This window comes from Chaetodon trifascialis, chromosome 7 (genome assembly GCF_039877785.1).
Source record: "Chaetodon trifascialis isolate fChaTrf1 chromosome 7, fChaTrf1.hap1, whole genome shotgun sequence".
Classification (NCBI taxonomy): domain Eukaryota; kingdom Metazoa; phylum Chordata; class Actinopteri; order Chaetodontiformes; family Chaetodontidae; genus Chaetodon; species Chaetodon trifascialis.
The window spans coordinates 11,099,253-11,167,907 of NC_092062.1; the positions used below are offsets into that span (position 1 = coordinate 11,099,253).

A 68,655-nucleotide genomic window follows, 5' to 3' on the forward strand; every position below is an offset into this window, starting at 1 on the left:
TGTGTGTGTGTGTGTGTGTGTGTGTGTGTGTGTGTGTTTAGGGGATCTGTTACGTTTCAGACAGAGGGCTTTGTTACTGCTTCTGAGTGTTGGGGTGCAGCCGTGCATGCAATCAGTCTGTGTTTCTTTTTAATTTTCAAAAAGTCTGTTTTTGGGCCTCCTATAGTTCAGCGCCAACTCAAAAGCACAATCACACATTCACAAGCACGTACACAAACACACACACACACACACACACGCACACACACACACACACACACACACACACACACACAAAGATAGAGAGAAACACATACAAAAAACTTTTGTGTTCCCTTCCAAGCGAAATGATTTAAGCCAGTTCCTCATTCAACCAGCAGACGCCATGTGTTTCTCATGTTGCCCTGACGGTCCCTTTTCATGAGATCTTCATGTTATATTTCAGAGAAAAATGGACAGAAAGTCTAATTTCTCTGCATCATGTTCTAAAGTACAAATCACATTGAGGGAAAATGCTAAGGAAGAGAAGAATGGAAGGTGGGGGGGCAGGACTGGTGGTGGTGGTGGTGGTGTATAAATCTTCATGGGGTTTGCAGGGAAGGAAACTCTTATGCTGAGGAACAAGAAGCACATGTAGCGAGCAAGCTACCAGGAAATTGGTATAGTCTTGTATGATTTTATAGGGATCTTGGGCATGCCCTTCACATTAATTAGGATGTGGAGTGCGGAGGTATTTTTTACAGGAAACTAAGTATGGAACCCCTGCTGTCTGCCTCAGGGCTGAGGCAGCTCCTGAGTCAAAAAACCTAGAGGACTCTGTAACCAAAGTAAAGCACGATAATGCAGGTCATATGCACACAAACAGGCTGACACACACAATCAGGCACGAACACACGCATACACAGACACATACTGTACACACGCATGAGGGAAACATTATTTTTTGAGGACAAACGAATGAGAAAATGATGTTCTGGAGGTTTAAGTGGCCAGTGCAGGTTCTTTTTTTTAAATGTGGAATTTCAAGTTAATCTTTTTCTTTTGTTTGTTTTGTTTTTTGTACTTTGAGGTGATGTTGTTAAGGAAAGTTTGCTAATGAATCTCTGCTACTCCTCTGTGGCAAAATAATATCTTAATTTGGGTTACTCAGGCTGTGCTTCACTATAAGGACTCATCTCCTATTGGGAGACAAAAACATGATCTCAAAGAGCTGAACTCTGTAAAGCTGAAACACTTACATTCTTACCTCTGATTCGCTTTTCCACTCTAGTCCCCTTCTCCTCTTTTAGCCCAGCGTGTGTGTAAGTGCGTGTGTTGACTGCCTGTTTGCAAACTCCTCTCCTCTCTGCCCACCCAGGTAGTTCTTCAGAAGTACACAGTAGTAACTTCATCCTCTGTCTACTTAAACATGGCACTGCTGAAATGCTTGCATTCATTTGCCAACCTGAACAGAGACCAAAAGGAACTGTTGTCAAACTTTGTTTCAAATCTCATCTGAGCATGTGCTCGTCTGTCTGTATATACATCACAATCTTTTAATCCAGTCATTTTTTCTGCGATTATGTCCTTACATTTTTTTCTGCAAAAGCCATTCAGTGTATTTACATTCTGTAATTACCTCTAATTACCTATCTGTAAAGTAGTTTTCCCACCTACACACGAGGGATCTGCAGGAATAAAGTTACTATGTGTAATTTTATCTCAGATTGCAATCAGTCTTCAGTTGATCAGTCTCAAAGCTGTATTAAGATATTGCTATTTATAACCCAATATTTCCAACTACTGCTGCTTCACATTTAAAGCATCCAGCTGGAGAGTGCACAACTCCAAGTCTTCAGCAAGGCCACCAACTCTACTGTGCCTACACACACGCATGAAAATCACATCGCCTCTGCAATTATTGCTGACCAACTTCTTTATTAAAACTGCTCCTCTGTTTTATTTCTGTTGTATTAAAGCGCACGAGTTGTGACCAACAGCAACAACAGGCATCACCAAACCAACCAGGACTGATAGGGTTTTTTTTTTTTTCTTGGGGGGGGGGGTTGTTTTTTGGTTTTAATGCATTGACCTGCTTTGTCTTTTCATGCTTCATTAAACATGCCTGACTTCTGGATGAAAAATTTAAAGTGGGCACAGCTTAAAATATTCTTTTAGAGAAACAAAATAAACATTTCTTAATAAGATATAGATTTTTGCAGCATATATGCAGAACTTCGTAATTTGCACTTTGTAGCGGTGTTTCCCAACCTGATGATTTTGCTTAACAAGAGTTATTTCAGCTGCGCAAAGTTATGCTTTGCTTTTCCCTTCAAGGCTTTAAAAACTTCTGAAATACAGCAAGGAAAGTCACTCTTTGGTTGAACAGCATGAAATCCTGAAATGACATGGGGCTGCAAATAAATATTGCTTCCGTGGAAGGGGTTACAAGACAAAAAGGGGAACCAGTGCTTTAGGATTTGACAAAAAAGGTGCTGAGAAAACCTCACTATTCCCCCCATAAATACCTGCCATTGCTCTTATTCCTGAATATTTGCACTCCCACGCAGACAAACCAGAGGCTAGATCTGCAGTTGCAGAGGAGGAGGAACCATCGGAGTGTGTAGCACAGTGTCAGGACAAGCTGTGTCTAAACGTCTCAATGTATGTTTACACAATCTAATGCACAAGTTCAAAGGTGAAGGGGAAAAGGCCTTTTAATGTTTCCGGGTTTATTTATTCAGCCTAGTGTCTGGCTAAGAACTAACTCCCACCCACCCTCTCTTCAGGCCCTCCTACAAGGGTTCCCACCTCAAATGACATCGCAAAGCCTGCGATGTGATTGGTGAAAAGCACAATGTGGTCTGTGTGAGAGGGGGAAAAAAGAGGAGCTGTAACTTCTATCCACATGTTTTCTGAGGCAAGTTAAGCACACATAGTAGTATATAAGGGCAATAAATCAGCAACAGCCGACCACAATAGTCCCGCTCATTTCGGCGCAGAGGTGGGGGGGCTCTGTTATCGATTTCAAACAGCTCATGTAATTTTCTTTACAAGCACAGATCTCGAGGTTTAATGATAAGTTGTTTCATTTTGAGAAGAGAAGTGAAATCTGAATTATGTGTGGAAATTTCTGCATCTGTATGGCATATGTATAAATAAGCTAAATCTGCATTGCTCTCATTCTGAGCAGATGTTCAAAATAGTATTAAATGTACACACACACACACACACACACACACACACACACATCCACACACACTATAAAAATTGCTTTAGGTAGGCAAACGCAGTATGCCAAACTTTAACTGTTGTTCCTGTGAGCAGTCAATCATAAACAGTTGAGCCATTTTATTTGGCCAACTCGCTGTTAGTGGAAAGTGTTGGCATGCTGACCAGAGGCTCATAAAATTGACATGTCTGTAAATTCATGCATTTATTGACACAAATTAGTAGATGCAATGCCTTCCTCCGCTATTTCATTCTGCACTTTTCTCTACATTCTCAACCAGTTGGACAGTTTTTGGATGAGGTTCCCAGTCTAAGGGAAGTGCTTTTTTCTTTCTCTTTTCTTTTTCTTTTTTTTCTGAAGAGGCAAGTTTCAAAATCTTTTAGTAGAATGTCGCGGCCAGACTAAACAGAAAACAGAAAAGTTTACTGTGCACAGATGCACTCAAGTTCAGTTTGAGTCCAGGAACTCAAGCCAAAGAGTCATGGCTGGCTGTATATTATGGCTGTCAGGGGGCTCTCGTCTTCAGACAAGGACAAACCATTACATTATGCAGTGGAGAGAATATTTTTTGAGGGGACAGTTTGGAACTGAGCGCTGGTGCTGCTGTCTGTGCGGAGTCTGCGTGTGTTGCCTGCGTTTGTGTGGGTTTCGTGCAGGTGATCCAGATTGTTCCCACGGTCCAGACGCGTACAGGTGAATTCAAAACTTCAATTTTGAATGAATGAATGCAATCTTTTGGTGACCCTGTGCAGGGAAAAGCAGATGTGGAAGATAGATGGATAAGGAAAATAGAAACATGCACTCATGTACAAGTCACACATGCCAAAAGCAACATGCTATATCTGCTGTGTAGAGTTTGCGGTGCTGGAGAACCTGAGCCCTCTTTAAAAGCTCAAAAAACAAACTTAACGTTGGTTTATCATCACCGTGATGCCTCATGACTTTTCCTTATTATATGAAATTGCAAATAGACATGATTTTGAACTGATGACATGTCGACTACAGACCATCACGTCATTCTGTTTGGGTTCTCCGAGACCTCAGAGCTAACATGGATCATATTCTCTACATGTGTGATTGGTTTTTGCAGTATTTCTTATGCAGCACTATCGCTCCAAAACCCCAAATAAATCTATTTAGATTTATGTTATAAGACTTTTACAAGCGTTCATTTGTAAGAGGCACTGTGAAGGATGAATTTGGTTTTTGACCAATAAAAGGAATATATATTTGTTAATATAAGTTACAAAACAGAATATGTCCATATTTGGTGGAAAAACAATGATTTATGGTCATTTTTGTTTTTTGTCACCATCAATTTTCATTTGTGAAAACTCACAAAATGAAAGGTACAAGATCAGCGCTTACCTCCATATTGGGTTTTGATAAAGTCAGAGGAAAAGAATATATTTGACAGAAAAAAAAATATGTAAGTGCAATAATTTAAAAAGATTCAAATTATCACTTTAATACACTTTTTTCTGTTTTCTTTTCTCTTTGTGAACCAAACCATGAAGAGCTAAAACAAATGGCAACGAAACATCCATCCATTTTCTATACCGCCTATCCCTTCGGGGGTTCCGGGGGGGCTGGAGCCCAGCTATCAACGGTCGAGAGGCGGGGTACACCCTGGACCGGTCGCCAGTCAATCGCAGGGCAACATATACAGACAACCATTCACGCTCACACTCACACCTAAGGACAATTTAGAGTTAACCTAATGAGCATGTTTTTGGTCTGTGGGAGGAAGCCGGAGTGCCCGGAGAGAACCCACACAAGCACGGGAAGAACATGTAAACTTCACATATAAAGGCCCCACCCGGGGATCGAACCAGCAACCTTTCTCTCTGTGAGGCACGCGCACTACCTGCTGCTCCACCGTGGAGCCCGGCAACAAAACAATTAAAAACAATTATCGATCTCTCTCACACACTTGTGTTAAACACAAGTGTTGCTGCCTGTCTGTTTGGTTTATTCAGCTGTACAGGACTGAGACCTTGTTCAGAATCTGGTTTCTGACCATCGGTGATCCCACCCAGCGACAGGAAGCACTGTACGTTATGGGTTAAACGTGCCATGAATTATGGGTTAAGGTTTTTACCCCAGAAGAAAGTCCTTTAATGTTCTAAATTGCTGGGCACTGAAGGAAGGAATGGCTCTCATATGGCTTTTCTTGATGAGTTATGGTTCTTTAGTAATTTTGCCATGTGAGACGCACTGAAATGATGCATTTATGCAGCTCCTGCCCTGGTTTAAACCAAAGCAAGCAGGCTAAAGGCTTGAGAACAAACTAACTCTGCTTTCCCAACCTCATTTTCTCAATTTCACCCTTGCTTGTCCCCTCCTCCCCACGCTAACGAGATGTGCCAGTCACAGGACACCCTGCTGGCTGGAGAGAGCATTGCCTCTGTGGGACAGGTGAGGAGCAAGCTTTAGCCGATCAGCCTGGCTGGAAATCAGGAATGCCCTCCTCCTCCTCCTCATCCTCCTCCTCCTTCTTCCCTTCCTAATGGCTCATACCAAACTCACCAGGAGATCTGTGGACGCACCATCCCCAGACCATGAGAAGACTGCCACCAACCTCCCCAGAGGTGGAGGATTATGCGTGCAAATGCTTTGCATCTGTGTGCTTTCTGTCTGTGCATGCCAGAGTGCTATTTCTACATAAGCTAAATGTAATGGGAGACAGTCTCATGTCCCCAAAGGTTAAAGTTTCATGCTGAGAGGGCCGATGTTTTCATTTTACAAACAGAAAAAGAGAAGATACTCATGGATGGAGTTTTCATTCATAAACTATTGATCATAGCCTAGCCTCATAGGGAGGCACTGGTGTGATTTAAATGCAGTCATAGACAAGTGTATGGCACTCTGTCATGAAACTGTATCCATCAATGGGCATGCTTGTTAAGAGGTTTTATTAAAAAATGCTGAAAAGATGTTTCACTACTGTTCTGGTATTTTTATTATTTTATTTTTATGAGAACATAATTTTTTCCTCCCTTTCCGTTTGGTTTCTTTGCCTCAGTTTACATTTTCTTTACTGCCTCTTCTCCAGAGTTCAGCTGGAAGTGCTCTGTTTTCTCCACAAGAATTTTATGACTCTCTAACAGAGTGTTGAGACACAAAACACTTAAGCAGCGCTGGAAAAGACGGCGGGACGGGACTGACAAACAGGGACACAAAGCCTTGGAGGAATGAGGAGGAGAGAGATGGAGACAGACAGGAAGAGAGTGTGTGTATGTGTGTGTGTGTGTGTGTGTGTGTGTGTGTGTGTGTGTGTGTGTGTGTGTGTGTGTGTGTGTGTGTGTGTGTGCGTGCGTGTGTGTGCAAGGCCAGCATATTTCAGCCTGATGACCAAGCATTTCTACTTGTTATTTAAAGTCATTTCCAAATCTCACAGGAAGTGCGTAGTTGGCTTCCAGAGGACATATGGTGTTAAACGTACCTGCTCTGCCCAGTTGTGCTCCGATTTGACGTTGATGAGCTACATCTCACATGCTTAATGGTTAACAGCAGCCATGCAGCATCTGTTCAATGTCTTTCTGAGGGTGGATATGCATTTTTAAGGCCAATAAGTGCACAAGTGACAGGGTTGCATGGAATAGTCCGCCCCAGATTAATCAGATTCAGTGCAATAACCCTGCAATCCTAGAAGTCTGAAGCGAGACCCCGGATCTTAATTCAAGACTTGCATTTTGAACCCCTCTGAAGTAGACAAAGAGGTAATTTGCAGAAGCATCTGGATCCGGTGGCAAAGCAGGCCAAGCAGCGGAGTACGTTCCCATCCACAGCCACTCTCCACCCAGCCCCCTTTCCCCTCCAACCACCACCCTCGTCTGTTTATCATAGGATCTCCAACACACAATCAAACATGAAAGGATGAGTGCTCGCAAGAGCCTTTTTAGATTTTGTGGAAATGTGACATCTCTGGAAACATTTAGGCTGTCATAGCTGCTGCTGCTCTTCAAAGAGCGCCGAGAGGAATAGATTAATGTCGCTTCTGAAACGAACCTTCTTCCTGTCTGTCCTCCTTTCCTACTAAACACGCTGGCTCCCTATATCTGCTGTAACCATACATGCACACAGACTACTGACTGTATAGTAATAAGGCAGCAAATCATTTTAAGATGTGTGTGTGTGTGTGTGTGTGTGTGTGTGTGTGTGTGTGTGTGTGTGTGTGTGTGTGTGTGTGTGTGTGTGTGTGTGTGTGTGTGTGTGTGTGTGTGTGTGTGTGTGTGTGTGTGTGTGTCAGCCTTGTAGTGGTCATGATTTCTAACTGATAAGGCATGTGTGTTTATTTTCTATATCACAAAATATTTACTTCTGTATCCCACAATCTAGATTTAAAGTTATCTATGTATGTCTTTGAGTTATGCCAACTAAATAGGAAAGGTATGTGAACACATATTGTACAGCAGCATGTCATCATACCAAGTGGATGTACTTTGCTTATTATACTCCATGTTTTCTGCATCAGCAGGCCAATGGGAACTGTATGGAAATGGATGTGAATGCATCAATGTATCGCTTTCAAACTAGGACATGCAAACTGAACATGAAAACAACCGGCCACAAAAATGTTCCTTTAATCATTAACTTTAACTCAGTCCCCTCCATGCCAGTGTACTGAAGATAGACTGGAGAAACCGTGTAAATGCTGTGACAGGGTTTTCTTTTGACAGTGTAGCCTTCCAAAAGGATGTTTCAGCAGTTTAGTGTTATATTCCAATATTTGAGGGACTTGGGAAACGGATTTAAAAGACTGAGTCAGAATCAATGCAGTGAAAATCCTGGCCTTTATGCTGTGCTCAGAATTTTAGACATGGAATAATTGCATACACAGTCAGTGGAAAGCCACTCATGGACATGAATAGAGGCAAATTCACCCAGGGTGGCTTATATTGAGGCAAACACATGTCATACAGGCATCCCCAACTCACACACACACAAATTCAGCGTGTACTTTTCTCACAAGCTTACTGTGCAGCTGTACATTGGCTGTTTGGAGACAAATAAATGCAGACGGCATTACAGGCCCTGCTGTTTGTTTCACTTTCTGTCTGAACTGATTTTCACGCCGAGTGACCCTTTCAGTGATGTGACAGCGAGATGGATTTGTGATTAAAGATGACGCAGCCAGCTCAACACCCAGCATCTTCAGAGCTACCCAACACTCTGAGATATGTGGTGAGTGCTTAAGTATCTTTGAGCAAGGCATTCAATGAGATCCAGATATGCTGTTCTGTAGCAATCCCTGACCTTTGGCCTCTGGAGAAGTTCAAATTGAAAGACTTTGCAAGATATCACATGATCACAGTGACACTTTCTTGTTTTACAGATTTGCTGTTTAAGTTGACTACTCATCACTTTCCACTCAAATGTAGCCTACATGCATGGACATAGTTGACATCGTGGACTGTATCTCGTATTACTACACCTTCACAGGGTCTGAGGCAGCACAAGGTTAGTCTTAAGGTTGGTGACTCCAAATAGAAGCAAGAGGAAACTAAATGAACTTCACTATGTGGATATGCTATAATTCAACACTAACATGATGAGATATTTTATACCAAAGGGAAGGAGGCTGACATTATTTTCCTGTTAATGGAAAGATCACCTGTATTACCGTAATATGGCAATAAGAATGTGATGATGTGTATGGCCTTTTTTTTTAGTGATTACAAACATTTTCCTCACAAATTGTACCCAAGATGCACAGTTGTAAATGTTTTAATAAAGGAGCTGATGGTCAGCCAGAGGTCAGATAGAGAGTGGCTCTAGCAGACAGATGATTCAAACTGGGAGGTGAAGTGCTTTTGCTAATATAGACAGACTATAAGAAAGATGAGAAAGAGAGACAAAAATAGGAGGCAGAGAGGGTCAGACAGAGAGAAAGGAATGCTGTTTACGCATTGCACTCATCCATAAGAGGGCTCCATCTCAACAGTCAGTCAGCCGGACGTTGCCTTGAGTTCAGCACCACATCCAGCCAACACCCCTCCTCTCCACCCCCAAACCACCCAACCCTAAACCACCACCACTTTACCAACACAAAAAGATGCAGCACGGCACTTTCCTTTTCACCCTAGCATGCAACCCCCCCACCACCACCACCACCACCCAACACACACACACACACACACACCACTGGCCTCCCCCTTTCCCACCTTTGTATCAGTTGAAAGGCATATGGTTACTGCCATCCGATTCCCCTCGGCTGAAAGTGCCTTTCACTTTACCGCAGTTCACAAAGAGGTCAGACTACGGCAAACAGAAATATTGTGTGAGAGCTCACTTTTTTGTGCCTGAGCTAAGAGATGTGAGAGACACAAGAAAAGCAGGGGAGAGAGAGTCCCTGATAAAGTTACATCTGGTCAAACAAACCTCACTCCATTCCTCATGCCAGAGCGGGAGAATTTATGTTGTAGTGAATAAAGAGCGGTATTTGAGAGAATTGACAGAAACTAACCTCGGACATGGTCAGCCATACATCATTCATTCAACTCCACATCCTTGCACCGAGATTTCCACCTAGGTCGGATTTCCTGATGTAGTTCAAACAGCTGCAGCAGAAGTTTGCTGTGTGCAGCCACATTAGTGGAATTTTCAGTAAAAGTCAAACGGTGACAAATTCAGGACTGAGAGGACAAGGGCGTCCTGTCTGAGGCGAGCGTCACAATGAGAAAATCAATCATCGATGGGCAGGTAAAGCTGATAGCAGCAAGGTGTCAGAAGTATCACAGTGGCCAGTGTGTGTAACATGATGAGGCAGTGTTTCGGTCACAAACCCCTGGGTGCTCTAGGCTATCTAGTCTCTCCAACTCTCTTTGTTCTACTCTGGTAAATGATTAATAATGAGTGTTCCTCTGCTGACCTTGTTTGTTAAAAGACTTGTACCTGACAACTCTCCACAGTTTGTGCTCCAAAGGAAAACTGTTTCTGACACAGACAGAGACCTACTCCTATTTCAGAACGTCTCCTTGTGCCGATTAAACAAGTCATAGAATAAGTTGAGCTCTTTGAAGCTTTGCAATCACTACCCCAGCGTCCCTATTGTTAACCTTAATAATTGTAGCCATGAGTTGCAGGGTAAATTTTCAGACCACAGCCCTGTAATTAGACTGCCTATTCAGGCACCAATTTATGACCAATATTTTACTTGGCAGAAAAGCTACTGAGCTAAAGATTTGATTTCCAAGCGGGAACTCTGGGGAACCACACCAAAACAGCCTCTGGAAAGAAACCACGCAGCCAAAGACTCTTCAGCACTTCAAACACTTCACTGCAAACTAAAAGAGATTAATTCTGAAAAGCTAACTGGTGTTTACTTTGCTCTTTACGATGGTTCCTTTTCGCAGGATAACATTTGGTGAGAAAGTGTCAGGCTTGGTTTTACTTGAGAGCTGCTGCTTCCCTGCAGACCAGGGACTCTTCGAGGAGATCTTCCCCCAGCAACCCACAGCAACAACAGACTGACGACCGTCCTGGAAGCATGCCTTGTTCCAAGGGGCCATCAAACATTTATTCATCTCATAAGCTGCTGCCAACAGTCTCACTCACAGCCGTGGGCGCTGCAGTGAGCTGGGCAAAGGGAGGGCAGGGCAGGCCCACAGTTGCAGCAGTCATAAAGAAGATAGTGAATTTATATGCATTTCTGCTCTTTGTGTGTGTGTGAATACAAGTAAGCGTGTGTGTTTGTGTATTAGGGAATGTGGTGGTGAGGGTGTTTTTTTACCCCTGAATGGGAGACTGCCTTGCACTATAAATCTGTCCCTCATTGGGAAGACAAAATGAAAATGGCCCCGTCATAAAACATCTGTAATGGCTCCATCCACCACCAGCGCATAATGGGGCAATTACCAAGAAGGGGGCTAGGACAGCATGAAGCCTTTAGCTCTCTTTGGTACACCACATAATGCTTTGGTGCATGTGTTTGTGTCCCATATGCAATATGTGTGTATATGCATATGCTAGTGCTTCATTCCAGCTTACGACCACTATGTGAAGATCTTAAAGGAGACACAATGTAAGGCATATTGCAAAAACCTCCACTTCTACCTGTTCATTGACCCTGGACCCTGAAACCATTCTTTCCACTCTGCACGGTGACAGACAGGCACATCTAATCTGAAATTGCATTATTGATGCCTGATCTTTTGCACGGCCCAGCCCCAGCCCTGCGTCTTCCACACCTCGTAATCAAGCATAATTGAGGTTAACTGTACGGCACGGCTGAAATGCTAGACAGGTAAGCCGCAGCCTCTCATGATTAATGTAGTGTGTTAGTGTTCTGGGCTCTGACCTTTTGAGATAGGCCAGGCACCATTTTTAAGTGAAAGCTCTGCCTCTGCCGAGTTGTGGAGTTGTCCATCAAGTCCTCCTGCATCCCGCCACTCTCCACCCCACCATCATCCCCCTTTCCAAAGTCAGATCCTTGTCTTGCTGCCTCATTGCCCCTGACCCATGTTTGTTTGCTTACATGTCTCATTTTACAATGCAGAACCAAAACCTCTTTTTACCACCTAGGCCCCTCTTTAGATTTGGTATGTTTTATGTATTGGAGAGAGAAACTTGATGGGTATTGATCGAGTGTGGATCAGAGGAGCAAGAATTGTGCTGTTGACTCTGAGATTCTGGGTGTTTTCCTTACTTTTGAGCCATAAAGGTTATTCTGTGCTACTCCGGAGCTGCTTTGCTTTTAAATTCCTGTCTTTTCCATTAACATTGCAAGTCAAAGCATTCATTTGAGGTCTAATTTATCAATGTGCTGATCATTCAGACAAGCGAATGCCACTGTCCAGCCCCGGCTGGTCTGCAACCATCTCTCTCCTCTCCATAAACCTCCACGGATGTGAATTGGCAGGGAGGTCATGTCCTTGCTTTGCTCCCAAACACAAGCATTGTCAGAGTTAACTGAGCAAATTTACTTTTGGCTCGAGCTCATTCAGACCCTCACACAGAGACACTCAACAAAATAAAAAGATGAACTGTGAGCATACAAAGAGACAATCTGCCTTTCTGCAGAGATTTGCAGGAGAATCAAGAAGGTGTACTTGTTAATCAGGGGATGGCGAGGACCCAGGTCACCATCTGTAACATAGACCAGGGGCAGTAAATGGATGAGGAGGGGTGAAAGGGCACCCTCAGACATTCCTTTAGAAAATAAACAGAACAAAAGCGGGCTTCTCTGGACAGGTACTCCAAGCAGATCTATCAAGTTGACATCAGTTTTTACTCTTTTCTGAGTTTATGAATGCAAAGATTTTGCCCAGATGCAAAAACCACAAACACACTTTAGAGCACAGTTTCTGCTGCAGCTGAAATCAGCTACATTAGTGATGGCTTCGTCCTCATATTTCAAAAGCTCAGTTGGGAGCGAGTTTAATGCAATTAGCAGGTTATCTGTGGTGAAGTGGAGGTGTCTGCTCTCTTCCTGTTGCCGTATGGTCTGGCAGGAGGGAGGGATGGCTTTCTGCAGGACCACATAGGAAGAGACAGAGGAAGAGATGGGCAGATGCCCTGTTTGAAGAAACACCCTGGTCTTTTGTTACACTATGGCTGCTCTGCCTCTGCCTTTATTATCTGTCTCTGCTTAAAGAGGAGCTGCCAAGTGCAACCAACCACCATTCTCTGAAATGACACATTTTTTTCAATTTTGTTTTTCAAGTGATTTCAAAAATTTCTATAAAACAAGTCTCTTAAAATAAGTTTGGATCGCAGGAGAGAAAAAAACAAGTCATGACCTCTGCCATTAAGGCACAAGCAAGTGTATTTAATGTTTGGGGCCGCCCCTGCTTTTGTGTTGAAGCCAGTGGTTCAATGAAAGGCGGCAGTAGGGGTCATCTCAGGCATCTGCTGCTCTCCTGCACTACTCATCTGTCCATCTGTGTACGCTGCCGCCCTTCTGTCCACTCACGCGGACTGACAGACACACAGACACAAACAGACAGACGCACTCCTTAACGTTGCACGTCAAGGCACACATAAAGTTGGTCAGGGTGTTTTTATTCTACATCTGTTGAGCTCAGAGAGGCACCACCTTGCAATGGCCTGTGTCCTTGGCTGGAGAAAGGTGTCAAGCTTTATTATAGAGTTAACTACAGTATCTGCAAAGCATAATGGTGGGAACTACAAGAAACCAGAGAAGGAGGGACCCCTCTAGAGGCAAAAAAAGAGAAAAAAAATACTGAGAGGAGAGAAACAGTCTCTGCAAAATAAAGAAGTTCTTGCTGGATTTTATCAGTGGCAGTTTCAAAGTCAGGCCTTGGCAGCGACAGAGCTCCTCTTTTCTCTTCCTCTCTGTACATTTAAATTGTATCCATTCAACAAATCAAAGCACAAGATCTAAGTCCTCATAATACATTTTCTAATGCTCCTTAATGCCCGTTCAACAAATTTCTGCATGCTTAGAGGTCCCCGCTGTCTGGAAGATCAGCATGATTGATGCCTTTCCTGCTGCTGATGGGGACATCACTGATAACGGAGAGGTTAAGTATGAGGAACATTTGTGTCTCCATATGAGCCAAGACTTTTTTCTTTTTATCTTGGAGAGGCTCCTGGCTTTCCACTCAGAGCAACACCTTGTAGATATTCAGTTATGCAGCCTTACAGATCTCTAAAGAGGAGCCTCCATGCACAGATGTTGGGTGTCAAGTCTATTTAAGTCTTTCTGGTGAAAAGGACCCCTCTCTTTGCCAATTTTGGTTTGCTTAGACTAATATATTAGGATGGAGTTTCAAATAAACACAACTTTCTTTTTTCTTTTTCGCTCTCCCTGCCTCGGCGTGGAGCAGAGGAACAATAAGGCGGTTGTGATGAAGAACTTTATAGGAACATTTAACTTGAGAGTGAGGGATTGAAGCGGGTAAACAAAGCATTCCTTTCCCTTTCATCACCATTTAACTGTTCCCTTAACATTCAGTCTCTCCTCCAGGCCAGTGCCCACCAGACCGGGGAACTTGTCAAATAAATATAAATCAAAAAGTAAAGGTTTATCCCACGAGTTACCGTGAAGTTGCTTAGAAATTTATACTTGATATTACATTATTTCTACTCCACAATCAGCTGTAGAGACTTGTGGCAGTGCACAGCATCTCCCATAGTGCACTTGTGTGCGGCAGGGACTGAATGGCTTGTCGCAGCACCCCGGCAATGCTGTTCCAGGCTTATAGCCTGGGGGGCCATTTGGTCATACTCAGGGGGATGGTTGTTGTGTCAGTCATTTGCGGTGACCGCTAAAGAGTGCACTTAGCATCCTCTGTTTCCCCCTAGCAAACATGTGGGGAGTGACATGATACTGTACAAGAGCCTGGACAACATATAACATTTCAAAGCAATTTCCTAATTGTTTCCAGGCCAAGGTCGATAGCCTATATGGAAGCAATCCCTTCTTTCAAACTTTTTCATCCACAGATTGGGAAACATTAAAGTGTTAAGTAAACTTGACCCAGGCAGGCTAATTCATTGGGAAATAGCTGGGGTTCATACATTCAGTGCCATATCAGTGACAGTCAGTCAGTGGATTTCCTTCTACGTGGATGGTCACCATATGTTTATCTGGTTTTTGTGGTGCGAGCCTGAGCCAGTCAGTCACTGAATAATGACATTTGTTGTCTATAATGAGACATTGTTTACAAAGGGGAAGACTAGATTAGATTGCATACCTGAAGGCAAAGGTATATGTGCTCCATATGCACATCTTAGAGGGGGAGTCTTGAATTTGATTGAAAAAAAAAAAGAAAAAAGAAAGAAAAAGAAACTCTCTGTAGCTAAAAAATTACCACAATGTAGTATTTTGTTTTCTTTCTTTCTTCTTCATCTTTTGAAGGTCATGCAGAATGATCTTAAACTTTGTGTTTTTTAAAACATATATATTGATTATATATATATTGAAGCATATTTAATCATCCAGGAGGAAAAAGTATGCATGGTTGGAGACTTGAGAATCGGAACACAGGAAGTTACTCAGGTGTACATAATTAAACAAAATACTAGTAATATGACTCTTCTTGTTGATTTAAATATTCCATTGATTAAAAAAAAAAAGAAAAAACTTTTCTTATTCCCCCATAAAGAAGTTTGTTCAGGAAGTCAGACTCTTCACAACACTTCAAATGAATGAAATGAATGCAAAAGGGGTTACATTAATCATCAGAAGTACCAGACTTTGTTTGGAATTTTATTTGTACAGTAATGGTGTGGAATATTATCCAGTAATATATGTATATAAATGATCTTATATGTCGTCGTAAAAGCTCTTTACACTAACTGAATGCACCTCAAAACTCAGATCCTATATGCAATTATGAGGTAGACATTAATAATGGTATTTTCCACCCTCTGCAAAAAAAAAAAAAAAAATCGAATACACCTTAAATTACTCTTGTCAATGTAAGAAATATATGATTATCATGAAACTCTGTACATCACAAATAATAAAATAATTATAGATAGAAATTATACCGATTTGAGTGCATTTTGTATATTTACAAAGAAATGCCGTTTTCTCATTTCTTCATTCGTTGCACTTTGTAAAGTTTTCAACTGTACAAATATTTACAGCTCAGAAAAAAATAATGAACAGCAGTGCATTCAAGCTAATGTGCATTTAAATATCGTCTCGTTTGCGAGTCCTTTTTCTTACATTTTCGTCATTAGAGAAGACCGACTCTCTCGGTGACTGCATCTCCTTGGCGCAGTCAATTGTAGAAGTGCATTTCGTAAAGATGCAGACTTTTGAGCAAAAAGTTCCTCTCAGTTATGTGTGCTTTTTTCTTTTTCTTTCTTTTCTTTTTTTTTTTTTTTTTTAACAACAGGGGCCCTAGTCAGGCACAAGTCTGGTTTTGTGTCCTTTCTGTCCACAAAGGCGCACGACGCCTCTCTCTGCGCCTCTCAACTGGCCTCCAGTAAGGCAAAAATCTCTTGAAGGCATAACCCACCATCTTATCTCCCCTTCTCAGACCAGTCTGCGTGTGTTTGTGTGTGTGTGCGTGTGTGCGTGCGTGTGTGTGTGTGTGCGTGTGTGTGTGTGTTTGGTACATTAGACATTCACCCCCTTTGAAAAACAGGCACTTGCTCGGGCCTGTAATGACTCCAGCTGGACAGTGGCAATTACGGCCTGGATGCACATACCCAAAAGAGTCCGGCCTGGCTGGCAGGATCACACGGCAGAGCTGCAACAAAGCGCTGACAGGCAAAGCCCACTGTCCTCTGGCCTCGGCACGAACAGGTGCACAGCCGGACTCAATAGGCTCCCATCACGCCTTGCGCCCATTCCTTGTGCCATATGGACACGTCTCAGTCTCTGGGAAACAATAGCCTGTTTGATGAGAGGTGACTTGTTGCACGGATGGGAATGAAGGCATAACACTTTAAGGCAGAGTGTGAATTCTTGTGACTGTACTGAGTTTGAATAAATAGCAGATATCGCCTGTGTGTGCATCCCTTTTGAATAAAGACAAGGCGCGTCATGCGTCGAAGCATTTCAGACCTATGAGGACTTTATATGTTCAACCTGGGACCCAGCAAGTCTTATCTTTGATATTTATGTCCTTTTAAGTTTATATACACATACATATATACATGTATATGTGTGCATATATATATGAATAAGGGCCGCTACCTGCACCCACACTGCTCCACCACCATGTCCTCGTATTGTTTGTACACCACGTTATTGCCTGAGTCTATGTACAGGATGCTGATGGGGCTGAGTTTGGTGGGGACGCAGCAGCTGGGCGGGGTGCTGTTGGGGTCCATGGAGTTCATGAGCGTTTGTATGATGGCGTGGTTGGTCGGCTCGAGGTGCGACCTCAGGGGGAAGTCACACACCCCCTCACAGTGGTATGCCTCGTAATCCAGGGGTGCGATGATCCAGTCGTCCCAGCCCAGCTCTTTGAAATTCACATGCAGCGCTTTTTTGCTGCACCTGGATTTGGACTTCTTCCCGTGCCTCTTCCCGTGCCGGTTGCTCAGCGCGGTCCTCCTCCGCCGACGGGGACCCTCTCCTTTAACCCCCTTCAGCGACACCCCCTCGTCCGCCGCCGCCGCCTTCACCACCACCGCCTCCTCCCTCTCACCGACCGACCTCCGGGACTTGATCTTCTCCTTCATCTCGTTGAACAGGTTCTCCCTCTTCTTAGAGCGGGTGTAGGCCACCAGGATGGCTTTCTCCCGCTGGGACCGGCCGCTCCTGTCCAGCCCCAGCTGCCTCAGGTCCACCTCGGTGTCTGACTTGCTGAGAGTGACGCGGAGCTGGAAGCAGAGCTGCTGGTTCCCCTGTTGATAGTGATGGTGATGATGATGGGGGTGATGATAATGGTGCTGGTGTGCTTTAAACATTTCCCAGACGTCCAAAACCTCCCAGCCGGTCTTGGTGGAGTCCTGCGTTTCCAGAGACCTGGAGTCCAGCAGTCTGTCCGAGTCGCAGGGGTAGACCTGGATGTCGTACAGACTCGTCGTCTGCAGGGAAGTCTGCAAATCCCCGGGCGCTCTCCTAAATATCCTTAATTCCGCCCCGACCAGCTCCTCTTTGTCTGAAAGGGTTGAGACATCAAACAGATACTTTTGTCTTCGCAGAGGAGAGTGCAAAAGATCGTCTGCAAGGATAAAAGAAGAAAATAATTGCAGTCAGATTCACTTAGGGTGTACAGTGTTCAGAGGGATGGAGGGAGGGAGGGGGACTCACATTCTCCCACAGAGGCCTTCTCTCTCTCTCTCTCTCTCTCTCTCTCTCTCTTCTCTCTCTCTCTCTCTCTCTCTCTCTCTCTCTCTCTCTCTTGTTTTTCAAATGTCCACCCTGAACCTGCCTGAAATAAAGTGCAGATGACAAGTCCTCAGTTTAAAAAAACTCACAGTTAACACCACGTTTATTATTGGTAAAAAATGCAAATAAAAAGCATCAATCCAGGACTGTAATTGTACATATAAAGACATTTTACATCCAGTTTGTTTTGATTGGATTCAGTTCAAACATAATCCTGTTAATAATAATAACTCGTGCAATCTCTATAAGGCCAAAACTAAACGTTGGTGAAGTTTACAAAGCCTGCTTTAAGGCTTCCTTTAGGCTTTCTTAATTTCATTTCACGCAAATTTGCTGCACATGAATAATTTGAAATGATATTGTGATGCAAAGCACACAATGTTCATGCATACAGGAAGACTCCAATATTCCAATAAAAAGTATGTATAATATGCATTTACGCATTAATCATTCTATTCGTTTTTGATCCTGCAGTGACGGTAACCCAATCAAATGTGGCTAAAGTGTAATGTCACACTGAATCAAAGCCAGCCCGTTTTGATGAAAAAAAGTTTTGCTTTCATTTCACTTGATGACAGAATGATTATTCATTTCCAGCTCCCTGACAGAGCGGAAGTAAACCGCTCCTTCTTTACAGTCCCAAAAGGTCTTAAATATAAGCAGCAGTCAGAGCATCAGAAATGCGGTTAGTTTGCTGTTTTGAGAACTCTTGCAGAGTTGTAAGGCCAAGAAAGAGAAACAACAAGGGGCCTAGTGATGTGAAGGCCCCTGGGTGCTGCCAGACACAACGGACCAAAGGCGACATACTGTACACTCAACGGAACAATACACAATTAATGCATTATTCCCTGCTGGAGACCCAGGAGGCCTGCAAATATTCCATCAAAGCGAACCAATGAGACTGGAATATAATGCATGAAAAGGCGTTAACAAAACACATTAAAAGATTAGATGCGTTTAACAAACAAGGAATTCAGCCTCTCCGAGAGTTTTTTTTTTTTTTATACATTTTGGGTCAGGATAATTTATGTTGAGCATATGTTATCATGCATATCAAGCTGCAACTTGAAGCATGTTAAATCATAGCTACGATGACATCTTTATTGGTTTTACTCCGTAAAAAAAATCCTTTAGAGCTTTTTTTCTTGTGAAGACTGAAAGAATACAGCGAAAAGGGGTGGAATAATTCTCTTATCGCCTGCATTTTTCCTTTTTTCCGACGCTTTTCCTGCAGCTACAGTCAGTAGTTTGAGGATAAATGCTGTCTCCAATACAGAATCTAAAATAAAATGACATGAAATTCAAGAAAATGCTTAAAAACCGTTGATTTAGGTTGTAATGAATGAGCAATAACTTTGTCTTAAATGTCAAAATTTTCCACTTATTTCAAAATAAAAGGCTTTAAACCTAAAAGCGGAATTAAGTTGTTGAGATTGCTTTGTGATAAAATAAATAAATAAAAGCATGTTGCCTCGGTTGATTGTCTCCATTAATATCTGAGTGTATTCCCAAAAAATAAAGTTGACATGCCTACATCTAAACACCCCTGTGATATAATTCGCAAAACTTGTTCTAAAGAGATGTTTGAATCTAGCTGTCAGTTTCCCTCCGTGAACCCTGCCGAGTCCAACAGTAAAAGCAGATTGAAACCTGGTGCTCGTTTCAGTGACTTTGCGCGTATGGTCTGCATTAGGATTCTTTTTTTTTTTTTTATAAGACCTCAAACAAATCGAATACAAGTTCACCAAATAATTAACAGTTCTGAATTCCCAGCTTCCTCATTAAAGCACTTCCCCTCTTATATTTCATCTCATCCTGCCAACGACAACATTCCGCTTAAAACGCGCCTGCACGGGCTGACGGACTGACTGTAAAGACCAGGATTTATTGAGAAATATTCGTGTTGACAGTTTAAAAAAATGTACAAAGTTTTCTTAATTTCATTATTATGTAAAAAGCCAATTTTTTCCATTACGCGTAAGATGCTTGACGGTGGATAATTGGGGGAGAATGCGGTGGATTTTACTGCTTGGTTAAAACGGCATCCTGTGCACTTTTGTTTGACCTTGTTGCTTGTATTTGAACAAATGCAAAACATGTTTTTGTCATCTATGCCTCTGTTTGGAGAGAGAGAGAGAGAGAGAGAGAGAGAGAGAGAGAGAGAGAGAGAGAGAGAGAGAGAGAGAGAGAGAGAGAGGCCGGGCTGCACCATCTGCGCTTTAATGAGTTACCCCAAGTGCCAAAAGTAATTTTCAAATTCGGGTTATTCTTTTCTGATCTTGCCTTTTCTGACCTCCAGGAAACACCCCGCCTGGTTTTATAAGCAAATTTCATTTACCTACAAAAGTGTGAAAGCCAAAGAAGTAGTAGATCATAGGTGCACTCAGTAAAACCTGTCTCTGCATGGATGAATAATGCGCAAAAGACGCAAAACCTGTTACTTTACGCGTCAAAAGCTGCCCCCGTGTGCATTTCTCTCGAGATGGAGGAGATCTGAAGAACCAAAACTCCCAGCTGAGGTTCATTCTGCAGGTTAATGCAATGCAACACTTATGGGACGCTGGGACGAATCCCAAAAGAAACCAAAGGCGCTTGAGCTGAAAGAACGGGAAGAAAAATAATTTTCCGTAATTAAAGTGGCGGTCGCAAGGGGAGGATCCGCAGTAAAAAATACGAACCACTTCACAGTGGAGGAAGTGCTCTTTTATTTTTTTCCCCCTCATCGTTTTTTGGTGATGTGCCCATCGTGGCCGAGCTGGGTCATTATGGGAGAATAGACAGTGTTTGATATGTTATGACATGAACACTCAATTAGATCACCGAGTTCAAATACTCCAATCAGCCGTTCGATGCCAAGCAGCTCTCAGAGGGTCCAGCTCGGGGTCAGAGCCAGTGACACATCACATCAAAATCACAGGAGAAAGTGAGGCGTTTTTCCTATCAAATCAGTTCACACTGCAAGAAATGGCCACACGGACGAGCTATTTAGCTTCATATTCATTCTTAAAACGTCCTCTTTTGTCTGGAAACGAGCAATTATGTGAGAGAGCACCACTTGCTTTCAGTTCATTTAGGCTCACTTGAAGGAAAAGCTATCCAACCTTGAAATAAGTATTTTCCTATATTTGATAAATCTTGAGCAAAGTTGATTTGCACTGGAAACAACTGCAGCTGCACCTCAGCAAGTAGGCAGATAGGAGTATGACTGAAGCAGCCGACTCTGCACTGAGGAACTCGTAATGATGGATATTTTTTGCAGCGCGCAGTCCGCGTCCGAGAGCTGAGACTCGCAGTGTTTCAGACAGGAGGGAACTGGAACAAAGATAGCTTTTATTTCTCCAGCAAAGATTAACTCGGCTTATGTCCTCTTGTGTGTGTTGGATGTGTTTGTGTTTATCAGATTGTGTTTGTCCTCGCAGGCTGGTCAAATCACTTGGTTACACATGTTAAGTGACCCAAACACCTGCTTCTCACACCGACCCTCTCTGCCATGGCCCCCGGCTGCCTTTGTCAGCACAAGTGGGCCAAACTGGGCACCACAGTGGCAACAGATTGATTTTTTTTTTTTTTTTTTAAATATGTGCCGGGTTTGGGGAGGTTTAACTCAGTTTATATTTTAAATGTTCGGGTTTATATCGTATAGTTTGCGTTTGGAGATGGATGATAAAATGAATCAGCCCTTGAGTGCTCTCATATGACCGAAAAAAGTTTCCTCTGAATTCACGTGGAGGTTGGGAGCAGAATAGTTTGCAGCCTGCACTGGCAGTGATTTACAGCCTTCATTTAAAGGGCGCCTTAATTAGTGTTTTACTGTCGTGTAACCCAAAGGTTAATTTAAGTGTAATATAACTTAATACGCGGAAAAAGTTACATGTTTCCGTGGCTGTGAGGGAAAATAAACCCGAATGCAAACTACTCACGAACAACATATAATCCTGCAGCTTTCAATTCTTCTCTTTTCTTCCACACTTATTCATATGATCCATTGATATTTTGTGCGCGTAAAAGGGCACGTTATTTCGCCTTACCTACAGCGTGCGTAAAAGCTGCCGCTGCGAGCTTGATTTTCTGCAGCTTTTATGCACTGTTGTAATTTTAGCCACATTTTAGCAAGATCTGTACAAGAGAATTTTAGAGCAGTCAGTTGAGGAAAAAACTGCCACAGAATTATACAATGCGGAGCTGATGAAGCTGGCAGCGGACTGAAACCAACCTGTTCCTCTGTCCACAAAACTTGTTATGGTGTTGGCAGATTTAGAGGAGCGGAAAAAGCTTGCGTTTAGTCCGAGCTTCTCCGCAGCAGAGTATGTCCTGTATATAGAGAGCATGTATTCATGCGGCACAATAGCGTCCTTTGGGTCTTCTTTGTGATTGTCCACGATATGATGTGAAGACGCGAAAATGTCTTTAAGGAATTTGGATGACCTCTGTCCGTCCTGATGAGAGATCCTGGCTCCCCTGTTCCTCCGCGGCGCAAGGGGAGAGATGATAGCAGCAGACTGGAAACACGGTATATTCCCAAGGAAAGCGAGAAGCAGGCCGAGATATAGCGTTACGAGTCGAGATGCGTCCATGGCTGGAGGAGTCACCAGAAGATGTCAAGAAACTCTTCTTTTCCCGCTCAGTGAAGCCGGATTCGGGGGGCCGCCGGAGTCGGAGATGGTGTGCGCGTCAGGGTCGGCGAGCTGCTACTTTTTCGCTCTCCGGTCGCACCACAAGAAGTGCGTTTTGCGCTCTGGACTCCACACAAGAGCGGAGACTGTTGGTCCGAGAGAAACACGCCCACATGGTCGCTCAGTGCAGGGCTTCCCAAACAATTTCATGTCACAGACCTCCAAACAGACGCGCACTATGGAGGCAACGGACCGCCACAAGATACAGACACGAGGGTCTGTGAGGGAAAGTTTTCGTTGGTGGTGGTTTTGCGGCCAGTTGCTGAGCAGTTTACGCTGTCTGTAGGGAGTAGTGGTCTGCTTCATTTTTGGATGATAATAACTTAAATGACGATATAAATAAGATATTTAAATTACAACCAAATTAAACTATTGACATTTCTGTTCCTTCCACAATTACTTATTTTAGACACAGGTTTAACGAGAAGTACATATGAGCTATGAGATGCACGGAGATACTACTGTAACTACTGACTTTATAAAATAAACCAAAGATGTAGGTCCAAACAGTTTTCAGAAAGGAGTTTGGTCTATAGTCCTCCTTATCACGAAGTCTTTGAGAGCCTGAAAGCTTCCAAGGCCACGTCATATCAGATTAGATTAGATTAGATTTTACATACAGATAGACTGAAGACACCGTGTGCATGAGGCGATCATAACGTAAAGCATGTTTTTGAAAGAAACATCATGAATTTTGCAACAAGGTTTCTCACGTTATATTGTGGAAGATCATAAAGTAATATCCTATGGAATTATTAATAGAGCAAGGCAGATGAGATTTCAGTGTTTGATTTAGTGATGAGCGAATGCAGTTTGAAGAGAAGAGAAATCAACTCGTCATAAACCAGAAACATGGTTCAATAATGTGAGGGCAGAGGTCCCGTGCATTCACTGTAACCTCGAGGTGTGATCACAGAAAACCAAAAACATTCAGTCTTTCCATCATGTAAGTCATTCAGTCATTCAAATGCGTCTTACACTTTCTAAATAGCATTAGCGACCTCTAGTGGCGATCACTACTTATTACAATCCGGTGTTTCCTACGTAGAAAGAAACGAGGACAAATGCTGCATTCATGTGATCCGGGAAAATCTGGTAATGATGTGCAGTGTAAACCTCACAGCATAGAGCTCTGCCGTTCATATTGTTTCAGACTGATTTTAAAGTCGTTCATTAGTCCTGATCAGTTTCACACCTGGACTGTTGTTTTGTTTTGTTTTGTTTTGTTTTGTTTTGTTTTGTTTTGTTTTGTTTTGTTTTGTTTTGTTTATGGCACAGCAAACATTTCAATTATAATAAACAAATAGAAAACTTAACAATAAGTTCAGGGGTTTGTTATCTCAAATGGTGGGGAAAAATGCAAAAATGCATTTATTTTATTCAGTTCGAAGGGAGCATACTGTACAGCTCTTTTAGTGTGTGTGTGTGTGTGTGTGTGTGTGTGTGTGTGTGTGTGTGTGTGTGTGTGTGTGTGTGTGTGTGTGTGTGTGTGTGTGTGTGTGTGTGTGTGTGTGTGTGTGTGTGTGTGGATAGTAGAAGGCCTGGCCCATGAAAGAAAAGTCAAATAGGAAAATGTTATCTCCATGTTACCTGAATGCATCAGCAGGGCAAAGATACACATGCCTCCAACACAATAGATCCGAAGATGAAAGTGGAGAGATTAATTTGTACATTTGGACTTGGCTAATGTTCAATGACTTGGCTGTGTCATATTGTATTTATTAATTAAATAGGATGGACAAATGGGTTGCTATGCAGAAATATTGACTCTTTAAAGTAATAAAACCTTTCCATGTCAAATACTGTACAACATACAGTTATTTATATTACAGCTCTTTGGCATGTGTTCACATTATTTTGTCTTATTTTGCAGGGGCACCATGACACATAGCTTGTTTTCAGTATTAATTGAAACAAGGCAGAATAATGGTGGTCACTACACAAAGAAAGGTTATTATAGTTTGTAAAATCATGCAAATGTGGATTTACATGAAGGAAATAATGTTAGGCATGGCTGTCAGATATATGGAGGGCAGTGTCATTCACTTTAGGCCAGACCAAGCTTGTTTGTCGTGAGTTATACTAAATGCAAATTAAAGTCTGCATCACATCACAGGAACTTGAACTGTACAGTACAGTGTACTCAGGTCACAGTGCCTCAGGTCATAGTGATCTTGATGTCAGCCCATTGAGGTTTGTTGCTGTGACATCATGATGTTGTTCCAGTAGAGGGCCTCAGTGTTAAGAAGACAAACTGCTCCCAGGTCACATGCTAACATTTGATTCAGTACCACCCAGTTAGCGGATCATCTTCACAGCCCAGTCTGACACACTGATGATGAACACCTGTGCGGAGACAAGACACAACATGAACACATGGCCCTCAGGTTATTTCATAAAGATACATGACAACAGTTGAGTCCTCTTGCTTACAGTAACTGCCTGCAATGTTTCCGCTCATTGAGCCGCAGGCGCAGTTGCTCAGGAAAACCGTATGTCGATTTTACATGACAGAATCTGTGTATTTATGGAGATAAATTGGGACAGGAGCAGAGGCTACCTCCGTGATTTCAGCACCATGGAGAGCAAACTCGCTCTTACGCTATGAGGAAGTCATAGCGTAAGAGCGGGGACCTCCTGCGTGTGTTCAGTATATGCTGGGCCTGAATGTCATGTTGTGCGTCTTACATCGCCCGGAGGAAATATATTCCGCAAATCCATGCAATAGCTGTGAAGCATCATCGATGGAGTTAATGTGTTAGATACTGGAGAAATATTCCAAAATATGAAATGTATTTCGGCGATGAGCGCATCAGATTTTATTCATTTATGAATAATGTATAAAGGGAAAAGGCATGTGTTAAAATTGGAACACATACATTTGGGGTCGGCGGTTAAGTAACGTCTCACGCATTATGTAACACACTTGGGATGGTGGTCATATTGTGCGTGCACCGTCAGTGCTCTCGCTTCTGGTCCAATCGCGTGTGTCCTCAGTCTGCACGCAGCTCTCCTCCACCCGACATCCGAGCAGCAGAGCGGAGGCTGGCACCGCCGGAGCACCAGCAGCGGAACGACCCTTTGTGCTTCACCGACTGACGCGCATCCTTCTGAGAGCAACCACCAACAAACAGTCCAGGCAAGCCTGTCATTTCTTTTCCTTTCATGAAAAATCGTTCCTAAACAATCCGTTATCACCATCAGGTTAAAAACCGAAATGAAACTATTGACAGGATGGAAGCAGGTGGTGCTGAGGTAGAGCTGTTTACAAGTTCAGAAACCAGTCTTTTGTTAAATCATCCAAATATTGATAGAAATACAGCATGTATTGGCTGGTACTGGGTGAAATGTGGACAAGTTGGATGTTTACATCCTGTGTCTTTATTCTAGAAGCTGAGAAAAACATCTGGTGCGGCTGCTGTGGGGGCGCCACATGAAACAAAACAAAACCCCATTGCTGGAAACAACGTGATAGCAAATAAATGCCACAAGACATTTGAAGGCAGTATGGGAGGAGATGCTGTCATTGTCAGGACAAACCGGGACACGAAAATCTCACGAGTCTTTAACAATGAAAACGGCTTTGAAGTGAGATATGGAAAACAAAGGGATTTGTAAATATGTAAACACATGGGGGGTGTTCTTTGGTCAGCGCAGTTGTTCAATTTGGTGTTTGATATGTTTTTAAAATGTTACATTTGATTAAATGATAGTTTCATCTATTTTTAAAGGAATTTAGCAAAAAATTAAATATACAGATCTATGTGGTGCTACAATGAATTTATTAGGACTGACGCAAGCACTCAGTTGTGTTTCCCTCTGTGGTACAGGCCTAATAAACAGCTTCTGTACTATCGGAAAACATTTTCTGTATGCTGGTATTGGTTTCAGCATGCTTCATGCTCCCTGGAATGATTGCTGAAAGTGAAAGTGATTACTCAGTAATGACATCATTCAATGATGATGCAGTCTGTTTAAGGGTCCATGAACTGTGTTGTAAATGACGTGCTACTCTGGAGAGAATTAAACATGTCCAAGTATTTTCTACATGGCTTAACAGGGAGAAATAGGGCATTTGGATATACTATAGATGCTCAGTTAAACTCACATCTTTCAGAACTGTACAGTCTGTCACTCTTAAGTCCATGAGCTCTTAATCACTGAAATGACACAACACCACATTAACAATCATGTCAACAGAACAAATGGACCGAGTGCATCATCATCAAATTGGAATATACAGCTTCACATTGTGCAACATGGGAAAGCACATACGTGGACTGGCATGGATTAAAGGAATTTATCATTCACGCCTACTCCATGCTGTTTTAGACCATCTGGATAAGGCAAATAGCTTCAGTGGAGGCTTAAAGACTTGTTTACCAGTCATGTATCTCAGCATCCCACTGACAGCTGTCATCCATGTCTTCCTTTCTCAGTAGATCTGCCTCTTAAATCAGGGCACTCTTATGTTTGGAGGTGTTTTTGGAGTGATTGTGTGTCTCTTACGCAGTGAGTTTAGCTGTTGGTCATGCTTTAGAGAGCTGAAAATCCTGTGTTTGCATCTTAGATAATGCTTAGCCTGTCGCCCAGCAGGTAGCCAATCAACATTGTCTGGAGTCAAGCAGAGGATCCAGGCAGAGGACGGAGTGCATGGGGTGCTAGTGCAGGAGCTACAGGAGCAAGAGTGGAACAAGTGCAAACACAAGGGAAGCAGGCAAACTGTCCCCACAGTTTAGATAACAAAAACAGCAGAGCATGCATGGGCAGGCATTTGTGTCCAAACACTTCACAGAGTTTCAGGTTACAAGCCGATGAGCAATCATTAGCGGAGGAAGATGATGTTGCACTGGAATAAATAACATGAGATGATTCTAAAACACTGTTGGTTATGCTAACAGCAGCTGATCTCTAACTCCAGCTCACAGCCTTCACACCTCTCTCTCCCCTCTCAGCCACACCCTGTTTATGGAATTATTTGTCATCCATTCATTGGTCTTATTTTCTAGCACTTCACCATTAAAAATAATCATTCCAGGTTGGAAGATATTTTTTAACATCTGATGGCTCTGATGGCTTTATGGCTCATACCCTTGATGAAAAAGAATTTCATGTATTGCACTCCCAGTAAGAGAATCTATTAAAAAAAAAGGAAAAATATTCCATATAAAGTCCAAAATATACCTTAAGCCTCTGCTACAAACAGCTGAAATATAAGTTAGTAGTATCTGAGTTTATACAAAAGCTGCCTAAGCTCACACATGCTGCCTCAAGGACAGCATGTTCATTCAGTCTGAATGAGCACTCTGCAGCTGAATGGCAAACACCCCCACACTACCTCAGTACACTTTAGATCTCTCAGTGAAGGACAGCATCTCATGAGCAGCAGAAGCCTACACTTTGTGCAGATTTACACATAATTGGTCTGATCTAGCCGGAGCCGTTCGTGCACCGTTTTCTCTCGGTTGCTAGGGCACAGCTCTGGTTGCTCTGCCCTGCTTGGTGTCTATACCCTGACTCTGCTGTGCCGGGATGCCAGGCAGGCTGCGCATTGCCATAGTACAATAATACTGCCTGAAAATGAAAGTGAAACAGTAGGCGAGGCGATGAAGGCCGTCCAGAACGCAAATCTATTTTTGAGTCTGACAAAAGGAGGTGGATTTTGATTCCCACGACTCTCTGCTCTATTTTTGCAATCCTCTTTGGGCCTCAGCGGTTTAAAGAAAGAGGATTTTGCACGAGTCTGGACTGCTCATACAGAGAACGTGGCTTATATTGGGTCGTCTGGTGGTGATATCATTCTGTCATTGATGGAGGATTGGTTGGGGGGCCCAGATGATCGAGGCAAGAGTGGCATCTATGCAGGCAAAATTTAAAAAAACAGTACCATCTGGATGAAGCGAGGAAAGACAGGTTCAGATTCACTGATGCGACAGCAGCACACAGACCTTGGGGTCAATTACATCATTCCCAGTGCAAAAAAGGAAAAACATGCATGCACTTACGCAACTGACCCCCTTAGGTAACGACTCTGAGAGGAAATCAACAGGCGAGAGGAAGTGCAGGGATTGTATAAAGTTTATTCAAGCGTGAGAGAAATTCTGCATTATTTAGCTTTAAAGCATCAATAAAATATGTTTTTCCTTGTTTAAATGTGCATGTGCAAAACAAAAAAGTTCAGCGTTATACAACAGTTAATTTCTACTTTGGTCCCTTCTTTGTTAAAGAGGATATGATACCGCTCCATCGTCTGTAATATCTCAGTGATGGAAGCACTTTGCCGCTTCTGGCAGACAGCCCCACAGTTTTGGCACAGACGTCTGATAAGGAGAGTTTAGTGAAGTTCTGCTTAGCAGAGTGATACACTGAAGTTGGACACCTTTCATCTATTACTGTGCTTCATCTGATCATCTTAATCAGGGATGAAAAACCAGAATATGAAAAGATTTATGCAAATCTTTCTTCTTTAGAGCAGTATCCCTGCAGACTCTGAACTCCACTCCTTTGAAACTACAAACAAATGAGTTATTTTAAACCTATTCGTTTCAAGTTTTCTTTTGCCTTATCTCCCTCTTGTTTTTGGTTCCATGGCAACGCCTGTCAGTCGGTCAGCCCTCCACTTTGGTCTGAACTGAAAAATCTTGACAACTATTTGATTTCCATGAAATTTTTGACAGCCATGGTCTCCTGAGGATGAATTCTAAAGAATTTGGTAATCTGACTTTTTTCTCCAGTGCCACCACAAGGCTGACATTTGTGAAATATCTCAACAAATTTTGGATGGATTGCCATGAAATTTGGCTTAGATACTCAAGGCTCCTTGAGGATAGATTTTAATTATTTGGTGATCCTTTCACATTTCCCGTAGCCCCATCAGCTGGTCAAAGACTTTTCCTCAAGCAGCACAATGAGATTGATATTTATTACTGGAATATCGTAACAACCATTGAATCCAGGCACACCTTCAGGTTGAATAAATTCCTGCAACGCTAATGATATTCCTACCAGCCTCAGTTGTACTTGCTGATTGGCAAATGTAAGCATGCTAACACGCTCAACTGAGATGTTAAACATAAACCTGTCAAACATCAACATGTTAGCATTATCATTGTAAGCTTATAAGCACGCTTATAGCATTTAACTCAAAGCACTGCTGTTATCAAGCCACTAGCACTGCTATAGACTCCTAGTCTTGCTATCTCATCCTCTTGTTTTTGCTATTAAAATCATTTGCCTCCATTTGATTGTTAAACTGATTTACAAATTTGGATTTAAAATGTAATTGCCTGTTTATTTTTAGGGTTGACATGTAGAATTTGTTTCATAAGGTCATAAATTCCCTGTGTAATGGTCGTGGCTGGCTCTGGGCTTGTTGTGCCATCTGTACCAGGCAAGATGTGTGTGTGTGTGTGTGTGTGTGTGTGTGTGTGTGTGTGTGTGTGTGTGTGTGTGTGTGTGTGTGTGTGTGTGTGTGTGTGTGTGTGTGGTGGGTGGGATTTAGTGGCGTAACAGAGTTCAGACAGAGGGCCCTTGTTTGTTAAGGGTTTGAGTGCCACGTCAAAATGCTGCCACATACACAGCCCACAGAAAAAAATGACTCACCTGAGTCTTCTCCTCTTTTTCACTCATCAGGGGAAAACAGTACGTGAAGCACAATGGGACCATTCCAAGAATATGAGGTGAGTCCTATCATTGCTCCTGGTCACTGCTGATAGATTCATGTTGAATCAGTCTTTTCCAAGAAGAACTGTCTTTTTTTGGAAGCAGTGTAAAGAAAACCATTGGTAAACTGTGACCTTACAGTTATCATCATAAGGCAAACAACCAACAAAATGAGCAAATTTAGGTCTTTTATGAATTGAGAAATAGCTCTGACAGAAGTTGCTTTGAACAGGAAAAGAAGTCACCGGAGAAAGGAAGCCCTCGCAGCCGCATCCCACGTTTGGTCCTCCATCCCTTCCGACCAAAGGACAAAGGCTCGCCTCTGTCTGATTCGCCTTTTTCAGAGGAGGAGGGGAAGGAGTGTGACATCAGCTCAGACCACTCCAAAAGGACCATCAGCACCAACAGCTTTTGCTCAGGTAAGAAGTTCAGCTGCAGTCTGAGGACAGCTGGCTTCATCACTGAAAGCTCACAGATAGTTTGAACACCATTTACAGGCTGTCAGGTGCAAGATTGTGTTGCATTTTTCTCAGTTGGTTGAGCAAACATAAAATCCTTACTGTGTGTGAAGAAAGCAGTGGTGGCAGAAGTGTAAAAATCAGTGTAAAAATATTCCATTACAAGTAAAAGCCCTGCAAAATACTCCAAAAAGCAGCCACAAGAAACTTTCTATTTTTGATGAATCTGGAGGCCCTTTTGGACAGCATATGAGAGAAAGATGCAACATGTTTTTTCGTAATGTTTTTCTTTTTAAACACAACCGTTTACAGGAGACATGAGGTAATGTATCAGGTCAGGGGATATCAGCTGCTGTACCAGATAAATGTAGAAAAAAAAAAAAAAAAAAAAGGCACAATATTCCCCTCTGACATGGAGTGGAGTATAAGTGTTAAGCAGCAGAAAATGGAAACACTTAAGTAAAATGATACTTGATTCAGTATTTCACCTTATTTTTTAGCACAGCGTGCTGGATTAAGCAACCTTGCACACAGTTATGTTTATTTTATGTACTGTCCTCATAAATTGTCTTCCATAACAGAGAAAATGAAAGACAAAAACTACACAGCAAAGATTCTGTGTGTGTGTGTGTGTGTGTGTGTGTGTGTGTGTGTGTGTGTGTGTGTGTGTGTGCGTGTGTGTGTGTGTGTGTGTGTGTGTGTGTGTGCACTGTGTAAACTACTTAATGAAAGTGACAAGCTATTGTGAAAGCTGTCATGCTATCTGTCAGATAACACCCGGGCTGAACCTTGAGCTCTGGCTGACTGCTTGTGTTCGCTGCCTGCCCCACGCTGCCTGTTCTTGGCTATTACTGTCTGTGTGCCTGTTTACAATAGATGACACCGGCTGCCCCACTAGTCAGTCTGTGTCCCCCTCCAAAACCCCGTCAGGCTCAGAGCAGAGTGCCCACAGCTCGCCGATACTCCCCGAGCGCAAGACCAAAGTGAAGAGGGTGAGGGTGATGGCGGAGTGGAGCGGCGAACCACGGAGTGCCCCGAGACACAAGAGGGAGCTGAGGTCGGCTATGAAAGCCAGAGGTAAAGAAGAATACCGAGATGAAGATAAAAAGATTAAAAAAAAAAAAAAAAAAAGACATTTTGTTCTTTCAGAAAAAGCAGAATGAGGATCAACAACATTGAAAATCTTTACTGTAGACCTGCAGTGTGATCATCTGATTTTATACTGTGTGGAAATAATCTGACTTGTGTGTGGTGATTCTACATTAACCTTTTTTTTACATGCACAGACTTATATACGTTGCCTATACATACTGATGCATGCCAGCGGTTCCCCCAAGACCAAAGTACAATAACTGTATTTGTCACATGTCAGCAGCCAGCAGATTCCCTGATATGTTGACTGGGACAAACACTGACTGGGAAGCAGCTGTTTGCCTAAAAGGGGAATAATAAGTGGAGTGAACCATCGTTCATGCATCTGTGCTCTCAGCACATTTAGAAACAGCAACAGCACACTCCAGCCTGTATCCTGAAATTAAAATTCTTCCCTTTTAATCTGGGGAAGGAGAAAAAAAAACTGCTTCATCATGAGTCAAAATGAGGAAGAAAGCTGATTGGTTGAGGAAAAGGTTTGGGAGCTTAGCCAATTAGGCTGATTAGCAGGAGGTTACTACACTGACTGAATTTGCACAGACCCTCAGTTGACTCACCAAGTGGTGGAGGATCACTTAGTTTTGAACAATTTTATTTGTCACAGTCGTCACTGGACAGAGTAACATGGTTTTGTTTGATGGGAAAAGATGCTACTCAGGTATGGTTTTAAAATTGACATTTATTATTTAGCATTTTAATGCAATATTTAGTGACCATTTTGCTCTGCTTAAACATTGAAATTGGTGATGTTCCAGGCTTCAGTATTGTGCTGAGGCCTTCTGTATACAGTGACTGTCTGTCTTGTAACATTTAAGCGGAGCCGATCGGTGTAACACGTAATGACTGGATATTATTGGCTAATTCTGGACTGATAATGCCATTTGTAATCACATGAAGTAATCTGTGTGCCCTGTGCTTCAAACTCACACTGGTCTAAAGAGTATAGATTACGGGTAGCCCACAAGCAGCCCATCCAAAAGATGCATGAGAATATCTGTTTCAGGCTGTGATATCTGATTGGTCCCTCCATCAGGAAGACTTAACGTAAGTCCTGCTCACAGAAACTGTAACATGATAGTCCTGCTTTAGCATGCACTTGATCCTAACAGGTCTACATATGAGAAGGTGCTTAATAAAGGAGAGGCAACAAGAGTAAAACTGGACCCAGATGGACAATGTATTTCTATGATAACAGAAAAAGAGTACATATTTGCATTTATGAGGGGCTAAATGTTGATGTTTGAGACGTAAAGTGAGACTATAGCGCCTTCTGAACAGCCACTGAGAGTGACTGGAATGGGATGGGACCACAAGCAGGAAATAACAAACCTGTTTTCCTGATGAGGTACAATGTGTTTACATCTTTTTCCCTTTTGGTTTCAAAGCTGTGACCTGGTTAAGTATGGTATGACATTAGCGCAAAAATGTATTAAGGACAGCAAACTGGCTCAATATCAAAAGTCTGCTAATATTAGGTAATGCTTGGTAACAATAGCCTTCATAAACATTCAGTCATACCAGACCAACAATGGTTTTGGCACCAAAACCCTTCATTATGTTGAGCTGGGCAAGAGTGTGTTTTATTTCTTATGAATTGAGCGTTTCATTGAAGGAGGGAGATTGTGTTTGATTGCCTTTCAATAGCTAAAGTCTGGCTTTAAGTGTGATAGTATGCTAATGTGGTGATGCTTCTCTCTGCAGGTAGTGAGGCAGACTTCAGCTCTTCCAGCAGCACAGGCAGCCTAAAGGCCAGGGGGAGCCTCTCTTTCAGTTCAGCTGGAAAGAAAGCCCCTTCACGCAGGTATGAGGTGCATGCATATGTAGTCTGCTGGGATTAGATTAGACTAAAACAGTTCGCCTAAAATGTGTTCATCATGCATTTAAATTTTCTCCTTTTTTTTTTTTTTTGGAATTGACAAGTTAATGAATTTTTTTCTTTTATCAAGTCGCGGTGCCCACATCAGACCACTTCCAGTGTTCAAACCAGCCGGGAGCCCTACAACCAACCGCGATGCAGAACTCTACGCTCCCTACAGGACTCCTCCTAGACCTGCCTCCTCAACCAACAGTAGCAGCTGCAACTCCAGCCCCACCTCCAGGTACCAAACCTGGCTCAGTTTCAGTAATCACATCAATCAATCAATCAATCAATCAAAGACTGTGGTTTTAAATTTGAGGGAGTTTTTGATCAGTCATGTGACCTCCTGGTCATGTTTACCGTTCCACTTTTCTACACTGGGTTCATTACATATCCATGCTTGCCTGTTTGAGGGAGATGCAACTTGATTTTGGAGACTACAGATATTTGGACTGTAGCTCAGGCAACGTGCAGAGTGAGTGGGATGCTGGATTAAGCTCAGACAGTTTTATCATTTCCTCTCTTGCACCCGTCTGGGATTATATCGGTCATGATTTGGCTGTGGTTGGGATTAATGAAGATTTAACATAGCAAATGTCTGACTATGGGACCCAGGCAGTGGCCCTACTGACTGCAACTGACTCTTAACTGGATTAGAGTGAATGCACCTTGGTTTGGAAGAGAGAACAAGGTCATAAATATTTCAGTATGGCAGAACTGATGTGTGAACTGAATAGCCTGAAGCATAAAAATGTTTGGGACCCCCATGAATTTCCTACACGGTGCTCCAGGCTGCATATTTAGAAGGTTTACTTCTTAGGGTTAATGTCTGTTGGCAGCTCAGCCCTGCATAAGATTTACCCCTAAAAATTCTCTGCAGTATAAATGACAAACATTCAACCCATGCCTTTTGAATTTTCATGCAGTAGCAGAATTTGCCTTCTGTATCTCATTTACAGCTTCCATGAATGCATTATTACCCTCCACTCTTGTCACATTAAGGCATTTCCTCTCTGCCTGGCTAAGTGTCATGTGACATCTTTTCCTCTCACATGCTACCTTCTGCTGGGCTGTTGCTATTTCTGGCAGGATGCAGCGCACTCACATGAAAGCCTCAAGTATCCCAGGTTGCTAGGATATTGTGCTAGTGGAAGAGAGGGGCTTACATGCTGCTTTGCATTTTATCCAAATCCACCCACTCATCCTCTGCAGACAAAACATGAATCCTTTTATCAGTTCTCTTTGAGCATGATAAAACACTGGTCACAGGACATGCAAAGGGCATTTGCATGCTAATGCAGTTAGCTCCTAGTTTAGGGTTTTTTTTGTTGTTGTTTTTTTCTCTTGTAAGGTGATTCCTTTCCTTGCAGACTATGCTTGTATTGAGATAAACCAGCATTTCAGGGGTTTTTTGCCTCTACTCAACATGCCACTAATCCTGCGTCAGACAGTAATTCCAGGCTTCAGAGAGCATCTGCCCTGACAGCACTCTGTCAGACAAATTACTGTCTACAGGGAGCGATTTTACTTTTAATCGCCAAATTGGTTCGTTTTCTGCTGTGCTTCAAAGAGTTTAGCTAGGAACTGATGGGTAATGTTGGTTCTGCAGGGCTAAGTGTTTCTTTAACCAACATGTTTCTGTGGCCAACAGAAGAGCAGGCTTGGGCCGCTACCACTCCTGTGGAGACAACCATGGCATCAGACCCCCAAACCCAGAGCAGTATCTCACCCCTCTGCAGCAGAAGGAAGTGGCCATCAGACACCTGAAGACCAAACTGATGGAGTCTGAGAATAGAGTCCATGACAGGTTAGTTAATTAAGATTTAGCAGAACAGTAGCCCCTGTGACTGTATCTATAGCTAATTATGGTTTTAAGGCAGGATGATAGTGGTCGTGTCAGGGGAAAAAACAAAACTATGGTTGTGAGGTAATGCCTACTACACACTGCAGCTCTGCTCAACCATTAAAATCCTGTGAAGTGTGAAGCCACTGGAAAATGACCATTACATAAGATAAAAACCAGCATGATGCTGCTAGTTATATCTTGCAAGAAATATGGACTGTACATAAGACAAACAAGGCAACATGTTCAAAACCGTAGGCTTCCTGATTCATCTGCTTTGTATCTTTAAATAATTCTAGAAATAGTTCTGCATTGTATTGTAAATTATTCAATTACTTTCCTTCTCAACAAAAGCTGCCAAATATGAATCTAAAGCTTGTTATCTTAGTTTAGCATAAAAATTGGACACTGTTGAGAAATAGCTAGCCTGGCTCTGTCCAAAGATAACAGAATCCACTTACTGCCTACAGTTCACCCAAAACCAAAACGTGCTGTCTTTGGACTGTTTCTTTTGTCCAGATTTAACCAATAATGTGAGGTTTGGAGGTGCACATGCTCCAGATGTTGTGTGGGACTGGTTGTAAACATACACTGCGGGAGATAGCCGGCTAACAACAACAGTCCACAAATTAAACAGCTTCATAACTTAACACGTTCTTTTCTTAACCTCTCAATATCCTTGCTCTTAACTGCAGCTGAGCAGCATCACCCCTTCCCTGCTGCTTGCATTATTATTATGTGAATCTAATAGCCAGCTGGCCGCAGCTTTATCTTTAGCAGATAGATATGAGTGGTATTGATCTCATCTAACTCTGGGCACGAAAGTACAAAGGCATATTTTCCAAACTGTTAAGTAACTGGATATTTTCCTTCCTCCTGATTAGAGAGACAGAGATTGAGGAACTTAAGGCTCAGCTCAGCAGAATGCGGGAAGACTGGATTGAAGAGGAGTGTCACCGGGTGGAGGCTCAGCTGTCCCTCAAAGAGGCTCGCAAAGAGATCAAGCAGCTGCGTCAGGTGGTGGAAACGATGAAGAGCAGCTTGATGGAGAAGGACAAGGGAATACAGAAGTATTTCATCGACATCAACATCCAAAACAGGAAGTTGGAATCCCTGCTCCAAAGCATGGAGCTTGCCCAGAGTGGCGCCAACCTCCAAGACGAAAACACCTTGGACTTTATTTGTGACAGCCCTGATAGTGGCGGAAAGAAGACGGTAGGGGAGGAAGAGGGAGGGATGGAGCTGGGAGAACAAGGGGCAGAGGCGATGGCGGACAGCGGGCTACTGCTAAATGATGAGATGGCCAACAGAGCGGACATTTTGGAGCAGGTCTTCATGTCCACTGCGGTGGATTTCAGTCAGGACTCTGGTGGTAAGCTGAGGGCAGGGACAGATGAACCTGGGGTGTCTGCACTGTCAGAAGAAGGACAGTTGATCAATGAATCTACTGAACCCCCACCAACTCTACCGAATATAGTTTCCACCACCGTCTCCATCTCTTCAAGCACACTTCCCCCTCAGAATGCAGAAGATAAAGGAATCCAGACGGATATAACGCCCATGTCTCCAGACCTGCAGGCTCTGCTCCTCCAGCTGCTCAAGTTCCATGGGGCAACAGTGGGGGACACAGTTCTATCAGCCTCCAGCAGTCTTCTGGGCCTCCCACACCTGCCCACCTCTACTTCCACCACTGCCAATCTCCTTGATTCGACCCCTCCTCCACCCTGCACGCCCAGTCCTGCTCCCCCTGACACCCCCGACACCTCCTCTGATTCTGGCATGTGCTGCTCGGAACCTGCGGAGAGCCGACGGTTCATGGAGGAGCTGGACTTTAATGTCGGTGAGGAGGAACCGTGTCTGTCACCAGGACTGGATGTGGTTGGCAAGCGTTACTGGAGCAACAGCTTCCTGGTGGATCTGGTAGCAGTGGCAGGCCCTGTGCTACCCACTGTAGCCTGGCTGTACTCGCGACATGGTGTGGACGGATGTGCTCCAGTGTACAATATTGCTGCTCTCATCAGGGGCTGTTGCATCATGGGACTGCACTCTCTTCGTCACGTCGCTCACAGGCCTAATGCATAAAGGCTTCCACCCCGCATGCACACGCCTAACCTTGAACTACAAGCACTTAAGCATCTTTTCAACAGTATTTGTGAGATTTGTTGCATTCCTTTGTTAAACACTTGATGACATTAATGCAGTTATTTTGGTTCCAGCACTGTTTGTTTGCACTGTGCAGTTACCATGAGCTGAAACAAAATGGTGACTTGAAAGGGATTATTTTTAACAGGGGTTATTTATATATTTATTTATCATTTACATGTATAAGCTGATCATCTGGGTAGATGGTTATGTGTTATCATTGTCCGGTGGTGTCCCAAGTTGTCCTTGTGTTTGAGAAAAAAAAAGTTCCTTATGTTAGGAGGTGAAAGATTGAAAGTTAGTTTCTGTTTGATGGGTTCTGAAAATTCAACTGTTTTTGAGTTATTGTTCAAAAGAAACCTTAAACCTTCAGCCAAAGCTTTAATGTGAGTTCACTGTTATTGTTTTGTGAAGAAGTATAAATTATTTTTAGAGCTTTATTCGGTACAGCCTGTGTATTGTTCCATAGAAATAAGTTGGCGCTTCAAAGCAAATGACACTTGTTATGTGCCTGAGCTATGTGCAATACTGGTGGTTTACATCAAACGTCCTTGTATCTTTATTATTAAAGCATGATAAATTCTGGCCATGTGTTGTGACTCGTGGCATTTTTGATCAAACAGGTTTGCAATGTGGGAGTGTCAAGTTTGACTTGTTATGTAAGACGTAAGTTAAAAATGCTAGCAAAGACTGGCAGAGCCGAGGTTTCACTTGCACAAGATGTTCACATAAATTAATAAAGGGGACAATATGAACCAAGTGCAACCAAGCGGTGGTCTCATGACAGTTCATCTTACATAAAAGCTTTCTCAGCCTGTATTCTCAGACATCCCTTGGGTTGTGGGTTTGACAATGTAAAGTGCATTAGCTCCACTTTACTGGCATCTCTCAGAAGCTGTGAAATGCTGTCTGTGTCCTTTATACCAGTAAGAACTGGGTCAGTGCCAGAGAAGATGCAAAAACTACAAATGCTTTTAGTCATTACACAATATCTCCCCATATTCAATGATAATTGTAGAAAAAGCTGATTAAGTCTAAATGAACAAAGGCTTGGCATCTTTGCCATGATTACTCCGTTTCCCACTCTGCCATATGGTGATGTATCTTAAATTACATAACCATGACCCGTCAGTTCATGAGGCGTCACTCTGAGTCATCAGATGCTGTAATCCCCTCACTACTCTGTGGATGCCAGATTAAAACGAGTGAGCAGCAGTGGTCGTGAGTCAAATCAGCTGAGAACACACCAGTCTTGAAAAATCAGTATATTTGATTCTCGAGCCTTTCAGGACAATTATTCACCCAAATAGCTTGTTCTCTTTCTGAAGACTGATGACGCACATTTTCCCTTTTTATAAGTGGGTCAGTCTCTGAGAGGTTTTGGCAGGCAGTGTCCCCAGACAGATGGGAGTGACATCATTACGATGGGGGTCAGATGAGTGATGACAGCCATCCGTCAATCCAGTTTAAAAGCCACCTTTGTGTCAGACGGTATAATTTTGGACACAGACTAGAGTCTGTGCTAGCAGCTCTAATGGGCTGCTACTTAGACACAGCACTGCTTCAAGCCAAATGCTAATAGCTAATATACTCATAATGACAATGCGAACAGATGTTTAGTGAGTATGTTTACTACATTCACCATTTTAATTTAGCATGTTAGCACACTAATATTTAGTGATCAGCACTAAACACTATAGCTGAGACTGATTAATGTCATTCCCACTCTGCTGGCACTAGATGAAAAGTCAGGTTCACCAAAGTTATTACAATTCATTCTGACCGGACCACGAATGTGAGTACCAAATTTCATGGTATCCTAACCCCATCCAATAGACTTAGATGTATAAGTCAAAACCAAAAACCCAAGAGTTTTTGAGTAGTTTTGGTCTGGACCCATGTGGTGGAGTGACTGATCAGCCATCCCCAGAGCCACGCGACTAGCACATCTAATGTGCTAATATGTTATCGATCTGTAATGGTACCTCAACCACAATAGATAGTGTTTCCCAAATTACACATCAGGCAGCAGATTCATGACCAAAGTTATTCACCTCTATAAGTACAAATCAAATCATTTTATTAAAATCCTGTGTAGGACTAATACAGCAGACGTACAGTCTGCCAAACCTTCTGAAATGATTGAGCGTGTGGTCTCATTTGTGCTCAAACATGACAATTCTCATAACATGAGTCTTACACGTGGATGAGAAAGAAATTGGTGAGAAACAAAAGGTGTTGTCTGTGAAATTTGTGAAAAACTTAAACAGAACCACATGCAGCTATGAAAAACAGAGGGATGAGAGCATTTCCAGAGAAAACACAAATCCACACATATAGTTCACTGGATTCCCTTAAAATAAACACCTGCTTTGGTTTAAACTCTTAAACCTGATCATGCATTAATCAGTCATTTTATCATTTTTAACAGAATCAGTATCTCTGAGTGAGTAAATAAATCACAGCAAGGTAACATTAACCCAGTATTTCTTTAGAAGCAACAAGTACAGACGGGTGACCATTAAAGGAGAAACCCGAATAAATGAGTGGGGAAACATAGCAAAAGCAAATGCTTCCACAAAGGTGTGCTGCATGGTACGGTGAAGCAGGTAACATCCAATCATGATCTACAGCACATACAGAAATGGTGAGCAGGCCGAGCTGATTCTGCTTTATGTAAGGAAAGATCAACATGATTTGAAAGAGGGTTGATTGTTGGGGCTCAGGTGACAGAAGCTTCAGTCACAAAGCTCAAATGGTGACTAAAAGTGACATAAGGTTGAGGTTGGAAATAAGGTTGGATGGTCAACAGTGCACATCTTATGACCATGATGCCTTAGTTTAATATGCGAGGACAAAACAGAAGCAACTTCTCCTCAAGTGACTGAGAATGTCAATCAGATCGATCAGACTGTCAGCAAGAACAGGCCGTCAACAATGAAATAGAGAGAGTTACTATAGCAGGGTCGCACTGCAGAAACCTGCATTACAAAGATGAATGTACATTTAAGAGTTCAGTAGTGCATAAACCATCGGCACTGGTCTACGGTACCAGGCTTCAAGTTATGTGCTTGTGACCGAACCACAGTGGATTGGACCAATCAGCATCCTATGAGGAACAACCGGTAGCTACGAGCGGGCGTGGCTTAGGTTTGTTGACAGTGAGAGAAGCTACTGTTCATTCAAAAACAACAGTGGTAGATGCTGTTATAGCCTCAGTTATATCAGAGCTGGAGAGAATGTCTTCACTAAAAGGCTTTTCTCAATGGAAAAGATGTTCTCACTCTTCTCCAGACTGGCTGTGATAGACAGACAGTTCATCCAATCACCTGCCAAAGGGTCTGCCCTTTTCCCAACAGTTTCCATGGACGGCTTCCCAGATGGTTCTGTGGAACAAACCATCTGCTAGTCAGGTTACAGATGAGTCATCCTTCGCCATATTCTTGAGAAATGGGCATGTGGTGTTCACCAAGTAAACTTTGCACAGAAAACCCCCGCCCGGGGATCGAACCGGCAACCTTCATGCTGTGAGGCACGTGCACTACCTGCTGCTCCACCGTGCTGCCTACTCCAACACCAAATGAGGGAATATCTTTTGAAAGAATGGTGTTCTGCCCCTCCAGTAGCACTTCAGAGACTCAAAGCCATGGAGCACTGAAGCTGTTCTGGTGGAATATGATGAGCGAACACGTTACTGTAACACCTCATGTCGGTTTTTCCGTTGTCACCCGTCTGCAGCTTGCAAAGCTTTTCCAATTTTAAGATTCAGTATGGAAATCTGCATCTCTCACCACCACCCAAGTCATTTATTACACATCATAGACCAGAGGCATTTTGTATCATGTCTGCACATTTGAATTTATAAGGGTCGTTGTTCACCTGCTAATGTTTCCATGACAACAGCTTGCCTTTTGGCACTGGGACTAACGTTTCCAACACTGACCAAGAATTTCATTATGATTCATAACAGGATGCACGGTCCAAACCATTGACTTCAACTGTTAGCCTCACATTGTCCAATGTGAAAAGAAGCAAGAATTTATTTTTCATCTTCTTATCAGCCGAGGCGACTGCTCTGAGATTACTGTGGTGATGGCGAGCTGTGTTTTATAAAGACAGTGCATGTGCAGTGAGTGTATCAACTATTTACGAGCAACATACCCCCCCCACCCCACTTTTAATTCCATGAGTACTTTCCTTTGAAATCAAAACGTGTCAAAGGAGGAGAAAGAATTGCAGATCAGTAGCCATGAGATTACCACAGGAACCCACAGCTAACATTTATCATTGGGCTAGAATTGAGTCTATGGTCACTTATCTATACTCTGCCTTCATTTTAATGCTGCTTTCCAGTGTAGTAAGGGCTGCACAGCACAGGGAGATGATTTGAAATATCAAGTAACATTCATTAGAAAAAGAAAATAATCAGTTTTCAGACACTGTAAGACATAAATATAAAAACACAAGAATCAAGCAAACCAAGGGATGTCACTGGTACACAGTGATGCTTTCAATTAATTACACTCCTTCGTCCTTTGAGGTTATAAATATGACAAAGAAAAGGAATTGTACTCCCTATTTGGGTTTCAAAAAGGTAGCACAGGTACCTTTTACTGACAAATGTTCCTGGGAAAAACCAAGAGAGCACTTCTCAACACTACCTGACAGATTTAATCAGAATCTAAATGGCGCTGCATCTAACCTTTAACCTAAGATGAACTGGATCGTATTAATACAGCTCTCCTTTGACCAAAATGGCCGTGCCACATGAACAGCGAGTACGCCAGGTGTGTTACCTGCCCAAGAATGATGCATCTTATACTGCTGCAGCTGTAAAACAGACTAAAATGGCTGCTGGTGGAAACACGGTGGAGAAGGAGGACAGTTTGCTAACAAATAAGTGGGGTGGGGCAATAATCCTGGTCGGTTTGATGACTATAAAGACAAACTAATGAATGATTTAGTGTCTTTGCCCCTGGCCCATCCCTTTGGCTCAAAATTGAGCATTTCTAAAATGTTACGAGAGCTTGACGGCAATCTTCTGCTCCTTCTTCATCATCCTCTGAGCCTCTTTCTCCATCTTCTTCCTTTGCTGCTCCATGGACCGCTTTTCTCTCTCAGCCATCTTCTGTTGTCTGTTAAAAAAAAAAAAGCAAGACAACCATACATTTGCAAGCCGTGTCATTACAGCGCACATCAATGGAAGCTAGGTCAGCAGGGAGTGGGGAAAACAAAATCCTGCTCCTGGCTCTTACATGCCAATATAATGGCACACACTGCCACCTGCTGGCCATCATGTGAATCTACACTCCTTGAACAGAAACATTGATGTGACCTTCATGAGATGTTCTTTGAGATTATCATTACTATGGTGGCCAGGAAGCCTATTTCAAGTGTTCTTTATAACTCCGAACTTTCCATGAGGAGAAGAGCAGGCCTGCAGTCCTGGGTGCTACAATTACGTTACACTGATACTTAAACTATATGTTTGCAGGCTGATTTATGTTAGAATCCTCTGCAGTTAAAGGCACCTTTATCTTAAGAGATATTCTGGATTAGTATTACCTACAGTAGGTGGCAGTAGGCACTCCCCCAGTTTGGAGAGGAAACAGAAAAAAATTTTAAAACAACAATATCAATTTAAATGTGTGCTACATTTAGAAAATTTTCACGGTTTCACCTTGCCGTCAGATAGCCCTTTCCCTGTGGAGCTGAAGCTGTTACAGTAGTATCATCTGCCCCAGTAGATGTACTTGTACCTTGCAGAATACAGGAGCTCCTAATCTCTCACTGCCTTGATCGGTTAGGCTGCTCATGTAATTGTGTGAACTCAGTGCTTTAAAGCGTTAGTTAGGATTCACCAAAGTCACACAATAAAACAAACTAACCAACCAAGCAAGGCAGTGGTAGACCAACAGCTCTCGTGTTCTGCAAGGTCTAATTAGGAGTCTGGTTTGGGCCAGAGTGACATAGCCGCTTCAGTTTACTGTCTGATGGCGAGCAGTGAAAGCAGTGAAAATATTCTAAATATAGCATACATTTACACTTAGGTTCATATTTTTAGGTGGACCTTTTTTGGGGGCTCAAATACGTTTTCCTGCTGCCTCCAGTCTACAGCAGTACATTGCAGAGCTTCCTACACAGTTACTCCTGCTGCTTTGCCAAACTCGGGGTAAGCCATCTACTATAGGTAATACACCGAATATGTATATACGTATGTAAGTACCTCAATCAACTCAACTACAAAAATCAAAACTATAGGTTCAATTTCCCCTTTCCTCTTCCATACAACTCATGCTCTTGTAACTATTTTAATAATGAGTGATGCATCATTGATGATGAACTGGAAAATCGAGAAAAACTGGTATTAGTGCACATATATGGACTGAGTCCAAGCACAGAAGCATTCTTTAAATATTACCTGAGAACCTCCTCTGCCTCCCAGGCAGCATCAGACTCGTCCTCCCAAGCATTTGTGTCCCCCTGCCAGTTGTCCATTTCTCCAAGTTCAGCCTGTACAAGACGATTTAAAAAATGAGAATTTCTCTTTTTTCAATTATTTTGGCTTTAGCTTTACCAGAGTAACTGCATGGAGGACACTGCAATTCATATTGTTGAATCCCTGCTGGTTTCCAGTTCAGTGTTCGATTTGTTTAAAGGCTTGATTTGTGATTTACTGTGGCCTGACAAATGTCCAAAAATGACATCAGAATTGAATCTGGACAGACAGGATGAATAAAATGTGATTTGAAGGCTGAAGGCTCACATTGTCATTTTGACTGATTACGTGCATTCTTACATTCAAGTCTTGCTTCTTGCAGCTTTAACAAAGTTCTTTACACAGCAGGTTTACTTTCCTTTTATATCCAAGCATCTTTCCCGTATATTGATATTTTTAACAACACCTGATGAATCTGCATTTGACATAGTCTGCACACATAACACTAAGACTGGGGCTAATTTGATGATTTTTCACATGCACATTTATTATATGATGTTATTGTACAAAATGCATGGTCATGTATTCGGAATGAGCTGCATTTGATTTTACATTTCTCTACAGTAGAAACTCTGTTTGGTCCTAGACTTTTCAAAAAACAAAAATCCTCATTCTGTGAGGAACAGAAAACCTTGATGTTGGTATAAAGCTGTGACTTACTGAGGGTGGACTGAAGGTCATCATATCCTGAGAGGCTGCCAGTCTGCTGGAGAAACCTGCTGAGCCATCAGGCACAGAGTAGTTCAAAGGCTCCCTTTTCTTCAGCAATATCTGCAACATGGAAACAGGGGCTGAAACTTAAACTGAAGCACTTGGTGAATACCATTAGAGGCACAGATTTAGTGTTTTTACATTAAAATTTGACTGCTTTCAAGCTGACTACACTGTAACTATATCGGTGTTGACTACTGACTATTCAAATGCACTATTTTGCGCATTATGTCATGCTCTAATGCATTTGCATTAAATATATGCAATGTACATACATTATAACCATCTACAGTAAACTGCAAGTTAAATGCATTGTGATCATGGCCATATAGTATTATGTAATCTATCATAATTCAGATTATTCAGTACATCATTGTGCAGACGCTTGGTAACCCTGGATTAGCTGCACTGTCTGTGGGAATACCTTCTGTGTTTTCCTGATGGTGGGAGCCATGTCTTTGAAGTAGTCAGGCTCTTCATCGACCTCGTTGGGTGAAGGGGAAACGTTTCCGTTGCCACCTTCAATCTTAATACTCGTAGGAGCCTCTTCATCCCAAGAGCTCCATTCTTCAATCTCTGGCTGTGCAGACAAGACAACAAAATACTGCTTGAAATCAAATTTATACACATGGAATTCAAAGTGGGTGTTCGTGTAGTTTATCTGTATCAGCAAATACATCAAAGCCCAATGATCATCCGTACTTTGCAGTTCAAATAGTGTTCAAATAGTAAACCCAAGGCTCTGAGCATTTCAGGCGAGTGCTGTTAATTGAGGCAATGCTGACCTGTTTTGGTACAGATGATGAAAAATCCACTGTTGTTGGGAGAGTTATCTGATCACCACTGAGCTTGCGGCCCCTTCCACTCCTGCAGAGTAATATAATAAAATAAGACAATTATCTATTTTATGTTGTAAATCGCAGCAACTGATGGAGCATTGCTATCAAACACTACTGTCAGATCTCTCTCTTGAAGAGAGCTTCATCTCCTGCCAATTTAATTTTCCAGCTTCACAGATGCACACGCCTTTCGACCATGAACTGAGACTTTCTGAACTTTCTGAATCCATTTGATCCATCAAAGCAATGATCTGGTCGGTCTTCCATCACCATAAATCATGGTGGGTGGTAGTGAGTATGTTGAACAAGCACTACAAACACATTTAAATAAACAGCTACTTAGTTGTGGATCGCAAAGTGGCATTGTATTGACAAGACCTTCATCAAAGACAATAGCATGCATGAGGTGTACTGGGCATTGCTCTTCTGCAGTGTTCGGTTGCTCACCTGCATATCAACCTTTTAAAGAAAGTAAGTAAGCTGGCTAGACATGTGCAGATCTTGAAAAGACGGAACTGAGTGATGGCCATGATGAAACTGAGCTGGTGGGAAAGAACACAAAAAATATTATAATAGCATTTCAATTTACAATGATGCACATGTGTGTATTGTTTTGCTCCAAAGTACCTGAATGTGCGCTAAAGCAAGTGTCCAGTATACCAATATCTAAGCAGGATAACATGAAATTAAGAATATCTGGCCAGGAGAAATGAGTTTGTATATATGAACATTACGCACCAACATCAGTCACATTAGTCAAACCCCGAGCCGTGACACTAGCCTCTATGAAAATGCTACCCTGCTTGTGAGTAAACGGATACACTCTCAATAGTTTGTATGCTAATGTTAACAAAAAATGCAGTGAACAAAGTAAAACACAAATAAATGTGACTCTACTGATGATCTAACGTTATACCCTTGTTTAATCCGCAATGTTCACCATGGAACAAAAAGCTCGAGCTAAGGTTAACATTAACTGTTACACGCAATACAAAATCTCCCAATATTTATGCTAAATCAATACAATCAAATTGTGTCTTCACGTTTGCTTTTTGCATCTTTCAGCTATAATACAAATAGATACTCACCTAGCAAGATGTGAATACACCGTATGCAGAGCAGCTGCTTTCTTCTTGTGTGGCAGAAGAGACAAGTTCATTTATTTGCTAACCGTTGCTTGCTAGCTTAGCCCACAGGAAAGATGACATTTCTGAATCCTTTAATTGTCTTCGTACGATGACACATTGGCAGTGACAAAAGATATCGTTGTCATGTCAAAAGCATGCATATAACAGCTGTACACCACAATGTAGTTTCATGACAAAACTCTAAATTTGTGTCGTCTCTCATCTCTGTCCCATGGCTGCCATCTTTGAGCTGGGAGGAGCAGGAACAGGGAAGTACGGCGTGCTCCTGCTGCATTCAAGTACTATCGGAAATTGAAGCGCCACAAAACTTACTCCCATAGAGTCATTCCAGACTATGAAACTTTGAATGTGTGTCTGTTGTTAAGAAATCGTTGAAATTAATTTTACACTCACTAAATCAGATGGGAAATTATAGTATGGAGAAAAGTAAATTGACAGCACCAACAGTATTGGGATAAGTTTAGAACGTTATCTGGCTCTAAAAAGAAATTATGCGTGTTATTTAAGTATAGTATTAGTATATATTATATTAAGTGGCAGATCATCTCGCTACAGTCAGAGATAGAACAGATCCTGGTCAAGTACAGACTCAGTGACCACAAATTGGCAACCAAAAAAGGAAGATACAAAATGGCAACCAACAGAAAAGTCAAACTGTTCCACAGATGAGGATAAGAGAGAGATCACTTCCTCCTGCAATGTAAAATATTCACTGAAATAACACTGCTTTATGAAAAAAAAAAAAAAAAAATCAGGACACAGAGGGAGAATAAAACCTGAAGGTGGCAGTAATGCGACATCGTCGATGACAATTGTCTGAAAATCTCCAAAAAGAAAAGGAAGAAGAAGTAGCCACAAAATATCCAATCAACACACGCCTTGGACGGAAGTGGCATATTTGAAAACTGGCAGATGAAGTCGAGCCTTTTTCCTGCCCTGCAAGTGGAAAAGGGGAGAAGGATTAATAAAAACGTCAACACGGTGAGATAATTTTGACGAAAGATATGTCGTTTTTGTGCTATTGAAGATGACCGTATACATGTTTAACTTTATGTGAGTTTGCGTGACCCACAGGGGAACCAGTTCGCTAACCCAGTTAATGTTAACAATACCGCTAACGTGATAGCAAACTCGGCTAACTCAGATTGTAAACAAGAAAGAGTAAATTCGTAATTCTTGAATATGTCACTGAAACGCTTTGTTGCCTCACACCAAGCAACTTATTCAAACCAGGTGTCTTCAAGAAAGTTGACGTGAAGTCCGTACTTTTCGTCAGAGTCGAAAACTGAAAAATAATCCACAAAGCTGTCCGTCATTGTGGTAACGTAACCTAAGTTACCGTCGCATGTGAATGTTGAGGTTGTCCTGACATTAACGTTACTTTGCTAGTATGTTAATGTCACTTACAGCGTCACCGTTTTGGCAGAGGCATTTTATAAAAGGTCTGAAGTAACGTTTATGTGTCACTAATACACATTGTCACACCAAGTGACGTTAAAGAATGATTAAATGCACGTAAACTGTAATAAACACTGTATGTCTTCACTCAGGCTAATGCGAATTAACCTTATCTAATCCCTCAATTTCAGATGGAGGAAGAAGAACATACAGACAGAAAGCAGCAGCTTGCTATGCTTTATCAAAAGCTCAACAAGATTAAAAAGTATCTCAATGAAGGTAATGGTACGATGAGACGTCCTGTCACCGTCAGAGCCACATGCACCATGATCCATAAGTCCATACTTCATACATTCATCATGACACCTTACGCTCGTTACAGATGACACGGACGATATTAACCAGGTCATCAGCTCCAACTCACCTGAATCGTGCCTCTCTTATCTGACGGACCTGGAGAAGAAAGGGGACCCTCACCTGGATTATAACCACCTCACTCGACTTGTTGACTTTTATACCAGAGTCTTCTCCGGGATGCCACTGGGGAAACACTGTCAGAATGAGAGCTATGCCAGGATGTTGGTCAGATTTGCAGAGCTAAAAGCGTGAGTAACCAAAGTTATTACTTGGACAAAGACCGTTGTCCTCTTTCCAGTTTAGCTATTAGTCTGATCTTCTTCTTTTTTTATATTTTAGCATTCAAGATGGCAATGAGGCAGAAGCCAACTTCAACGTGGCACGGTCTCACAGCCAGAACTTTGCATTTGTTCACGTCGCACATGCACAGTTTGAACATTCTCAAGGTAGAGAGGAGCTTTTTGTTGTTCTTGTACACATAAGCACCTTCTCATGACGTGCTCGTGGAGTGTTTTAGTGTCTGCTATTTCATCTTATCAGGCAACACAAAGAGAGGCATTTACATATTGCAGAATGCTATTGAACTGGGTGCCAAACCAAAGGAACTGCTGGAGGCGGCCTTGCAAAGCATACAGACGGGGAAAACACAGCTCTTCTGTTCAGAGGATAAGGAGAATGTACCACGTGAGTGTTTATCCGTGTTTTAGTCCATGACTTTACATGCTGAGATTACTTTACTGGTGTACAGCAGTTCAGAAAAAGACTTGTCTGATGTTCACATTTTGCTGTGTTTCTGTCTGCCAGTATTGTCTAACAGCGATGTGCACGATTCTGTCCAAGGCTCAGCAGTGCAAAAAGTAAGCAGAACATCAGACGGGACAGGAGACTTGCAGCTCTCCAGTATTTTTGGTTCAGGGTAAGAATGAAACAAACACTTTCACAAAGGCCTCTGTTTGATTTTAGGCAATGTCACATCTTGTGTTGATCTCTGACCTGCAGGACCGAGCCCCTCAGCGGATCATCAGATGACCAGCTACCAGGCTGGAGATCTGGATCTCAACGCAAGAGAGCAGTTGGCATGGTGAGACTTACATTTCCCCTTCTTGTGTTTTACACTTATGTAAATGTGCTTTTTTCAAAGAAAACGTGAAATTAATTCCCAAATTGCTGTTTTTTGAAGGTGTGTTCTGACCTTTTGTGTTTCAGCCAGGGAGAGTTCCCATAATACCTTTCTCTATCCCAGAAAAGGATGATGATGACTACATTAGTAGTTCCTCAAAGAGAAGTGATGCCTCACTTCAGACCAATTTGTCCAGGTACTTTTTATTCCTCTGTGCCATTTTACAAAGTGTAGCTTCTTTGCAGCAACATCCATATTTGAAGCATTGTAGTCACCACAAGCTCGTTGGTTTTGCTGATATTGAGCTTCAGGTGATCGTCATTGCACCAGGTGATGAAGCTCTCTCTCAGTCCTCTGTGCTCCTCTGTGAAAATAGTCTCTAAGTGAAGACAGCATGTTTCTGTGTTGTGTTGCCATATTGAATATGATACAGTAGTCAGTGTTGAAAGTAGCTTCTTATACTAATGAGAGGTTAACTTACGCTGTCATCTTGCTTCGGACACCAACGGTCCTTTTGCATGGACAGCAGGAGCGCCCTCATATGCCACTAATGAAAACAGCAACAGAGACCACACAACTGCTCTGAGTTAAATCAAACAGTTGCCACATATTTTTTAACATGCAGTCCTGTTTATTGAGCTGAGGAAATACCTCTTTTTGACATATTCTAAAGCACTGTGGCTGTATTGTGGCACATACTGCTGAGAAACCACAGAGCACCCCATGATTTTTATATCCCTATTCACTTTGCATGCAAATGCTTGAATATGTCAAGCAAATGTGTAATAATAATAATAATAATAATAATTGTTGTTTAACTTTGTCATAGGCAAACATCTGGTTCAAGCATGAACCCACACTTTGGGCTGTCATCCTCAAAGAAGAATGCCGTTGATGGAGATCTTCAAGTGAGTATAAACGAGCTGCCGTAGTTTGAGTCTAGCAAAGTCAGAATCAACACTCAATAGTTTTCATGATCGGCGCTCTGCTAAGCGAAGGTAGTCAGCTTGAGTTAAAGAAAGAAGTGCAATAACTTTCAGTTATATTGCTGTGTTTTCAGCCCCCAGCTGTCAGCCCAGAGCATTGCTCTTGGGAGGACCAGGCAGCTGTGGACTCCACCACCAATCTCCTTCACGCGAGAGACACCTCACGAATGGAAGGTAGTATATAACTCAGACAACATGTGCTACATAGGATGTTTGTTTGTTCAGTTTAATTTGTACAGCACTTTAGTAAACTGGTTGTTTTTAAAAATGCTGTACAAATAAAGTCGAGCTGTTGTGATGACATTAAGTTTCTCCCTGGCAGATGTAACATACAACTTCGACCAGGTCCTGAATACAAAATCCCCCGAGTCGTGTTGGACGTATCTGATGAACCTGGAGAAAAGAGGCAACCCTCACACAGACAACATCCTCCTTAATAAGCTCAAGGACTGCTACTCTAAAATCTTCTCCAGGCTGCCAATAAGACAGTTCAGCAAAAACGCCAGCTATGCCAGAATACTGGTCAGATACGCAGAGCTCAAGGGGTGAGTGTGGATGAAAATATCAAATGTGCTTCACAGTTTGGGACTTCGTGGTGTGTGCGTTAGGGGGGATTTAGGTGCGTGTGTGGTTAGCGTTGGGGATTGGAGGAAAAACAGTTAAGATTGAGATAATATTCACAGCATTACTGTATCTTAATCACACACTGATAGTGTCATCCAGATAGACACTATAAACCCAATTCCAGTTTTGAATTTTAATCTCTGAATCTTAATAAATTCTTTGTCGGATGCTTTTTGGGTGTAACTTCATTTCTTTCTTTTCCCTTTAAAGGATTGAAGACCCAGATGAAGCCCAAGACCACTTTATTGTTGCGAGATCCAACTGTAAAGGCTTTGCTTTTGTCCACATAGCACATGCCCAGTTTGAGGTTTCTCAAGGTACAATGGCTTTGTATTGATTTCAGTTTCCAGAGGGTTGATACATGAAATCCACAGACTAAATGCACACATGTACACACTTATAAATACATATTTTGAGGAATACATGCAGGTTTTAATCTTTTTCTGTGTTGTGTTCTGTTAAAAGAAAAAAAAAAAAGGTTTTCATATGGGCCTGTATCAGACAACATGCATGCTAAGATCGATATATCTGTGATTGGCCAATGATGTGTCGACCAAGCCCTACTCAAAATCTCTCAATGTGTTTAGTCAGTTAAGTGAATACTTGTCCAGTCACCATGTCTCCAACATAGAGTGAAAATATTATTTTTCTTCCTGTTTCCTTTCAAGGTAATATCATCAAAGCAACTTCAATTTTGCACAAAGCCCAGGCATTAAATGCCAGGCCAGCAGAGCTCCTGGAGATGGCCATACGTAATCTGAAGGCTGGGGAAAAACAGCTTGTGCCCACCAGGGAGGAAGAACAGCCCACAGGTAGAAAAGTCTTTAAATGTTACAGGTTAAGGTTAAAGCACTGACTTGTTTTATAACTGACTTTTTTTTTCCTAATTTCTGCTCTTCTCATCGTAGATTTGCAAGCAGCTGTCCCACCAAGTGTGCCGACTTGTGGGGGAAACCAGGAACTTCAGCTTCCTGCTCGGGTCCCCGTGAGGCGGTCAGTGGAACAGCCTAAACCTGCCAGCAGGGAGCCGATATCAGAGTGGAAGATGCCAGCTCTGGTCCACCGACATGTTTCTCCAGAGGTCTAATGATGTTCTTTGTCGACTATACACTGTGCACACATTTAAAACGTTTCATAAAAAAAGATTTACAAGTTATTTTATAATGTCTTAATTTGCTGATTCCATTCTGATATAATATTGTTTCTTTTTGTTTATGACCTCTTCAAATCATTTATTTATTGAAACAGATTCTGTTTTTTACTCTCAAAACCTAACCGTGGTGTTGATCAGATATTCCAAATTTATTTTCTTTCTAGGAAAAACGCACAACACCCCCCGACCCCAGACCTGTTCCTCGTGTGCTGGAGTCACTCTCCACTCCGTCCCTCCATCTTCCCTCCAGACTGAACCCACAAACAATCTGTGAGACACCCAACAGCCACAGAAACCCCTCTGCCAACAGGTAGTATCTTGAACTTAGAAATTCTCTTGTATCTTTGTGCCATCATGAAATTTGCCCAACTTTATCTCTGCCTCCCTCAGCTTTATCACTCCTGTTGTAAAGAGAGGCCCTGAAGTGTCTTCCTCTGCAGTGGCAGCACACAGAGCTGGACCCGTTCAGCAGCCCTTCACACCACTAAACCAAGCGCCGTGTTTCCAGACTCCACAGGTACAGCACGTTCATGCCCTGCCTTTTGTTGTTTACTGACACACCACATTCATTTCCTACATTAGAGGATGTATTGCATGTGTCCATTAACCAGTTGTTCCTTGACACCAAACACCTGCCATAACTGGTTCTGCAACAATAACTTAAGTGTCAAGAGCAGTGCAACGTGAATTAGGAAGTGTTTTTATGTTGTGCTTCTTACTGTGTACCCACTGTATCTGTTACTGATATGAAAGTGTCAACCACTATAGAAAGAAATCATTTTTTCCACCAACATTTATTGATGTTTCTGTTAGAGTTGCGATACCCATAACTTAAGTGTAAGCAGAGATGACGTGTTTGATAGCTGGACATGCATACAGCAGTGAACAACATGCCACTTTTGTCTGAATCTCTTTTTAGGCGGCATCCTTCACTGCTTTGTCAAATGAGTCTGTCACCATTAAGGGCAAGCAGTTCTTCATACTCAAGATGATTGGACGTGGAGGATCCAGCAAGGTAAAACGTTAGCAGGCAGCATTCATATGCTTTGCTGTTGTTGATGCAGCAGTACTTCACGGCTGCCTTTTTGATTCTTTCAGGTCTACCAGGTCCTTGATCACAAAAAGCAGCTGTTCGCCTTGAAATACGTGAACCTCGAGGAGGCCGATGCTCAGACCATAGAAAGTTACAAAAATGAGATTGAACATCTGAACCACTTGCAGCAGTACAGCGATCAAATTATCAAGCTCTACGACTAGTGAGTACCTGGCCTGTGCAAAGACAGCACATCAGTGCATTACACAGGAACCTTGACTCTTTGTCCTCTTAAAGATTTTTGTTTTAAAGTTAGAGGTCGACTTGTAATTATGGTTTCTGTTAGAAATGCCATGACGGTTGTGTATGTGTTTGCAGTGAAATAACCAACAGCTACATCTACATGCTGATGGAGTGTGGAAACTTGGATCTGAACACGTGGTTGCGAAACCGCAAAGCTGTGAATCCGCTGGACAGGAAGTTCTACTGGAAGAACATGCTGGAGGCCGTCCAAACCATCCACAAACATGGTTCTCTTTCTCTTTATCTGTTGCGACTGTTCTCTCGCTGATTCTCACTGTTTACTGAATGGCACGCTAAAATGAATTCACCTCTAATAATTGCACATTTGTGTTCTGTGTGTGCAGGAATTGTCCACAGTGATTTGAAGCCAGCAAACTTTGTCATAGTGAACGCTTCACTGAAGTTGATTGACTTTGGCATCGCAAACAGGATCCAGCCAGATGTGACGAGCATTATGAAGGATTCACAAGTAAGAATTATCATAATGTTGTCAGACACTGAGAATAGCAATCTGAGACTGTCAGTGGCCAAAAAACAAAACACTTGTATTGGACATACATTGACAATTGCAGCGCTCTCACTCAAAACTCGACCAGTTTCAGAAATTGGGACATAAAACAGAGGAAAAAAAGGTTGAAAAATACAAAAAGTTTCCCTTTAAGCTGTGTCAGATGTACACTCCAGGTGGAAAAAGTTGTACCCATGTAATAGTGTTTGTCAAACACAGGTTGGAACCTTGAACTATATGCCCCCTGAAGCCATCAAAGATACTTCATCCCAGCCAGGAAAAGCACACTCAAAGGTACTCCTGCTGAGACAGTGAAACTTATTCTCTAATCATTTCTGATCGGAGTACAGTGGTGAAAACCATTTTCTGACATTTTCCCCAAAGATCAGCCCCAAAGGTGACGTGTGGTCCCTTGGATGTATCCTGTACTGCATGACTTATGGGAAAACTCCATTCCAAAGCATCACCAATCAGATCGCCAAGCTGCACGCCATCATTGATCCTTCCCATAAGATTGAATTTCCTGACATCTCAGAGAAGGATTTGCTGGATGTGTTAAAGGTGAGAGAGCAGCGAAAGCTTTACAGGATAATCAGTCAGTGTCTTTACAGTCCTTTACTAATGGATGTATCTCTGTTCTGTGTGAGCTTGCATATGAATTGGCCTCTTGAAATTCTACAGGAGGAAATATGTATATATGAGTTTTTCTGTTGATCGTTGTTTAAAAAAAATCATGTCACATCATGTGTGTAGAAGCGTCGTTGAAGTGATGTAAAATGCAAACGGGCTGTTTTTATCATCCGATTGTTCCAGAGGTGCCTGGTTCGAAACCCCAGAGAGAGAATCTCTATTGCAGAGCTGCTGGAGCATCCGTACCTGCAGCTGAAGCCACAAGCATCACCTGAGCCAGGTGTGCTCACATAGACACACACACACACACACACACACACACACACACACACACACACACACACACACACACACACACACACACACACATCCATCAGTGGATGTGCACTTGGAAGCCGCCTTTGCTGTTCACCATGTGACACTGAACTGTCCTCAATTCACCTGTTTCAGATCAACCATGTAACAGCGATCTCAAGAGGATCCTTACGGACCTCGCCGCCCTTCAGTCTCCAAACAGCATCGTCCGAGCTGCTAATGTAAGATTTACTTTGTATAAACATCTTTTCCCCCAAGAAGTTTCTGAGATGCTAACTGCATTCTGCTTTTCACAGAATCTGGCCAAAATGTGCAGCAGTGGCAGGAAGCTGGATGTTGCAGAGTGTGCAAAGTCATCCTCTGAACTACCCTGGAAAATGTGATGGGATATGCACTCTGTTTCATTCTTCTTCTTATTTTTTGTTTTATTTTTATTTTTAATGTATTACTTTTTTGACCCCACATAACCACTTCATTACACGTTCAATATTTTCTGTAGATATAGAACTAACAAATCAATATTTGTATGTTTGGTGCCTTGAAGCAAACTCATTATATTGCCTCATTTTTACTTCTGTCTGATCATAGATGTAAGTTTACAACATTGTTAAATATACATACTGTATCCTTAGAAGCTGTTGGTCCATTTGTCTCATCTGATATAAGTATAGTATAGTATAGTATAGTATAGTATAGTATAGTATAGTATAGTATAGTTGATAATGATCATATCTGCATCTGAAAATGTCATGTAAAACAAAATCAGTTGTTTCTGGCTGCATTCAGTTCCCATAGTTCAGCTCCCATATGGCACAGTGCAAGGCCCTTGCTCTCTTTAATTTGCAGAGGAAGTAGAGGTGCTGGAGAGGTCCTCAGTGATGTGCACACCCAGATATTTGGTGCTCCTCACCCTCTCCACAGCAGAACCATGTTTGACTTTCCTGATGCCACAGGAAAGGTCGGCCCTGGCTATTCTCACACTAGCTGTGTCTGAAGGCGGTGTTCCAGGCCTTCGGCAGCCTGTGGACCCACAGGACCAATGTCATGATTCATTCAGGAACTGCTCATGGCGGGGGGGGGGGGCAGTAAAGAACATAATTGTTCTTTAAAAAAATGCTGTACTTTATTAATGATACATCATTTTGAATTATCAATTATATTCGTAATGTCAATAATCGAGTGGACCGGATCACTTTTGTACATCAACTATCAATTTGACATGAAGTCACTCCTTCTCTACTAAAGCATATACAACAAATACTTTCACATCCTAAAAACACATTTTAAGATGTAAACTGATATGTGCCAATCAAATGTCACAGTATAATCAAGCGCTCTCTGTTAGTAACAAAGAGTTATGAAATCAGAAACAACTGAAGACAAAAAACTAATTCAGACTATCGTGATTAAGTCTGAGAGGTCATGGAGGACTGACGTGGTTTGGAGAATCCATTTAGAGAAACCTCACGTTTTGAGAAATTGCTCCTCAGACTGTGCAGTTTGGAGAGAAGACCGCTAGGTGGTAGTTATGCGCCGCTATTTGTCCCGTCTGCCGAAAATGAAATGGAAGAAGAAGTGCAATTAGTCGTCGATGTTTGATGACGCACTGAGCCTCAGTGACCGTGAGATGTGTGACATGTTGAGAGGAACGGAAGCATGCCGACGATAAAAATGATGAGTTTAGCCGCTGTAGTGCACAGACTGCGGTGCTCTTTGCTGCACATTGAAAGCAGACTTCTGCAGGCGGCGGGACTGGACAGACAGCTGGGTGAGTCCACTGACGAGCTCAGGGCGGCATACATACACACACACACACACACACACACACATACAAGCATGCACATCGTGTTCATCCAAAGGTTAAACTTGAACTTTTTCTGGCCACACTGGGAACCATGTCTTTTCCCGTGTGAAGCTCCGGCGTTGGCGGTGAATGGCCCCAGTCTCCTTCCTCAATTCGACAAGAGGGACGAGCTGGAGGAGCAGCAGAGCCCAGAGCACCCCCCCGGCCTTCTAGACAGCATCCTGTGGATGGCAGCACCCAAGAAGAGACGCACTATCGAGGTGAACCGCACCAGGAGGAGAGCTGACAGCAAACTCCTCAAAGTCCAGGTACACTGATGAGGACCTTCCCTGGATGAATGTTTACTCAGATAAAAGTTGGATAGACTGCTGACACAGCAGTTTACCAACACCCTCGTGGCTAGGGTTAGGGTTAACACTCATGTGATTTACTACATATTCAACCAAGGAATGACTAATTGAATAATTGAATATTCATCTGTAGTAATGAAGTGCAGCATTCAGAGAGCCACTAAATGAGCATTGGGAGCTCAGATCATCCATCCATCCATCCATTTTCTATGCCGCTTATCCCTTTCGGGGTCGCGGGGGGGCCGGAGCCTATCTCGGCTGTCAACGGGCAGGAGGCGGGGTACACCCTGGACCGGTCACCAGCCGATCGCAGGGCAACACACAAGACAAACAACCATTCACACTCACACCTAGGGGCAATTTTAGAGTCACTAATTAACCTAATGAGCATGTTTTTGGTCTGTGGGAGGAAGCCGGAGTGCCCAGAGAACACACGCATGCACGGGAAGAACATGCAAACTTAACACAGAAAGGCCCAACCCGGGAATCGAACCTGCGACCTTCTTGCTGTGAGGCACGCGCACTACCTGCTGTGCCACCGTGCAGCCCGAGCTCAGATTAGTCAAACAAATGGTATCAGTACCTCTAATCAAGAGAACTGCTTTGCGCTTCAGTTTATTCTCATCTTCTCGTCTCAGAGTATAAAGAAGTAACTGTTAATAACAAGGGGCCCAAATCTCTACCTCTGTTTCTATAAAGAAGTATGACCACCATCATTTTCAGAAACAGCTCACAACAGAACCAAGATGAGTTCATGTTGTTAGGCAGGCTGCTGTCACTGCTCGATATTGGCGGATCACACATCTGTCAGCATAAAGTGTATATTTTGGCTAATAAGTAGCAAGAAATACCAAAGAGATGTCAGAAGTAGTGCTGTCAATCGATTAAAATATTTAATCGTGATTAATCGCATAAATGTCATAGTTAACTCGTGATTAATCGCACATTTTTATCTATTCTAAATGTCCCATTAATTAGCATTTTAATACTGTTATCAACACGGAAAAGTGGATAGGCTTGCTTTGTGCAAATGTTTTTTTATTGAAAACAACAACATGTAGTGTTATATTTCACACTAACATTCTCATTTTGAGCAGTCATTCACATTTGAATGAATCAGATCTCACACAATTTAACACTCAAACAGATGACAAAAAAATAAATACTTGGTTACAAAAAACCCCCCTTCAACAACCCTTTCTAAGGGATCAAAACAGGGTGATACAAGATAAAGTTACAAAGTGCACATCATTGTAAACTAGGACTCAGGCTATAGTGCAGTTAAACCATGGCTTAAAGTTTCCTTTCTTAAGTTTCCTCTGAACATACAAGCAGTCAGACTATAATGCTCTTCTGTTTATTCACCAGAGGCTTATCAACCCAGCCTCTTATTTCTCTCCAGAAAGAATAAACATTACTTGGCTATGGCTGCAGTAAGCTTGTTCTTAGTTGCGGTATCCATATACTTCTGTCCAAACTTTGGTCTTGTCAGTCGACCCATCTGGCAACTTTTTGAAACTAAACTTTCTATTCAGAATCTTGTTCGCATCCATTTCGGCGTTTCGTGCTTGACATCCGCCTACACTTTTACAGCTAGCGAGCAGGTGAGACCAAAACATGCGTGGGGCGTGCCTATTGTTTTGTTTCCGGTTTACAATCGGATCCTGTAGTTTTTGTAACGTTACTAGCGGTGGCCACAGCTTATAAAAAACTACAAGTTCACTAGGTCACAAAGAACGTTAATCGCGCGATAAAAAAAAATGACGCCGTTAAAATTCATTTGCGTTAACGCCTTAATAACGCGATATTTTTGACAGCAGTAGTCAGAAGTCATTTAAAAACAGCATTGCCATTCCACTGTTTGACTCATTGTCTCCGCTGTCTGTGTCCCTCTCTCAGACCAACATTGAGCCGTGTCCAGAGTGCGGCCACTTGAAGCAGAAACACGTCTTGTGTGGCTTCTGTTATGCTAAGGTGTGCAGGGAGACCAGCCGGATTCGTCAGCAGATGAACGCAATGGAAGGCGGCCCGCTAAGGGCCCCAGCTGTGGAGACTGTCGTCCTGTATGAGGGTGAGACGCCAAGCCAGCAGGACAAAGACAAGAGGATTGTGGAGAGGGCCAAGAAGAGGCCTGCCTGGTTCAGCTCCTGATTCTGAGATATTAAGGCTGTGTGTGTGATACATACCTTCAGACTGACACTGATGCTTTCGTCCTGTCTGTTATTCAGTAAATTCTGAAAGGTTGTCATATCAGTTTTGATTCCACAAACAAAATCAGTAAAAGGGTTGATTTGATCAGAACTGCTAGCAGTTTCCAATGGTCTCTGTGGACATACTGTACTATATCATTAATATGGGGGTCAAAAGAGTCTCTAAAGTTGTAGGTCTGTGGAGCTTGTGGTGTCAGACATCATGGCTCTTTGTCATTGTTTCAACTGAGAGAAATTTACAGTGTAACATTTGCATGTCTGACAATAAATCTGATTATTTTGAAAAGGAACAAACAGTCCTTATCTACTCTGCTCACCTTTGTAATGTGCAGGACAATGGCTGTATTAGATAGTACTTGATTTTCTATATATAAAAAAGAAGCATGGAATCAGATTTCTTAGGTTTTCACAACATTTAATGTGAAATGTGTGTAATTCATACATAACAAATTATTATATACTGTATGCATGAATAGTGTCCGGAGAACATCCCTGCTCAGATGAAATCACATTCATATTATCTACATACTTCTAAACTTGAGGAGATGCCAGTTTTTTGTTAATGAATGTAGGCTCAGGATTCAGCATCAAACTGAAGTGTTGCTGTGTTGCTCTGGTGTTGCTGGAACACACTGTTTCTGCTGGGATGAGTCCAGCATACCTTCCACTGCCTCACCATCAGGCGCGCTCTGATTCAGTTTCACCCTCGCAGTTTGATGGAGCCGGGTGTTGCCAGTGTCCCCATGACAGCACAAGTAATCATGGTTTAAAGTGATATTCTGTCAAAGCTTCAAATGTACACAGAGAACTGCAGTAACAGATCGTTGACTTGTGGAGGTGCAGCTGCTGTCTCTGGAAAGTGATAAAACATTATAGAAATGAAGTGTGGTGGAAGTAATCCTGCTGTGTTTATCTGTCCCACGAAGCATTTAGTGTAAATCCAGCAAGGTCTATAACTCGCCTCCCAACCTCTTCTCACATCCATCCATCATAACTGAAATGGGAACTGGGAGCACATCTGTTCTATCACTGTCCATCACTCTCATTATCCCACACTCCTGGGGGGCTGAAGCACTCAAAAATGCACATATTACACTCAATCACAAACATATCTGCGGCCCTTGACGTGATTTTGGCAGAGAGACTGATGTATCTTTTGATTAATGAGTTGGAATTTGACTGTCAGTCACTGCCCTGATTGCTCTCAGCTGTTTCTTTCCTGCAACATGTGGTCGATGTGAGAGACATCTGAGGAGTGGGAGGACATTTTCTTTGACCTGATGGGATGAACCCAAGATCCACGTCATTCTACAGATTAGTCATTTCATATTTCTGTCAGCACTTATGTTATAGATGTGAACACATATGCAGGGCTGTAAAAATCTATACTCACATGTACATAATCAAACCCATGATCCAAAAAATCCACATGTACACAAGGGTAATTTGCACAAATCAAGATCTTATCTGCAGATACATGATATAATGCAAATAGGTACAATGAAATGAAATGAGCTGCGGTTCACACTCAACTTCCACCTGGATTCATCTGGTTCACTTGTGTCATGGAAAGAGCCAAAGCTCATTTTCAAATGAAAACCAACCTTCAGGATGGCTGAAGTGAGGACATTCACGACGTTCATCACAAAGTGATGCAGAGGGGTAAAAATAGAAACAAGACTGGATATTTAAGACACTGCCCAACACACACACACACACACACACACACACACACACACACACACACATTACAGGCTACTTTGTACACACAGAGACTCACATCAGTGATGACAACATGATTTGAACGCTCATCGTATGTGTTTCCCGTGAGTTTTATTCAAGCGCTGTCAGACAGGAGTGTCTGTTTGCATCAAAATTACTGACGTTCACACAATAACAGCATGCACTGTGTGAGCAGAGGAGGCTGCTACCTGGTGAACTCCTACTGTGATGTTGAGGAGGACAACCAGTGGAAGAAGGAGAGTTACCAAGCATGCTGGCTGAGCCTGGTCCTTGAGACAAGACCGCAATACAGGTAGGTTGTTCTCACTTGAACTTTGTTACATATTTGTACATTTATACAGTGTGGTGCTCATTATGGTGTCGTGGCAGAGAGTGGGATAGAGGGTAAAGGACTGCAGCAGATTTGATTTGGAATCCACAGAGATTCACACACAGCGGGGCTGAAAACTGCTGCCGCGCTGCCTTGTTTGGGTTGTAACTTTCAGGCACGTGCATGACCTCATCCTGATGGTGATGCCCCTGCAGGCATGTTGCCTGTGACCACTAAAGACAAACACCTGTACATGTCATGTGGAATGGTCAAATAGCAACCAGCTTCAAAGATTCAACTGGAGCAGCGAGGCAGCAGCTTTCTTCACTGTGGATGAACCCTGAAAGAATTAGAAAGAGATAAGATGATCACAGCACCACTCTTAGTGTGTCACAGAGGCTGGATTGATATCATTCATCTGGTGTGTGTAATGTGTTCCAGGCAGACACTGTCAGAGGCAGACAGCATTCAGAGAGAGAGTTACAAGCAGCAACAGGTGGTCCACTTCATGGTCCAGAGGAGTCCCAGCCAGACACTGAGGCTGGGCAGCAACAGCAGAGCCATGACAAAGCACCAGCTCCCCCTCTCAAGCACCAGCAGGGACCTTCATCGCACAACAGCCATCCTTGGGTGCACTGAACGACAGCCAGTCATACTAAGGAAGGGGAATATGGGAGTGGATAAACAGGAAGTGACTGCCAAAACTCAGGACCTCAGCAAGCCAGTCGGAGTGAACTTCAGGCCCTCAAGCCTGATGTCCTCACCGAGGGAAAGCTCTCATCGGGTGCAGAGGAGGGAGTGAAGCAAGGAGGTGGAGATTATTTAAAAATGCAGTTCAGAATATATAAAATTGCCATCATTATTGCAATTTACATGTTAACAAATCTAAAACTACTGTATAGTGTTTAACATTTGTGTGAGCAATCTAAGTTGTGACTTTGAAAAAATAAAGTCTGATTATGTCTCAATATTTTTTCTTGTGTATGACAAAATCCTCCATATCTCATCTGCTAAGTAACTTGATATTTTAAGTATCGTCCAGACAAAAAACTTGTATTCCTCTTTTGAGAAGTGTTAACTTCTTAACTTTAGGAGAGTTTCACCGTTTTTTTTTTTCTCTCAATTAAATTACCAAGCTATTATCCATATGTAGAATAATGCTGAACTGATAATGTGAAACGTAATCACATTAAGTATTAGAGATATGAACATATTCTGGCTGATTCTTTACCATTATAATGTACCAATGTTCCAGGAAGAAATTATACCTCTGTCAATGATTTACATGGCTAACAAAGCTTGATGAAAAGTGTCTGGAGCCTCATCCTGCCTCCTGTTTCACACTGAACCTAACAAGATTGTCTTGAAGAAAATACAACAAATAACTATACACACATGTGCTACGTTCATTTTGCATTTTGAGCTTCTGTGCTTCAGCTGCAGCACTCCCTCAGAGGTAAAACACCAGTAACCTGATATTATACTTTGGTCAATCTAGCAGTATTTTTAAGATTCTTTAGGAGGAAACAATAACAGCCTGGAAATGACCAAAGGTTTATTAGGAGGATTTCACAGAGTGGGTAGAGTTATTACATGTCAATTTATGGCATTATATCCAGCACTTATTCACCAGGTTATGGTCAAAACACAACATGACAGTGTAGAGAGGCTTGGTAAAAGGCGACAGTTTCATTACAGGGGTGTAGTGTGTAAGTGTTGTCCCCCCCCCAAGCCTCTGTCAGGTTAGGAATGACAACTTGCAGAGAGCTACTGGTTGCATGGCAACTAGTGGCACCTTGCATGCAAATGTGGGGGTGTGACTTCTGTCATTAATGCTGGCACTGTTAGCAACAGCTAGCATGGACAACTCTGCAGTTTAATGTGGAAGTGAGATGGAAAAGCAACCACTGAAAAAAGGTGAAGGAGAAAAGGAGGATCGGACCTCGAGGGCCTCATCTAAAAACAGGTGACTTCAGTGCTCAAGGAATCACCAAACCAACAATAATGTTGTGGGTTTTCCTGTGCAACCATATGCTGGCTTCCTGAATTGGTACTGAGTCCTCAAAACTGCCTGCCTGACGGTGAAAAAGCTACAAAATAGCTGCATCAAACGCTAGAAATGGGAAATCAGTGATTGGAAACACAATATTCTATTGGCTTTAGGCCATTTATCGTACGGGGCCACACACATCAGAGTGTGAGGAGAGATGGCATGTATGAAAAGAAACCCCCAACTTATGGACAGAAGTGTTTGTAAAAACAAATTCAATCACACAGATATCAGGACAAAGATGTTGCACAATGCTCCATCCACACTCCACAGAAAGTTGCATTGTTGGAAAAAAATGTTCAATGTGTTTTGAATTCCTGACTTTTTGTTCAATGCAGGAGTGTTTATTGTGAGTCTGATTTTTTTTCCTGAAGATGAGTGCGTGTGTGTGTGTGTGTGTGTGTGTGTGTGTGTGTTATCACAACCAACAGGAGTTATGGGAGCTCTAAATTCATAGCTGAGATTGAGAAATTTGCAGACATAAGAATTTACATGCAAATGGTAGCAATTCATGGCACTGGAGAATTTGAATGAAATTGACACATATATTCTGACAATGTTCTAACAGGCTAAATGATAACAACAAAAATACTGGAGTTGTATATCCAATATGGACAGCAAATGAATGATCCTAGTGCACAGTTAAGTAAAGCTATTATTGGGGCTTCTGAATTTATGGTAATATTGTATTTCAGCATAAGGGAGGAATTTTCGGATGTCCAGCTTTAGGTTGTTGAGATTGCCTCTTGTGTGTTTCCATGAAATCCCTATCAAGTAAAGTACACAGAGTGAAAAATGCATGCATTTTCCATTCCTGGGCCATGTATTTTCAACATTGTTCAAAGTCAAAAGAAAAATACCAGCTTGTGTGTGGCTTTCGTCACTTTGTGTGAGACTGGATTTTCTCTCCTAATATGGCTTCTTCAGCTCTCTTGTGTTTCTGGACAGTGACCTGCAGCTGCCAGTACTTGAGGTACACCCACATGAGGCTTCCATTCTTCCTCTTGTCCATGTTTAGCAGGTCCGCACAGTGCTTATCTCTCTTGAAAATATCCTTAAGATCAGACTCTAGATCCAGTTCTGGCCCAATGGGTTCTTTGACAACCTTGAGCAGCATGTTCTTCTCCATCTCTAGCCGCTGGTCTCGGGGCAGGATGAGGGAACAGTAGGCATTCTGGCGCTCCACAAGCTGAGCCTCTAGCTCCTTCAGAGTAGCAGTTGCTCGATAGTACCAGTTGTTCTCTCGTTCCAGGGCTTGGTGCAGCACAGCGCCCGCAGCACCAGACTTAACCAGCCTTTGCTTCTCTCCCTCCAAGGCCTCGCGCTCCTTGTAAGGAAAATACAGTTTGACTCATGCAGGACAGACTACTGGTTAGAAGCTTAACATGCAGAATAGCAAAAATGCATAGTCAATGTGGACATGATTTTACCTGCTGTAACTGTTTCCGTTCTGCCATCAGCTGCTGGCTCTGTGAGACCAGGGCCTGCTTGTAGCCTTTGACCCTCTGTCTCTCCTTCTCCAGCTCCAGCTCTAGTGTAGCCGCTGCCCTGCGCCTCTCTGTCAGAGTCTCCCGGTACTGTGCCTCCATCTCGCTTTTTATTGTGGACACATCCTTGTCATACTGGGCTTTGACCTTTTGGATCTCCCTCTGAGACTCCTTGGTCCAGATCCAACCTGAAGGCACAGTGGCAAACATAAGCTCCACCAGTAACTGCATTCACGGTATACTATCCCTCCATCCATTTTCATACTAACTCTCTCCTACCAAATGTCTCACCTGCCAGTAGCCTCTCTCAACTGAAATATAATGTATACATATCCTACAAGTAATACATAAATAGAGTAAGCACTGAATGTATAAGCCCTTTTTGTATTCTCATTTCTATAATGCAACGGATGTTCATAGGATTTCCCTTTCAGCATCTGATTCTGACCATGTAACTGTAGTCACCTGATGTACGAACAAATGTTAGTTAACTCAATCCTTGCTGCTGTGATGTTTTAAAGCGAGTGGTTGCCTAGTGGTGATTTTAGGATGCACTGTGCGTAGCCTTGCCTACATGTAAGGTGTATGTGGGCAGTGGGAGGGGTGGCGAGACAGACCAGGCAGGGTGCTGGAAAATTTCCCTTATTTTCAATGCTGACAGGTATGCTTGCATGTTAGATTTTATTCACTGCACACTCAATAATAACAGATGTCGTCCTCCTTGCTCTGTTCACCTCATCCATAAACACACTTACACAACACAGACATGTCCCCTATGTGTAACTTACGAAACGCAGCCAGTCCCAACATGGGGACCAGCAAGGCATAGTTCCATTGGTTCCCATCACCGGCCGCCGCCCCCCTTCCTCTGGGGTCTGGTTGGATGTTCCATCTGGGAGGGTCATTCAAGTTGTTCATGGAGGCTGCTGACAGACACACAGAGCAGACCCAAACAGAGTCATGACTGAGCCCTTCAAATGTAAGAAGGGTGCTGCTGTCTATTCATTAGCACTGACAGCGCAGTAACCAGCAGGTCTTCATCACTGGCTGCCAGTAGCGACAGTAAATATCAGTCAGCAGCTTTAAACATCTATCGTTAGACAGTGGCCATTTGTAAATCACATTATAATTAAGTTGATAAATAATGTTACACAGCGGAGGTCCAAGTGTCTTGATTTTGTAGCTTAACAGAAGAAAGTCGCTTTAACGCTGAGTTCACCGACAAGCTACAAACATAAACATGTTTTTGGACACTAAGTGTGGCATTTAGAAATAGTGTTGCAAATAAGCAGAAAGCCAAAGTTCCTTAGCAATTTAATTTAGGCTGTTAGCATTTAGCAAAACATTGCGACAGGCAGCAACAGCAATTATGGAAGTTTGACAGCCCAGCTAACCACAACATGCTAGCTAACATTTTAGCTTGCTGGGTCATGCTCGACAGAGTATTTCATACAAACATTACACGGGACATTACAGCCTTGTAAGCCCGACTACAAGTCAGTGTACGTCTGCGAAAAATGCACTGCCGCGTCTCACCTTGAATGTAAAGTCTAGGTCACTTATACATTCGCTCCTGCACAAAACCCGGTTATACAATTTTTACGCTTGTGCAGTTCATCTGTACCTACCTAGGGTTAGTCACGGAAATGTACTTATATGAAAGTCTGAATTCACCGTAAAATTAAAGCATGTGTATACTTATTTGGGACTATTGTATATTCAAAAGCAGTTTCTGCAGTTACAAACGTTTTAAAAAAAATCATTTATTACAGGAAAATCATTAGGTGTAACATAAGCGATATCCCCCGTTTTTGGAAAGTGGTTTGGTCCAGTGCAACAGAATACGTGAACCTCCGTTGTCCCTCAGAATCGGTCCTTCAATTGACAACATGGCGAGTGTCCGTGCTGCCTCCCATCTCCTCTCCAAGCGGGTGCTGTCCAAAACAAAAGCAGTGAGTAATAACAACTGGATATTTAATTTTTTGGACATCCATATGTGCTCTGTTTATCTGCGCCTGTTTTCTTATTCACGCAGAAAGGAAGAATTTTGCTGCTCTCAGCTTTCGTAACCAGCAGATTCTAACTTGCGTAACCAGTGTTATGTAGCTGCTGTTTCAATGTGACACTGAAGAAAAAGCTACTTTGCGAGCGCAACAAAAATGTTTTATCTAGCCATGCAGCCCATATTTGTCTCACATTATAAACAGAGAGTAACGTTTTCAGTAAACCGGCAATGTATATTGAAGTAGTCCGACGTGTTCCTAAGTTACCCCAGTTGCCCTTGTAGCAAACCGTGTTAGCTAACGTTGCTGTGTGTTAGCTAGCGAGCTGTTAGATAGAGTGAATTTATTTTTAAAGACAGTTTCAGACTCAAGTAATCTTAAATGATACCTTAAGCCATGAACGAGAAAGAAATGCTCAGTGATAAGTAATTACGGATATTGATTCTTTATTGTTATAAACATATGAAATATAGATGTATATATTGTTATTTTCAAAAGTTTCCATTGGCAGTATTATTTATTTATACTCCCTTTGTGTAAAATGTACATATATATTTAGTTGATTTTTCTTTTGTATTTTTTATTCTCTTCTATGTCTCCTTTTTCTAAATCCCTGCTATTATTGCTTGCTGGCAGGGGATTAATAAAGTTATATCTTATTATATCTGTTTAATATTACGAAGGTGCCTTCACTATGTGAGTAAACATCATGCTTAAACACAGTTTGTTTTCTTTAGGTAAGCAGCAATGGGTATGGTTAATGTTTCTTTGAGGAAAACTGTGATGCTTTCGTGTGATTTCTCTGCTGATATAAATTGCTGTGTTTTCTGACAGGTCCCTGCTGCTGCTGTTCAGGGTTCCAGGAACTTTCATTTCTCCATCTACGGCAAGAAGAAAAATGCCAAATTATCTGATGATGTGAGTTACATTTGCCCTTTTGTGTTAAGCAGCATTTAATAGGGTTGTAAGTATGGTTGCATGGAAGGATGCAGTACTACAGATTAGTAGAAATGTGAGTCTATACATACTAATTTTGTTGACTGTAGCCTTGGATATCAGAATCAAAGTTATTAACTTTTGATCATATATAATAATGGCCTCAAACTGGCCTTGAAATAGACATGTTTACTGCACTCCCTGACCATAGTGAGAGATTCAGTTTCCACTATGTGCAAGCTGCTCTTAATTGGAGTATCTTCTGTCCACCATTGTTTTCAGATCTCTACCCAGTACCCAGTTGTGGATCATGAGTTTGATGCTGTGGTAGTAGGAGCTGGAGGAGCAGGGCTCAGGGCAGCTTTTGGCCTCTCTGAGGCTGGCTTCAACACTGCC

The 68,655-nt window shown here is 42.4% G+C and overlaps 8 protein-coding genes across 10 annotated transcripts in view; 5 read left to right on the forward strand and 3 right to left on the reverse strand.

The window, feature by feature from the left end:
• Positions 1 to 15,414: 15,414 nt before the first annotated feature.
• Positions 15,415 to 22,532, reverse strand: gdf6a (growth differentiation factor 6a). Its single transcript, XM_070966722.1, has 2 exons — positions 22,168 to 22,532; positions 15,415 to 17,787 (listed from the first exon to the last, which is right to left on the reverse strand). The coding sequence occupies exons 1-2, from the start codon at positions 22,526 to 22,528 to the stop codon at positions 16,808 to 16,810; spliced, it is 1,341 nt and encodes a 446-aa protein (XP_070822823.1). The 5' UTR covers positions 22,529 to 22,532; the 3' UTR covers positions 15,415 to 16,807.
• A 2,581-nt stretch (positions 22,533 to 25,113) lies between these two features.
• sybu (syntabulin (syntaxin-interacting)) lies at positions 25,114 to 38,327 on the forward strand. Of its 2 annotated transcripts, none has more exons than XM_070966610.1 (8): positions 25,114 to 25,766; positions 30,260 to 30,306; positions 30,522 to 30,708; positions 31,624 to 31,824; positions 33,601 to 33,700; positions 33,846 to 33,998; positions 35,409 to 35,564; positions 36,485 to 38,327. In XM_070966610.1, the coding sequence occupies exons 2-8, from the start codon at positions 30,283 to 30,285 to the stop codon at positions 37,680 to 37,682; spliced, it is 2,019 nt and encodes a 672-aa protein (XP_070822711.1). In that variant the 5' UTR covers positions 25,114 to 25,766; positions 30,260 to 30,282; the 3' UTR covers positions 37,683 to 38,327. The 2 variants fall into 2 exon arrangements, with proteins under 2 accessions (XP_070822711.1, XP_070822712.1); XM_070966611.1 differs by having other exon boundaries at positions 25,258 to 25,766; positions 31,678 to 31,824.
• ebag9 (estrogen receptor binding site associated antigen 9) lies at positions 37,916 to 47,185 on the reverse strand. The gene is made up of 7 exons (XM_070966614.1): positions 46,880 to 47,185; positions 46,239 to 46,333; positions 45,738 to 45,819; positions 45,377 to 45,532; positions 44,902 to 45,012; positions 44,164 to 44,255; positions 37,916 to 42,877 (listed from the first exon to the last, which is right to left on the reverse strand). Exons 2-7 carry the CDS (start codon positions 46,319 to 46,321, stop codon positions 42,760 to 42,762), a joined length of 642 nt encoding a protein of 213 aa, XP_070822715.1. The 5' UTR covers positions 46,322 to 46,333; positions 46,880 to 47,185; the 3' UTR covers positions 37,916 to 42,759.
• A 677-nt stretch (positions 47,186 to 47,862) lies between these two features.
• ttk (ttk protein kinase) lies at positions 47,863 to 55,781 on the forward strand. Its single transcript, XM_070966709.1, has 25 exons — positions 47,863 to 47,920; positions 48,529 to 48,616; positions 48,720 to 48,942; positions 49,034 to 49,140; positions 49,235 to 49,378; positions 49,535 to 49,610; positions 49,694 to 49,775; positions 49,901 to 50,010; positions 50,644 to 50,722; positions 50,875 to 50,974; positions 51,123 to 51,345; positions 51,635 to 51,741; positions 52,093 to 52,236; positions 52,333 to 52,505; positions 52,742 to 52,887; positions 52,968 to 53,094; positions 53,497 to 53,592; positions 53,676 to 53,833; positions 53,989 to 54,140; positions 54,258 to 54,382; positions 54,641 to 54,715; positions 54,806 to 54,982; positions 55,235 to 55,331; positions 55,502 to 55,587; positions 55,663 to 55,781. Exons 2-25 carry the CDS (start codon positions 48,529 to 48,531, stop codon positions 55,747 to 55,749), a joined length of 2,982 nt encoding a protein of 993 aa, XP_070822810.1. The 5' UTR covers positions 47,863 to 47,920; the 3' UTR covers positions 55,750 to 55,781.
• A 1,132-nt stretch (positions 55,782 to 56,913) lies between these two features.
• Positions 56,914 to 60,626, forward strand: mrpl32 (mitochondrial ribosomal protein L32). Its single transcript, XM_070966649.1, has 3 exons — positions 56,914 to 57,134; positions 57,282 to 57,478; positions 59,420 to 60,626. The coding sequence occupies exons 1-3, from the start codon at positions 57,023 to 57,025 to the stop codon at positions 59,669 to 59,671; spliced, it is 561 nt and encodes a 186-aa protein (XP_070822750.1). The 5' UTR covers positions 56,914 to 57,022; the 3' UTR covers positions 59,672 to 60,626.
• Positions 60,627 to 61,610: 984 nt separating this feature from the next.
• On the forward strand, positions 61,611 to 62,585 carry LOC139334386 (telethonin). The gene is made up of 2 exons (XM_070967229.1): positions 61,611 to 61,765; positions 62,225 to 62,585. The coding sequence occupies exons 1-2, from the start codon at positions 61,632 to 61,634 to the stop codon at positions 62,583 to 62,585; spliced, it is 495 nt and encodes a 164-aa protein (XP_070823330.1). The 5' UTR covers positions 61,611 to 61,631.
• Positions 62,586 to 63,328: 743 nt separating this feature from the next.
• On the reverse strand, positions 63,329 to 66,927 carry ccdc127a (coiled-coil domain containing 127a). 2 transcript variants are annotated; one of them, XM_070966613.1, is made up of 4 exons: positions 66,857 to 66,927; positions 66,109 to 66,243; positions 65,264 to 65,508; positions 63,329 to 65,160 (listed from the first exon to the last, which is right to left on the reverse strand). In XM_070966613.1, exons 2-4 carry the CDS (start codon positions 66,236 to 66,238, stop codon positions 64,714 to 64,716), a joined length of 822 nt encoding a protein of 273 aa, XP_070822714.1. In that variant the 5' UTR covers positions 66,239 to 66,243; positions 66,857 to 66,927; the 3' UTR covers positions 63,329 to 64,713. The 2 variants fall into 2 exon arrangements, with proteins under 2 accessions (XP_070822714.1, XP_070822713.1); XM_070966612.1 differs by having other exon boundaries at positions 66,109 to 66,246; positions 66,857 to 66,923.
• A 264-nt stretch (positions 66,928 to 67,191) lies between these two features.
• sdha (succinate dehydrogenase complex, subunit A, flavoprotein (Fp)) overlaps positions 67,192 to 68,655 on the forward strand; it is a 6,942-nt gene continuing 5,478 nt past the window's right edge. Inside the window, exons 1-3 of the mRNA XM_070965918.1 lie at positions 67,192 to 67,272; positions 68,158 to 68,241; positions 68,542 to 68,655. The exon at positions 68,542 to 68,655 is cut by the window's right edge and continues 48 nt beyond it. Of these exons, the coding sequence (XP_070822019.1) occupies positions 67,210 to 67,272; positions 68,158 to 68,241; positions 68,542 to 68,655 (261 nt within the window). The 5' untranslated portion in view covers positions 67,192 to 67,209. The remainder of the gene's footprint in view (positions 67,273 to 68,157; positions 68,242 to 68,541) is intronic.

Excerpts from the sequence above, each read along its gene's own strand:
- gdf6a (XM_070966722.1), bottom strand. The coding sequence starts at position 22,528 with ATGGACGCATCTCGACTCGTAACGCTATATCTCGGCCTGCTTCTCGCT. Across the intron at positions 17,788-22,167 it reads TTTTGTGGACAGAGGAACAG|ACGATCTTTTGCACTCTCCT; the intron begins GTTGGTTTCAGT and ends TTATCCTTGCAG.
- sybu (XM_070966610.1), top strand. The coding sequence starts at position 30,283 with ATGGGACCATTCCAAGAATATGAG. Across the intron at positions 30,307-30,521 it reads GACCATTCCAAGAATATGAG|GAAAAGAAGTCACCGGAGAA; the intron begins GTGAGTCCTATC and ends TGCTTTGAACAG. Across the intron at positions 31,825-33,600 it reads GTCGGCTATGAAAGCCAGAG|GTAGTGAGGCAGACTTCAGC; the intron begins GTAAAGAAGAAT and ends TTCTCTCTGCAG.
- ebag9 (XM_070966614.1), bottom strand. The coding sequence starts at position 46,321 with ATGGCCATCACTCAGTTCCGTCTTTTCAAGATCTGCACATGTCTAGCC. Across the intron at positions 45,820-46,238 it reads TTTAAAAGGTTGATATGCAG|GAGTGGAAGGGGCCGCAAGC; the intron begins GTGAGCAACCGA and ends ATTACTCTGCAG. Across the intron at positions 45,533-45,737 it reads CATCATCTGTACCAAAACAG|CCAGAGATTGAAGAATGGAG; the intron begins GTCAGCATTGCC and ends TTGTCTGCACAG.
- ttk (XM_070966709.1), top strand. The coding sequence starts at position 48,529 with ATGGAGGAAGAAGAACATACAGACAGAAAGCAGCAGCTTGCTATGCTT. Across the intron at positions 49,611-49,693 it reads TCCAGTATTTTTGGTTCAGG|GACCGAGCCCCTCAGCGGAT; the intron begins GTAAGAATGAAA and ends TCTGACCTGCAG. Across the intron at positions 54,716-54,805 it reads CAGGAAAAGCACACTCAAAG|ATCAGCCCCAAAGGTGACGT; the intron begins GTACTCCTGCTG and ends TTTTCCCCAAAG.
- mrpl32 (XM_070966649.1), top strand. The coding sequence starts at position 57,023 with ATGCCGACGATAAAAATGATGAGTTTAGCCGCTGTAGTGCACAGACTG. Across the intron at positions 57,135-57,281 it reads GGGACTGGACAGACAGCTGG|CTCCGGCGTTGGCGGTGAAT; the intron begins GTGAGTCCACTG and ends TCCCGTGTGAAG. Across the intron at positions 57,479-59,419 it reads GCAAACTCCTCAAAGTCCAG|ACCAACATTGAGCCGTGTCC; the intron begins GTACACTGATGA and ends TCCCTCTCTCAG.
- LOC139334386 (XM_070967229.1), top strand. The coding sequence starts at position 61,632 with ATGCACTGTGTGAGCAGAGGAGGCTGCTACCTGGTGAACTCCTACTGT. Across the intron at positions 61,766-62,224 it reads GAGACAAGACCGCAATACAG|GCAGACACTGTCAGAGGCAG; the intron begins GTAGGTTGTTCT and ends AATGTGTTCCAG.
- ccdc127a (XM_070966613.1), bottom strand. The coding sequence starts at position 66,238 with ATGAACAACTTGAATGACCCTCCCAGATGGAACATCCAACCAGACCCC. Across the intron at positions 65,509-66,108 it reads GTTGGGACTGGCTGCGTTTC|GTTGGATCTGGACCAAGGAG; the intron begins GTAAGTTACACA and ends CTGTGCCTTCAG. Across the intron at positions 65,161-65,263 it reads AACGGAAACAGTTACAGCAG|GAGCGCGAGGCCTTGGAGGG; the intron begins GTAAAATCATGT and ends TTTCCTTACAAG.